This window comes from Dendropsophus ebraccatus, chromosome 9 (assembly GCF_027789765.1).
Source record: "Dendropsophus ebraccatus isolate aDenEbr1 chromosome 9, aDenEbr1.pat, whole genome shotgun sequence".
Classification (NCBI taxonomy): Eukaryota; Metazoa; Chordata; class Amphibia; order Anura; family Hylidae; genus Dendropsophus; species Dendropsophus ebraccatus.
In genome coordinates, this window is record NC_091462.1 from 100,363,130 (window position 1) to 100,434,631 (window position 71,502).

The window sequence follows — 71,502 nt, forward strand, 5'->3', positions numbered from 1 at the left end:
TATACTATACACACACTGGGGTCTCCTGCCCATCTATACTACACACACTGGGGTCTCCTCTATACTACACACACTGGGGTCTCCCTCTCATCTATACTATACACACACTGGGGTCTCCTGCTCCTCTATACTATACACACTGGGGTCTCCTGCTCCTCTATACTATACACACACTGGGGTCTCCTGCCCCTCTATACTATAGACACACTGGGGTCCCCTGCCCCTCTATACTATACACACACTGGGGTCTCCTGCTCCTCTATACTATACACACACTGGGGTCTCCTGCCCCTCTATACTATCCACACCCTAGGGTCCCCTGCCCCTCTATACTATACACACACTGGGGTCTCCTGCCCCTCTATACTATACACACAAGGGGGTCTCCTCTATACTATACACACACTGGGGTCTCCTGCCCCTCTATACTATACACACACTGGGGTCTCCTGCTCCTCTATACTATACACACCCTGGGGTCTCCTCTATACTATACACACACTGGGGTCTCCTGCCCCTCTATACTATACACACACTGGGGTCTCCTCTATACTATACACACTGGGGTCTCCTCTATACTATACACACACTGGGGTCTCCTGCTCCTCTATACTATACACACACACTGGGGTCTCCTGCTCCTCTATACTATACACACACACTGGGGTCTCCTGCTCCTCTATACTATACACACTGGGGTCTCCTGCTCCTCTATACTACACACACACTGGGGTCTCCTGCTCCTCTATACTATACACACTGGGGTCTCCTGCTCCTCTATATTATACACACACTGGGGTCTCCTGCCCCTCTATACTATACACACACTGGGGTCTCCTGCCCCTCTATACTATACGCACACTGGGGTCTCCTGCTCCTCTATACTATACACACTGGGGTCTGCTGCCCCTCTATACTATACACACTGGGGTCTCCTGCTCCTCTATACTATACACACACTGGGGTCTCCTGCCCCTCTATACTATACACACCCTGGGGTCTCCTGCTCCTCTATACTATACACACACTGGGGTCTCCTGCCCCTCTATACTATACACACTGGGGTCTCCTGCCCCTCTATACTATACACACTGGGGTCTCCTGCTCCTCTGTACTATACACACACTGGGGTCTCCTGCTCCTCTGTACTATACACACACTGGGGTCTCCTGCTCCTCTGTACTATACACACACTGGGGTCTCCTGCCCCTCTATACTATACACACTGGGGTCTCCTGCCGCTCTATACTATACACACTGGGGTCTCCTGCCCCTCTATACTATACACACTGGGGTCTCCTGCTCCTCTGTACTATACACACACTGGGGTCTCCTGCCCCTCTATACTATACACACACTGGGGTCTCCTGCTCCTCTATACTATACACACACTGGGGTCTCCTGCTCCTCTATACTATACACACACTGGGGTCTCCTGCCCCACCTTTATACCATTGTTATGATACATCAGTAACTAGCAGTCACTACAAGGTAGAGTCCTGAGTCCTTACAGGGTGACCTCCAGTATCCACATATAAGGGCTATGTGACCACAGGATACTCCTCCTGCCTCCCACCCATGAGCGCACAGTCACAGGATCTATCTACTCATGTGTGCAGGATAATACACCACCTACCCCTCAGGTACTAACGATAGCCCCGTTGCCCCTGCCCCCGCCCCCCTCCTCCTCACCATCCACCTAGCGGCTTGGAGGACAGTTCCGGACCGCTGCTGTACCAATTTACCATATTCCATATATGGATGTCGCCCCGTAACTAGCATGAGCGTGAGAACCATATAACTGCGCATGCGCGTTCTTTGGGGGCTTCAGCTCTCGCGAGAATGTCCTGGTATAAGAACGTCCTTCCGCCTGCTTCCGGCCTTCTAGTCCATTGAAATCACGTAAGTGATGGCGGCTGTTGTACAGAGGCAGGGAGGGAATCCGCGGATATCGGGAGCATCCGGCACCTGTGCCATCCTCTGAGGGGGTTAGATGAGAGGGCAGGAGTGGGGCCATGTAACCATGGTGATATTTATTGGGGGATGCGGAGGGGTCTCTGTCATTAGTAACGCGGCCTATGGGTTACTGTGGTGCGGTGTCTGACAGGGCAGTATGGCGGCCTGTGTGTCTACCATATGTCTGACTTCCCCAGCATCCTAGTTCACTGAGGCTCTGCAGTGCATGCTGGGAGTTGTAGTTATAACTCGGCCCGCACTGTTACAGCAGGGCACTGGCATCTTTTTTTTTTTTTCAATAAATCTTTATTGTTTTGTCAGCAGTTCCTATCTCTCGCCCTGTTCAGCCTCCCTGGTTGCTGTCAGTGAATGGTAACACCGTAATACTGTATACCCGAGCTTCTCACAGCTGAGGGTTTGTTACAGTTGTTTTCTGAGCTCTGTAAACACTTCCCTCCAGTCCTGATTGTTACAATGTATGGGGACTGGGTATAGCTGTAGTCCACTGGTAGGGAACCTTTGATTTTCAGCTGTTGCAAAACTACAACTCCCATCATGCCTGGACAGCCAAAGCTTTAGCTTTGGCTGTCCAGGCATGATGGGAGTTGTAGTTCTGCAACAGCTTGAGACTGCAGTCTGCCATTGATGCCATCTTCAGGGGTCCTCACCCCACAGGGGACAGTGTATTTTGTGACCTCTAAGTGTATCTGCTTTCCTTGCAGCAAATGGCGGACGACGCCGGTGGTAACAGAGGAGGTTTCCGCGGAGGCTTCGGCAGTGGGGGCCGGGGTCGTGGCCGTGGAAGAGGCAGGGGCCGTGGGAGAGGACGTGGGGCCCGTGGAGGCAAAGCTGATGACAAAGAAGTGAGTGTGATTGTTGCTTTATAGTGCTAATGCAGGGGGCGCCTGTCTGGCGGTCCTCTAGCTTTTGCAAAACTACAATAACCTCTAATTTATGGACAGCCTTTAGCTGTCCAGGTATGATGGTAATTGTAGTTCTGCAACAGCTGGAGGGCTGCATGTTTGACACGTGATATCTAGTGAGTGTAGGACACTATCACTTTGAGACTTTTGGGACCCAAACTGGTCCTTGGAGTAACATACACAGTGCCACAGTCCTTTATGGTAGTCGTAGTCTGGCATCAACTGGTGAGCCACATGTTAAAGGGGTTATCCAGGGCTACAAAAACATGGCCACTTTTTCCCCCTCTCGTCTCCAGATTGGGTGCGATTTGGAACTCTGTTCCATTGAAGTAAATGGAGCTTAATTGCAAACAACACCTGAACTGGGGACGAGAGAGGGGGAAAAGTGGCCATGTTTTTGTAGCGCTGGATAACCCCTTTAAGGGCCATAATTGTAGTTCATTCAGCATTCATGAGCTGTTGAGGGTTCCAGAAGTTGGACCCTCACTGTATATCTTGTTCATGTACCTTCACTCTGAGGTTAGTGTCCCTTTAAAACACACTGATCAGGACATGGATGCCTACATTGTCAGCTAATCGTATCCCCCTTATATTTATGATGGGGGTTATTGTTGCGGTTCACTCTTATTCCAGTGTTTTATTACAGTGGGTTCCGGTCACCAAACTCGGCCGTCTGGTCAAAGACATGAAGATCAAGTCCTTGGAGGAAATCTACCTGTTCTCCCTGCCAATCAAGGTCAGTAGTATTGCATCCTAGCATCTTGTCATTAACCCCTTCTTACTGGTAGTCTTCCCATAGTTAACCCTTCATGTTCTTGTAGGAGTCTGAGATCATTGACTTCTTCCTGGGGTCCTCCCTGAAGGATGAGGTCCTGAAGATCATGCCTGTGCAGAAGCAGACCCGTGCCGGACAGCGCACAAGGTTCAAGGTACTTTTCTATTCTGGCCCTTCTCTTTGCTATTTCAAGTTATTTTCAGAGGAAAAAAAAAACTTACATTTTATTTTTAGGCTTTTGTGGCTATTGGAGACTTCAACGGGCACGTCGGTCTTGGTGTGAAATGCTCCAAAGAAGTCGCCACCGCCATCCGTGGAGCCATCATCCTGGCTAAGCTGTCCATTGTTCCTGTGCGTAGAGGCTACTGGGGTAACAAGATCGGCAAACCCCACACAGTGCCCTGCAAGGTGAGAGATCCTGGATACTCAGGCTGAGAAAACATGGGACCTGTGGTCACACACTGTATAAACAACAATATGATAGTTATTTCGACGGCCGTTGTGTAAAACAGCTGCCATCGTTTGCATTGACTTCAATAATAAAAGGATGGCTGCTATTTTCATAAAATGTTGTGTGAACATAGCCTAAAAGTGTATTGATACATTAACACCCCTTTTAACAAGGGGGGGGGGGGGGGAGAGTTGAAAATCAGACGGCATGGGACCCTCACTGTGATTAATGGGGGTCCTGACAGAAATACCACATGTAGTAATCATGTGGTGCTATACATTAGTGGTCAGACAACCCTTTATCAAAATTGGGGAATTGCTAAATTAAAATTAGTGGAGAGATGACTGTAATGGTATGTTCCAGGTGACCGGACGTTGCGGCTCTGTACTGGTGCGTCTCATCCCTGCACCCAGAGGTACTGGCATTGTCTCTGCTCCTGTCCCTAAGAAGCTGCTGATGATGGCTGGTATCGATGACTGCTACACCTCAGCCAGGGGCTGCACTGCTACCTTGGGTAACTTTGGTAAGTGGACGTCATCTTCAGAGGAACTATTTGCCTTGTGCTTCTAAAAATGCTTAGAAAATCTGATAGGTCAGTGGTGTGCGTGGTCTGGTGGTGCCCTGGCTCATGGGGCTTTGGGGAGGCTCATTGCTGTTATTGACTGGGCAATGACTGCTGCCATCTTGTATTTATGAAGCTACTTTACTGGTTGGCTGAGGGAGAAATTCATGTCTTCAGTTTAGATGGTGAACCCTGTAACAGATGCCTAGTCTTTTAGGGCTACTATCAGTTCTCTTGCCCATAGATGCCCTAAGCAAGGCAACCCCCGATTTCTGTCTAGACATTGGGCATCGCCTTAAACTCTTCTGTTTCATTTTCCGCTCTGGCCAGTTTTATGCTTTAGGGCTGGGATGAGGAATCTTTGGCCCTCCAGCTGTGGAAAAACTACAATTCCCATCATGCCTGGGCAGCTGTAGCTTTGGCTGCCCTGGCATGATGGGAATTGTAGTTTTGCAACAGCTGGAAGGGTTAAAGGATCCCCATCCCTACTTTAGGGGTATGCCTTAGGAGTAAAGCATGGCTTAGTAGTCGCTACTGTTATGGTGAATGTTGGCTTTGTAAATGCTGTAAGGCGGGAGGCTGCTATGTGAATCCTACCTGACTCTTCTGTCCTCTGCAGCTAAAGCCACTTTCGATGCCATCTCCAAGACCTACAGCTACCTGACTCCTGATCTCTGGAAGGAAACTATCTTCACCAAGTCTCCATACCAGGTAAGTAATTCACTGTATAACAGATTACAGAACAGGGCTTGGGTGTATATGATATAGTAACCTGTTGCTCTCCCCCCTTCAGGAGTACACTGACCATCTGGCAAAGACTCACACCAGAGTGTCTGTGCAGAGGACCCAGGCTGCCGCTGTTCCTGCCACCTCCTAAAATGTGCAATGAGCTAATAAAGTTCATGTTTTTCACAGTAAAGCTTTGTGTTCTCATTCACTCACATGTAATATGGCTGGTGCTGTAGGTTTGTATGCATCCAAACATTTCCTATGACCTCTCCCCTCTGCTACCACTTACTATAGTGGATAAAGGCATGCATTCTCTACCAGTGCCAGGCTGCTATATGAAGTCAGTGGGGCATTTGAGGCAATGGATCCACATTACCTCAGGGTCTGTCTACATATAGATCAGTATATTGGAATATTGATCATGGCATGACGATGACTGTAGTGCAATTGTTTGTCTATACCAGTGCTTCTCAAACTCTTTCTACTAGAGCCTCACCCAACAGACCAAGGCAATGCCTGGGCCTCACCAGACAGACCAAGAGTTCCTGGGCCTCACCATCTGTGATGAAAGTCCATTTAAAAGCTGGAAATAATGCTAGGGCAGCCTTTCACCTGTCTCCCAAGCTCTCTATACTAATAAATTAGTACAAACTAAGTTATTAATGTTGCTAAAATGGAGGTTTTTGCAAACAGTAAGGACTGTGCAGATTAGTTACTTTGAAAAAACTGGCTCCTCAGCTGCACCTCACCAACAACTAGGGGGCGCCTCAGTTTGAGAAGCACTGGTCTATACTATCTCTTAATGGGCATAGTGTAACAGACTTCTAATGCAGATTCATAAAGGGGTTGGTTATTCAGTGTTAGAAAAACATGGCCACTTCCAGAGACAGCACCACTCTTGTCTGTTCAGGTGTGGTTTGCAGTTACGATTCATTCACTGCATTGGAACTGAGCTGCAAAACCGAAACCCAAACTGGAGATGAGCTGTGCTGTCTCTGGAATAGTTTTTCTAATGCTGGATAACCCCTTTAATATAAGCTGCTCACCTTTTTTCCAGTGTAGTGAACTGTTTGGGCACAAATAATTTTACTGATAGACAACTGTAAAAGACTAGCCTGTTAATGTTGATCTATTGCTGTTAACGTACAAGAAAGTTTGATCGTGTTTTGGTAGCTATAATCCCACAGTAGTACATGGAGGCTATAGCATCACAGGACAGGCAGGGAGTGAATAGCTGCCTTGTTTCCAGGTGATGCCCCCTGGCTCTGGGTCACAGACATAGCACCACAGCAACAATCACTGTTACGGCATCTTATTAGGCTGGGTTCACACTACTTTTTTTTTTTTTTTGTGAAAAAACTGCAATTGTATGTATGTTTTGATCATTTTTCCATCGACTTCCATTATAAAAAAAAATATGATATGATAGAGACTTCATTACAGGATTTCCCTGTCCACAGCATCCATAAAATACAGGATGTGGGAATAAGCCCTAAAGCGGACTATGCACTTGAAATAGCTATCGGCCAAACACTCATTGGGTGACAGTTGTGTTGAACAGTTTGTGTTCGGTTTTTGACTCCTGTTTGGAGAAGTGGGAGTCAAGCGTTTGGGCAACACTAGTCGACAGCCATCTCTGAGGTTTACATATGGGTATGTTCACCAGAGACAAATGGTTGAACCTTCCAGTCTCTATAGAGGACACAGACAGCTCTTGTATCTCCCAGAGTAACCGGGTAAAGATATATACTCCTGTCCAAAACACATGGAAACCTTTACTAATTGCAAATAATGAAATAAAATGCCAGATATGGATGTGAAGAGAGGAGAAATCTGTTTCTCTTTTATGACCTCTCTGGCTTCAATAATGGTGACTAAAAACCTGACTGTGGGAACAACCCCTTACACTGGGGAAAAAAAGTGGTCAGCTGCTTGTAGAGACTGCAGCACTGAAAAAAAAAAAAATCAGCCTATGTAAATAAGACATGATATACAGTTATGTAAACACAAGGGTAAATCATTGAGCCTTGCAGACAGCTCATTATACAAGCTAAACGGCTAGATCAGCACTCGTATCAACCAAATGCCTCCCTTTAGCTGATGCACTAACAGCAATCACTTACAGCTTTTATTTCGGATGTCTTCCCTTTCAGTACAGTATTTCGGATGTCTTCCCTTTCAGTACAGTATTTCGGATGTCTTCCCTTTCAGTACAGACAGGGGAAATGAAAACTGGACTATGAATGGCAAAGCAGAGTGTGGAGATCATCCAAGTCATCAGGGAGGGCAGATCACACAGGCAGTAAATGAGTTATAAGGCAGTTTGCAGGAGGGAGAACTCTATGGACTGTCTATACCTATAGAGGAACCTGACCTACAGCATGTATTACAGGGAGGAACACATCAAGAGGGTAAGAACCTGAAATAGACTACAAACTGAATAGAATAGTGAATGAACTACTACATCTTAGCCTTTAACCCCACAGAGTGTGAGCAACATATTGGTGTTTTATAACAGCCTATATGTAATTATAATATACAGACTTATCAGTAATGTAGGGATCGGCTTGTATTTAGTCATCCCTAGGCCGTGTTGTCCATGTTCCTCCAGCAATCCACAATACTACCGCAGTTTGGGGACATAACCTATCCATGCTTACAGCACTCCTGTAGAATGATATACAGTGGCATCTCTGGAGACAACAGACACAACAATACTGATCCTCAGATCTTTATTATATACTTTAGGTTTAATTGTTCCATTGAGAAACACGAGACATATAATACGAAATGTCCAGGAGATACTTATTCTAGTTTGGCCTTCCCCTGAGCTGCCGCCTTCCTCTCCTCCATCATCCGCTCTTTCTGCTTCATGAGGCAGTTCCTGGCTCCACCATAATATCCAAGGTCTTCATCTATGAATGAGATATTACAGCAGTGAGACTCAGGTATAGCGATTTACATGTGAGGACGACCTAGGCTGCCAGCAGAATACAGGCCTCAGCTATAGCAGCTTGTACTGTGCTGATCAAAGATAGGCTACCAATCAGGCCACCGCATCAGTACTGACTAGATCTCCATCTTTAGAGCTATGGGCAGGTCTAACTTTAGTTCTATTACTGTTCCTGGTGGTCTAGGGCAATGAAGGAGTTGTGGTAATGTTCCTGGTGTTCTGGGATTCATAATAAAGTACCTAGAGATCTAGGGCAGAGAAGGTGTTACTAACTACTCACTTCTACAGGCTCCTACATTCTTTGCTGTAAGGGCAACTGAATGGGCTCAGCCTATATGCAGCCGTCTATCAGCAAAATGTGATCTACTGCAACCATGAAGTGCCCGACTGCAGACCTGATGTCACTTATGGTGGTTTACACACAGATTTATCAGACAGATTTTTGAAGCCAAAGCCAGGAATGGATTTGAGAAGGGGAGAAATCTCACTCTTTCATTTATGACCTGTTCTCTGTTACAGTCTGTTCCTGGCTTTGGCTTCAAAAATCTGTCAGATGAATCTCTGTGTAAACGCACCATAAGTGATACCCCCCCCCCTTGTGTGGTCCAAATTCTCACCACACAGGTAAGGGTGCGTTTACACAGAGAGAGCTGACAGATTTTTGAAGCCAAAGCCAGGAATGGATTTGAAAAGAGGAGAAATAGAAGTCTTTTAAGGACATGTTCTCTGTTTATAGTCCGTTCCTGGCTTTGGCTTCAATGCTCTGTCAGATAAATCTCTCTGGGTAAAGGCAGCCTTAGAGGCCACCATCATACGTCACTGTCTGCCCAGACACAGATGACAGATTGTTCTATATTATGACAGACACTATACATACGCAGCCTAGGGAAGACTCACATCTGTTCTTATAGGCCTTGCAGATTTCAGTGTACTGTTTGAGCAGTGGGGCACAGTTCTGGTCAGCGCTACCTCCTTCTCTCACCCTGCAGGCTGTGACCCGCTCTCGGATGATTTTCACAATCTCCTGATCCACAAGGCTAGAAGACAGAGAGGAAGAAAGTCCAATGAGGGAGATCAGAGGCTCAAGTACATGACATTACCCATAATACTCTGTGGGAGGTTTTATAAAATTGTACATTCCCTGTAATCTGCACATCCTGCTGGGGACTATGGTAAATCTGCAACTGTGGGCATGATCCATAAGAACATGGCACACTTACAATATACTATTATAGTGCAGTTTTGTCCATGTAGTGTATGGGTCTCCAAACTGCGGCCCTCCAGCTGTTGCAAAACCACAATTCCCATCATGCCCGGACAGCCAAAGCTTCGGATTTGGCTGTCCAGGCATGATGGAACATGTAGTATTGCAACAGCTGGAGGACCGCAGTTTGGAGACCCATGATCTAGTGCAGGGATGGGGAACCTTTGGCCCTCCAGCTGTTGCCAAACTACAATTCCCATCATGCCTGAACAGGCATGATGGGAATTGTAGTTTTGTGACCGCTAGAGAGACAAATGTTCCCCCACCCCACCTGATCTAGTGCCATGGTCCCCAATCTGCAGGAGTGTTGAAACAGCTGGAGAGCCACAGATTGGGGGGGGGGGGGGGGGGGGGGATGCTGCTCTAGCGGCCGATCTCCAGCATGTGTCCCTCTCTGGACCACCTTGTTCTGTACTCACAAGTCCCTCTTAAACTGCTTGTTAGCCTCGTAGTGACACACGTAGTCTTCCTCCAGACAGTGCGCCAGGTCCGGGACACGTCTGAACTCTCGGTGATAGTACTGAATCCTTCTCTTTGCTCGCTGACTTTCCATCCAATCTGTAATAAAGATTATATACAATCATGAGTGTCTGTATACAACAATCCCCCCATAGCGACAGCGGACAACGTCAACCACTGCTAAACATATAGGGGGGCACGGAGACTTTTGTCCTCAAACTTGTCAGGGCTGCCAGCAGTCCTCTGACCAGGGTTGTAGAATTCATGGGGCCCCCCTCCCCTGCACAATATAAATATTATATATATGCCAATGTCTGCTTGTTTTGTCTATCCATTGTATTTAACTATAACGGCCTATTAGGAGCCTCATGGTTATATACATAGGTGCAGGAGCAGACTACCTTTTGCTTAACCCCTCATGTACTGCAGTGTGTAAGTGACCCAGTGTTCTCTTACATGCTGCAACACAAAAAAGTGTTAATAAGCTAGACAATTAGCTCTCTCATTTACTACTCCTGCAATGATAACCTCTGACCTTCTGCAGAGGTCAGGGGTTATCAGAGCAGTGAGGCTGAGAGCCAATTGTCTTTAGCTTATTAAAGGGAACTTGTCACCGGGGACGTGGGCACAGAGCCCGCCCGACCCCCCGGATACTTAGCCTTTCCGGCGAGTCCCGTTCCTGGAGGAGGGTCCGGGACGAAGATATCAGCACCCGAAGCCATGCGTGCACTGTATGCAAATTACCTGAGATGCGTCCGTTCTCTACGGGCATCAGACTCATCTCTGCAGTGTGCGTGCACGGCTTCGGCGCTGATATCTTCGTCCCGGAACCGGCTCGGAATAGCTGGAAAGGGTAAGTATCCGGGGGCTGCACCGGGGGGGGGGGGGGGGGGGGGGGGGGGGGGGCTGGGGGGGGTCAGACAGGCTCTGTGCCTATGTCTGCGGGGACCAGTTCCCTTTAAAGTGACCGTACCACCAGGCCCAGGCTGAAGCACTGGAGGCGGGCCGACCCACCCTTAGGGCCCTATTACACCAACAGATTATCTGACAGAGCCAAAGCCAGGAATGGACTATAAACAGAGAACAGGAAACAATAGAAAGACTGAGATTCCTCATCTTTTTAAATCCATTCCTGGCTTTGGCTTACAAAAATCTGTCAGATAATCTGTTGGTGTAATAGGGCCCTAAGGGTGGGTCGGCCCGCCCCTAGTGCTTCAGCCTGGCCGGGTGGTACAGTCACTTTAACCCTTTTTTGTGTTGCAGAACACTGGGTCACTTACACACTGCAGTACACCAGGGGTTAAGCAAAAGGACACAGGAAGCTCTTATCTTCCCTGTGCATCAGGGCCCCCTCCTGCTCGGGCCCCATAGCAACTGCTTTCCCTGCCTCTATGGTGGCCACTGCTTCTGACAGTTTTTATTTTACATACAAGCCCACAATTACATCCCGTCCAGACTGACACAGTGTAGCAGAGTAACAGATGTGTGGATAGCTTACTAGCCTGCATACAACTGTAACAAACCCTCAGCTGTGGGCAGTAATAGGTCTGGACTGGGTTTCCAGCCTCGGGATGTGAACAATCATCCTCATTCATTGACAGCAAGCAGAATCACACCTGTAGATCCCCAATACAATCACGGCAGGTTGTAGGACTACATATCCCAGCATGCCCATGTCCCCTGCTCACCATGGAAGGCAGTGACCGGCTTGTCTACGGCATAGCTGAACAGGCTGGTCAGCACGTGGACGGGGTCGGGCAGAGCGGACTGCCGGTTCGGTACCGGGGTCTGTGTCGGAGGCTCCGGGTACACATCCTTATCCACGGATTCCGGCATCTCTCAGGTCACCCCGACCCCTGTCACCAGCAATATGGCGGACGAAGGACCCCCAGCCCTGCCGTCCGGTGCGGTAATTCATACACATTACAAGCCAACGAGGACAATTTAGTTTTAGTACATATTTCACACCTAATAATATCATCCTCCTTGCCGGCACCTATCTACATTACTTCCATATAATAAATACATGTGGATTTAAGAAAACAGGCGCTTTGGACAGCTATTTCAGTCACGTTGTACTTTTTAACCAATCGCTGCTTGATTTGCGTTTCAAGCCTCGCTTTCGTTTTCGTTCACTTTTTCAACCTGTTTTGTCGGCAGGGGGCGCTCTAAGTCTGTTGATTGTAAATGACACGGGAAATTTGTTGTTGTTATTTACATTGGATTATGTAAGATAACTAGAAAATCTATACATTAATGTATATCAGCAGAGATTTATCGAAACCAGGGCAAAACGCCTTTATTGTATCTCTGTCCCAGGCAGACTGCATTCTGCAGTATAGTGGGTATAAAGGACTCCACTGGTCATGGAGCTTCTGAGTAGTCACCCAGTGGCTGCAGCACCAGTTGCTAGGCAACAATTTAAAGTGTTTTAACACTGCTTTGCAAACGCATTTTTATAATTAATATTCTTTATAAGTACTAGGAGGAATTACTGATCTTACCTTACTTGTGGGCAATTCATACTGCACAACACTTGAAGTCAATAGAATATTGAATATTGCATGTTTGTCACCATGACCTTCCAAGGAGCAAATTAGTACAACCGCAAAAAAACTGATTGTAAGTTTATAGACTACAATGACGTGAAGGTTCTTGCTGCTCACCAGTTGCATGCTGGGAATGTAGTTTCACAAACAGCTGCAGAGCCACATGCTGGAGCGGTGTTCCCCAACTGGTGTCTCTCCCGCTATGCCATGTGGCCCTATACTCATTCTGCCTTCATATAATAAACATGAGCACAATGACTTTCTAATATGCTTACATATATACAGTAGCCAATGGGACTGAGCCCAGCTGCAGTGTAAAGTAAGGGGAAGGAATGGAGCTATGGGGCTTTGACGAGTGAGGAGGTGGATTTCACACTATCTCCAACTCCAATAGACAATATGACTAAGGGCATGTTCACATGACGTTTTTGGCCGCACCTCGGGCTACACGGCAGAAATCAGTAATAAAAGGATGCTGCCGTGCAGCCCGATGTGCGGCCGACGGCCACATTGTCTTAAATGAGCAGGACGGAGTCATTATGTGACAACGTTCTGCTCATTTGCCGGACGTACACGGCTTTTGTGCAGGATTCAAAAGCGTGTTTTCCTTTAACCCCTTAGGGACACAGCCAGTTTTGGTGTTTATGACGGCCAAAATTTTCCAAATATGACACATTAAGCATCAATAACTTTTGAATGCTTTTGCCAATCTTTGTGATTCCAAGATTGTTTTTTTTTTTTTTTCGTGATATATTCTACTTTATGTTCGTGGTAAATTTGGGTTACATAGTTACATAGTTAATACGGTTGAAAAAAGACACATGTCCATCAAGTTCAACCACGGAGGGGATGGATACAGGGAAGGGGGGAGGGGTGATAGGTTCTATACATATGCATTTATATTATTTTGGTCTAAGAACTTGTCTAGCCCTGTTTTGAAGCCCTCTACTGTTTTTGCTGTGACCAGATCCTGATGTAGACTGTTCCACAGATTCACAGTTCTCATGGTAAAGAAGGCTTGTCGCCTCCGGAGATTGAACCTTTTTTTCTCCAGGCGGAGGCAGTGCCCTCTTGTCCTTTGAGGGGGTTTTACCTGGAACATCTTTTCCCCATATTTCTTGTAGGGGCCATTTATATATTTGAATAATTTAATCATATTTCCCCTTAAGCGTCTCTTCTCCAGACTAAACCAATGTAATTCTTTTAATCTCTCCTCATAACTAAGATGCTCCATTCCCCTTATTAGTTTAGTTGATAGGGTTGATAGCTTTAGAATTTTTTTGTTTGTGAAAAACCCCAAAATGTGAAAAATTAAAAAAATAGCATTTCTCTACATTTGAAAGTCCCTGCCAAAAAGGAAAATGGTAATACTACTGAAATTATTTAAATGAATTATTATTATTTCTTCATTCATATCTATAACGTGTCTACTTTATATTAACAGCATTTGGTGAACATGCTTCTTCTTTTTCATGAAAATTTCAAGCTCCTAATTCTTTAGGCCCCAGTTCAGTTTTGGAGAATATTTTAGAGGCCTGTATACTAGAAACCCCCATAATTTACCCCATTTTGAAATCGTCACCCTTTCAAGTATTAAAATTGACATTCATTAAGTTTTTTAACCCTTTGGGCATTTCACAGAAAGGACTTTCACATTATTCAGGAAGAGAAGAAAGCTCGTGTCCTCATTCATTCATAAAGGAGCCGGTGATAAGATGCCAGCGGACCTCTCACAATAACAAGCTCTGTGCAAATGGTGCCACCTTTCTAGGTTAGCGATCCCCTGGGATCTCACGTCTCTGACAACCGACCATCCCCCACAGGACGCTCCTGATTTATATCAAGGGTTCCCAGCATCCCCCATGCCTCTGAAATGAATATAGAAGCTTATGAAGCCTGAAGCTAAATTTGTTCCTCGAACTTCTTAAGTATCACTGTTGGATCAGCACTTGGCAAAGGCCTCTTTCCTCCAGCAGCCAGCTCCGGGACAAGTCCTATGGTCTGTATGTCTCCAGCAAAGCTTGGCTATTTAATATTAACCTCCTCGTAGATGTAGCAGGAATAAGTGGGATTAACTCCATCGGATGGGACGATGACTTTGTGCCCATTGGTTGTGGCCGTGTACCATTCTATGGCTCTATAGACAGATGTATTATCTCTAAGGTCAAGTTGCAATTTCTTGGTGGTGGGGGTGGGGGGTTGCTCCAGCGTTACAGTCACCTTTTCTTAATTTCTGAATTCTACCCTTCTTCATTATCTGTAAGTTGGGTGCGAGGAGTCACCTAGTCGTTGACAAACTGAGATGAGAAAATAAGTGGTTATGTACTAAGTGGTACTTAGGCAGTCAGGGGATTGGGTTGCATGACTGTTTTTGTTTTTTATTAATAGAAATTGGCTATATAGATTGGCTCTATAGTTGTCTTTTTGCTTTGTTTCTTACTGAAATGTATAAATATAAAAGTAATTTCATAATTAAAAAAAAAAAAAGAATATATATATTTTTATTTTTATTATTTTTTAGCTAGGGTCAATACTCTGTATCACAACTGTTCATGGCTTCTGTGTAGTAGAGTGCCCAAATATTTAGGAAAAAGTTTCAAAAGTAAATGAACTCCACCGTATTGTGTGTAAGTATTTGCCCCATATGTAGATGCTTAGATAAATTACATACTGAAATGAAAAAACAACCTTAAGATTCCTTAAATATTCCTTAAACAGTGACCTATTGTTTTAACCAGATTTTTATGTAATGTGGATTTTTTAATTTTTAACAACATTTGATGTTGTGGTTTAAAAAGCTTTCAGGTAAAAAAAAAAATCTAAAATATTTTTCATGGTGGCGACCAGTAGTCATCTTCAATATTGTAGGGCAAGATTACAGTAAAAGGTAACGCCTCTATTATAAAACTGGGGACAGGTAACACAGGGCCCACTAGTACCAACAGATGAACCTCCTAGAGTACCAGGAAAGAAGAGCACCAGGAGAACAGGCCATAGAGAAGGAGAGCTGGGGAAGAAGATGGAAAGGAGAGCACCAGGAAAACAGGCCATAGAGAAGGATAGGTTGGGAAGAAGATGGAAAGGAGAGCACCAGGAGAACAGTCCATAGAGAAGGAGAGGTGGGGAAGAAGATGGAAAGGAGAACACCAGGAAAACAGGCCATAGAGAAGGAGAGGTGGGGGAGGGGATGGAAGAGGAAGGTAAGAAGAGCATCAGGAAAATAGGCCATAGAGAAGGAGAGGTGGGGAAGAGGATGGAAGAAGTAGGAAAGAAGAGCATCAGGAGAATAGGCCATAGAGAAGGAGAGGTGGGGAAGAGGATGGAAAGGAGAGCGTCAGGAGAACAGGCCATAGAGAAGGAGAGGTGGAGAAGAGGATGGAAGAAGGAGGAAAGAAGAGCACCAGGAGAACAGGCCATAGACAAGGAGAGGTGGGGAAGAGGATGGAAGAAGGAGAAAAGAAGAGCACCAGGAGAACAGGCCATAGAGAAGGAGAGGTGGGGAAGAGGATGGAAAAAGTAGGAAAGAAGAGCATCAGGAGAATAGGCCATAGAGAAGGAGAGGTGGGGAAGAGGATGGAAAGGAGAGCCTCAGGAGAACAGGCCATAGAGAAGGAGAGGTGGAGAAGAGGATGGAAGAAGGAGGAAAGAAGAGCACCAGGAGAACAGGCCATAGACAAGGAGAGGTGGGGAAGAGGATGGAAGAAGGAGAAAAGAAGAGCACCAGGAGAACAGGCCATAGAGAAGGAGAGGTGGGGAAGAGGATGGAAAAAAGAGGAAAGAAGAGCACCAGGAGAATAGGCCATAGAGAAGGAGAGGTGGGAAAGAGGATGGAAGAAGAAGGAAAGAAGAGCATCTGGAGAACAGGCCATAGAGAAGGAGAGGTGGAGAAGAGGATGGAAGAAGAAGAAGGAAAGAAGAGCATCAGGAGAACAGGCCATAGAGAAGGAAAGGTGGGGAAGAAGATAGAAGAAGAAAGAAGAGCATCAGGAGAACATGGGAGGAAAGGGATCGGAAGGCATAATAAAGGAGCAGGTGATGAGAGGACAAGGACAACATGGGAGGAAAAAGGAGAGGAAGGGGAGAAGAGTGGTGAGGGGGGGAAAAGTACCATTAGTGTAATGGAATCATAGATGGATCTTTCAAAGGAAAGACGAGAGTGTGGAGGAGACAATGTTTAGAAGAGGGTAAGAAGAGGAATGATGACAATGAAGAGGGCAGAGAAGGGAAGTGGAGGCACAGTATCGCAGCAGAGGGTAAGAGAAGGGATGGGAAGGAAATAAAAGAAGAGGTAGATAAGGAGGGATAGGCAATGCAGAAGAATGAAAGAGAGAGGTTGATGGAGGGATAGATACGGATGGAGAAAAAAGACAAATGGGTAGAGGAAAGATAGTTGGGGAGGGTATAAGAGAAAAAACGAGAGGGAATGGAAGATGTATCAAGTAGATAAAATGGCAGAGAAGGAGAAGAGTAGAGCTCTCTGTTATCAATGGGTGTTTACATGCTTCTACACAGGGTATGTGCAGTCAGTAGGTATCGGATGATATATTTCCAGAATGATGACCTCACGGGGACAGAGAGATTAGGTTACTCCTGTACACATCCACATGGCAGCTATGAGTGTTTATAAAGAGCCTCCTTCTGTTTTTCAATCCACTTTGGTAATACATCTCTCCTATAGACTTCATGAAACTATTCTGAATCTTGTCCCCATGGCAGAGAAATATAGTCATATATAACTCAATGACATATTCACCAAATAAATTGCGATTCTCTGTATGAGAGGATCAGTAATAATTATTTAACTTTCCAACCCTAAATAATACTCTCTTCTAAATCTGCTTACCTATCCCCTTACAGTCTCACCGTAAATTCTCAGCCCCCCGTCATGGGCATCTTGGGTTCCTGCCCCATAAGCGCAGCAAACGTCACCGGGGTAAAGTGAAGACTTGGCCAAAAGATGACTCAAGCAAACCTGTTCACCTTACAGCCTTCCTCGGCTACAAGGCTGGGATGACCCACACTGTGCGGGAGGTCCACCGTGCGGGACTCAGTATGTGCAATAATATTGTGATGTAATATGTGATATACTTACCATGCTACTGGTGATCCGGCATCTGGCATCTTCAGTCCTCTGGGCACAGGCTAGTTCTTCAGGCTGGCGCCTCCTCCAAAATGATTGACAGCCGGGGGAGGCAGCGGCCTGAAGATACAGTCGATGGCTGGAGGAATGAAGAAGCTAGATGCTTGTGATGTGGAAACTGACAGCACAGATATATACATAGAGAGATCGATGCTTGTTTGCAGTGCCTTTACACAGCATCAGAAATCGAGGACTGGAGAACCAGGTGCCGGATCACAAGCAGTGCGGATAGTAAGTATAGACTGCGGCTTGTGATCAGGAAACTGACAGCATGGATATATACATATACGTGCTGTCAGTTTCCCTTTATCGTTATTGGCTGCACAAACCCTTGTTCGCACAGGGAGATGTGCGGCCAATATAGATAAATTTAAAAGCAGGTTTTAAACAGATGATCAGCCAATAATGGAGCATTTGCCTGCTCTTTGGCTGATCTCTGTCACTTTTACACGGCCGATTATAGCTAGAAATGCTCCTGCAGCTGTTAATCGGTCTGGGTAAAAGGCCCTTTATTCAAGAGTAGAGAAGAGCCTTATCCTAAAGTAAGAATGGATGGCCTTTATCCTAGGATAGAGAACAGGCTTATAATCAAGTAGGACTGACCTTATGTGTAGAGATCATAGATAATAATGCAAATGATCTCTGTTGTTTTATTAAATACATAATGTCATATATATATATATATTTTTGTTTATCAATTCAGAGATTTCTAAGCGTGAGGAAGTGGAGGCAGTAACCATCATAGAGACCCCACCCATGATTGTGGTAGGGATAGTGGGATATGTGGAGACTCCTCGCGGCTTGAGAAGTCTGAAGACCATATTTGCTGAGCACATCAGCGACGAGTGTAGAAGACGCTTCTATAAGAACTGGTGAGTGCTCCAGGGATGGAACTGTCTGTACACTGATCTGGGCTCTTATAAAATCACTGATGTTCTTTAGGTATAAGAGCAAGAAAAAGGCTTTTACGAAGTATTGCAAGAAATGGCAGGATGAACAAGGCAAGAAACAGCTTGAAAAAGACTTTGCTACCATGAAGAAGTACTGCAAGGTTATCCGGGTTATAGTACATACTCAGGTAAGGAAAAGTCTTGGATAAGGAAGACCATATTGGACCCACTAAGCACCACCAACTGGTGGAGATGAAGGTGCTACCGCCTACTGTTCCACCTTCTGGATCAAAAACAAGAGGAACATCTGAGTCTCGCGACAGTGTTTTAACTCTTTAAGGTTATTGATCTTCTTGCCTGCAGATGAAACTTCTACCTTTGCGCCAAAAGAAGGCTCATGTCATGGAGATCCAGGTCAATGGCGGGACCATCTCTGAGAAGGTAGACTGGGCTCGTGAGAAACTAGAAAAGCAAATCCCAGTAAGCACCGTCTTTGGCCAGGATGAGATGATAGATGTGATCGGTGTCACCAAGGGAAAGGGAATGAAAGGTGATTGAATAGAGCTTATCAATTGACTACCCCCAAAAATATACCTTCTTGTTAGGTCCAGTTAACCAAGCACAGCAAAGCTATTGGTCAACTATTGTTACCAAAATACAGAGGGACTTAGGGCGCTATTCCACCGGACGGTTATCGTTCGCATAATCGTTAACGATTAACGATCTCAAACGACCGCTATTGCGGAAGCCCTGAAAACGTTCACTCATTTCCATGGAACGATAATCGTTACTTATGATCGTATTTGCGATCGTTTTTTCTTTGCTATTTCTTCGCTATTGCGTTCCTATCTACTGCGAACAACCGAACAACGTCTTATTCAATGCGAACGATTTGCGAACGTTTTGCGAACGAGCAACGATAAAAATATGTCCAGGTCTTATAAGGCGATCAATGATTTCTCGTTCGGTCATTAATCGTTAACTGCTATTCAACCGAACGATTATCGTTTAGATTCGAATGATTTAACGATAATCTGATCGATAATCGTCCGGTGGAATAGGGCCCTTAGATATGAAGAACAATTTTATTGATGTTACATAGATGATAAAGATAACATCTTGTATTAGGTGTAACCTCACGCTGGCGCACCAAGAAGTTGCCTCGTAAAACACACAAGGGTCTACGTAAGGTAGCCTGCATTGGAGCCTGGCATCCTGCTCGCGTTTCCTACACCATAGCCCGAGCTGGGCAGAAGGGCTACCACCATCGTACTGAGATCAACAAGAAGGTACGTCAAAAATGTTTGGATGTATAAAGAGATTATTCAGCTTTCTTCCTTTATTTTATGGTAAATTGGTTGGTTGGGAATTACTAGTCTAAAGATGCCCATACGCACAGATTTTGGCAGCACTGGCTGACTAACTATATATAGGTATAAGGGTGTCCTAAATATTGCACTGTGAAAAATGCTGGGGAAGGAGGTTTTAGGCCTGGGAGTCTGGAGGAATATGGATAAGTATTTGGCTGACAGCTGTCTAAAGTGTATGGCCAGCTTAACAGTGTCCATACGTCTTAGACTTGAGTCGACGAACCTGACTAAAATATATGGTGTGTTCTCGACCCTCCACCATCAGATGATTAGACATGCTGGACTTTAACCACCTAACCTTATGTCCTAGGAGAGATAAGCCGCCTGGCTGCAGCTTACTCCTCCAAATAGAGCACTCATGAACATTTGGCCATGTCGAACATTCATGTGTATGGGGAAGTTGGGAGAGATAGCTGTTGGCCAAATGAACATTCAGCCAACAATTATTGAAGGTGTATGAGAATCTTACTTTTAAGAAATACCTTGTTGCCTTATGAATATCACACCAAGTTCCTTTTCCCAGTCTACTGATGTGTTTGTGGTTTTCTAAAAGATTTATCGTATTGGCAAAGGTATCCATCTTCAGGATGGAAAGGTTGTGAAGAACAATGCATCAACACAGTATGATATCACGGATAAGTCCATTACACCACTGGTAAGTAAATTAGTAGATGCACCACCCCATTATCAAGTAAAAAGCAAAGTCCTAAGTCCTAGAGTCAAGGAGACTATATAGCCACAGTTTTAGATCCACCAAACCAAATTAAAGATACTAATGCAATTTGTACTTGGTCCCACTAAATGTCAGGTATAATTCATAGCACTTCTCTGTTGAGTGGGCTTTATGGCTCAAGACGCTAGTCCCTAGACTCCCTACAGGTTATCACCAACAATTTCCGTCTCCATTTTTATTTCCATTCTCCAACTCTAAAACGTCAAAAGAGACTAGCAATGCAAGAGTAGGGGATGGCATCACTTAAAGTGAGCATTCTACAAAACAACCATTTTGGCTCTATCCCATGAAACCTCCCCTTTGCTCCCACAGTAATGCACTTTAATATTTTTTGTTCACTTGTTCACCAGGGAGGTTTCCCACATTACGGTCCAGTAAACAATGACTTTATCATGGTTAAAGGATGCGTTGTAGGAAGCAAGAAGCGGGTCCTCACCCTCAGGAAGGTAAGCGAATGAGCCGGAGGTGCATCCAGTAGAAGAAACTTACACAGACTACTAGCTGTCATGGAAAGCAGAATCACTTTTAGGCTTAAATTTTTGGGAAAACTGTCACTGCAGTTTTTGTTCCAAAACCAAAATGGATTCAAATGGGATGGAAAATATAAAGGGAGGACTTGTATGTCTCTTTCCTGTTGGATCCACTTCTGGTGTTGGCACAAAAGCTGCACTGTCAGTTTTCTAAAAAAAAAAACAGATCTTTTATAATATACTCAGTACCAGACTGGGATGGGTAGAGGCCTCAGTAAATGTAGTAATAAACATGTACCCTGACATTATGAAGCTCCTTGGAGGATGATCTGTCCTGACATCTGTGTTGGCCACCTCTAGATGTTTTTTTTCTTCTAGAACCAATATTGTTTAAAATCAGAATATGATTAGGTCTATCCATGACTTATCAATAGCTCAAAAGATCAGGCCCACACATGATCCATGGTAGACTTCATTCACCATTGGTCAAGAAGAACATCCATTAACCTGCTAAGGAGGACGATGAAGACCAAAGAAGGATCATTGCATCTTAGGTGCTAAATAAGGTGTCCTTCTTCCCACCATGTCTATGTCATAACTCATAATCCGTCTCTTATAGTCTTTGTTGGTCCACACAAGTCGTCGTGCCTTGGAGCCCATCGACCTGAAATTCATTGATACCACATCCAAGTTTGGCCATGGATGCTTCCAGACAGACCAGGAAAAGAGAGCCTTTATGGTATGTTTATAAGGGGTTTTACACCTAAAACTTTTATGGCCTTTCAACTGCAAGAGTCTAATGGGTGGGAGTTGAACAACTAATCCCAAAAATGGGATTCCTGGTCTTTGCTACTTTGGAGAAGTACCTGTCTCCATCATAGTCAATAGGGGTCATGGAAAAGGTTGGGCATACTCATTTGATCTTTGGTGGGGCACCCTTCAGAATAATAGATATGTATTGCAGATTGTATTGAGCAAATTTAGCATTATGATGTCACTATCTGACAAATGACATTTATGTTGCCCCCTACAGGGACCCCAGAAGAAGCATCTAATAAAAGACAAGCAGGAGCCAGCAGAGGAGCTGTAGGCTTTGTACCATTATATTTTATTTTTCAAGGAATGGCAATAAAAATGGCGTAATGATGTAATCGCCTTCATATTGTTCTGTTCATCGCCCTCCAATCTTTTGTATCTGTCCTAATGGACAGCACCAGGCGTTATGGCCTCATAATTATAAGTGTGTGGGCATCATCACCAGAAAGGAAGCCATTTTGATTCATTCATTCTCTTCCTATAGGCTGCAACCAGTCACAAGAGACTATTAATTGCAGCCCTGCCATGTATGTAGTATAAGTATGTTTGTATGATGGTGCGTTTACACAGAGAGATTTATCTTTGAAGCCAAAGCCAGGAACAGACTATGAACAGGGAACAGGTCATAAAGGAAAAACTGAGATTTATCTTCTTTTCAAATCCATTCCTGGTTTTGGCTTAAAAGATCTGTCAGATAAAACCCTCTGTGTAAATGCACCTTAAGACACCAGGGATAAGGATCCCAAGCTAGCCATGATAGATAGCGCCATAGACAGAAACATCTGTGTCTACCTTGCATTTAGAGCATAATTCATAGATTAAAGGGATTATTATCCAGTCTGGACAACCCCAAAGCATTGACCCTATTAGATCCTATAATATCATAGAACTGTGTTAGTCATAGACGGATCTCCCTCTACACAACCTCATAGTCCTATTAATTTGAATGGCGAGTAATAAGGGATCGATAGCTCTAGTGTTTCCAGCTGATCATGGCTGAGTGGAGATACTGGGAAAATTGCTCTTGTTATGTAAGGATCTCCTCTAACTCACCTGTCTACACCCTCCAAGATGAAACGGATGGGGTCTGTTTATTGAGTACATACAATCTGATCCCAAAGAGGAAACACCAAGATGAGATCCATGATGGAATAACACATGACATGAGGGAATTCATTTCATTGGACAAAATGATATTTTATTGCTTGAGCTCCCTATCAGTCGCGGTTCCAGAATCAAGCTAATCTTGAAGTATTTCCGATATGCACAAGAAGGTAGCCATTCTGTGCGATGGACCAACATTTGTAAGAAAAAAACAACCTTGACCCTCAGTATGACGTTCTTTTTACGGTCGCAGTTGCTCTTTAGCAACATTGTCCATCATTCCTCTGGAAGTTTCTGACACATTCTAGAAAAAGACCCCTAAATCATCAACGTGACACTGCTGCAGGGGGTATGCTCTCTATAAAAAGCTGATCTATAGGGATAGACAACATCTCATATGCTGATAAAGAGGAGACCCAAATTAAGATGGAGCCATTCATAAAAACCATTAAATGCTCTGTGATTTTGTTGAGGGCCATGTCACATGACTAACCGGTCTTTTGGAGATCGGCTTATCAATTGGGGTCCTGCACAAAAGAAAGAGGTTGTCTTCAGTTGAGTATGAGCTAAAAATGGCCGCCACTGCCATCTTGATCACACAATGTCCAATCCAGCACCATGGTGTTACCTATAGAGCAGGCTGAGAGTCGCTTCTCTATCATATCTGCAGGTCACCCATTGGAAGGATCTTTGTCGATACGGTTTCTTCCAGGTGCGGTCTCATTCCCTGCTGCCCCCGGCCTACAGAAGGTCATGCATTTCAGTTCTGTCCAGATATTACTATTTGCCTGTAGGTCCATGCAGGGTCTTTATCCTATATATTCACAATGGGACTGGTATGGATTGGTCATTGTGAGGCTGCCTGGAGAGATCCAGCCCTGACTGCATGAGTGGGAATAATAAGTCATCCATGTTTGGCATCACTAGTATTTTCTGTGGGGGAAAAAAAAAACGTTAAAAAAAGGGTCAGATAAATGTGGACATGGTGGATTGTGGGTAGTCATTCTGCATAGAACAAGTACCTGGAACTCATCCTGTAGCTTCTTCTCGATCCACTCCGTCACGTGTATAAATGTCACTTCCCTCTCTCCTAGTTTGGGTCGGACCTTCATCTCCACTTGTGGTGGTGCCCGGAAGCTGTACCTTAAATATGGTGCAGAATATGATCATTGTCACCCTAAAAATCTTTTAAAAGAATTTTACGCATAATAAAAAAAAATCCCCAGTAAATAAAAGTCCCTTGTCGTGTTTAGTTCAATGACTAAAAGCCAGCTGATAACCAATATGGCTACCAATACAGCTGGAAAAGGGATCCATAGAGAAAATCTGCCTGTTGTACACTGTAGCCAGGAATTCAGCCCTACTTTGTATCTAGTTAGCTCCGATACAGCCCTACTCTACAGCCCTAACTTTACAGCTAAGCAAATCTGGAATTTAAGGTTCTTAGGAAATTGGGTGACAAGCTTTTCTGGAGGTGTCATATAGGTTGTCACTCAGCTTTTTCCAAGAATGAACAGATGTGAGAAAATATATAGATTTGACAGAATAGGACAGGTCAGGGCTTATAGTTACTGGGGATTTTTAGTTTTCTTTTCCAGTTCTGATTGTTACACTGAGCAGTTACCAGATGCGGTCAGTAGGTGGTGGGGGGATGTTCACGGCCAGCGTACCCTCCAGCTCCTGCAGCTCCACCGTCAGCAGCAGGGGGGTGTTGGACACCTCTTCTATCTTCCTCTTGATGTACTCGTTCTCTGTGGCTTTCTGGAAATATCGGGACTTGGCGATTTTATCTACAAAGCGCAGGATCCGCCGACTGGTGCTGTTTCCTCCTGTAAAACTGCACAGAAGAATATTCAGGGATTAAAAAACTGCTTTTCTTGGGTCTTTCTTACTTTTCTTCTGTTTCCGGTGCCAACTGTCTTGTCTTGCCCTATTTCCTGTCTAATAAACAGATTTCCTGTTGTACATTCTAGCCGGGAATTCAGCCAACTCTATCTCTATAATATATGGGATGTACTTATGTACAACGTTTAAATAACCAAAATCCCCACTTGGGAATGCTCTATTTATATATTTATATTTTTAGGTGACGTTTGCATAAACCCAACCCATTTTGCATCTGGTCAAGCCTAAATTTGGCAAGTCGGTATGTGCCCCCATATTAAATGTGGTTTATAATTTGCGGAACCTAAGGTGCAAAGGTAATAGTTGTGCCCAGACCCTGATGCCTAAGGGAGCCTGACAGCACATAAAACAACAAGAGAGTTTTCAAGGTAGGGGCCCTGTTTAGGATTTTGTATTGAAGCCTAGGAGCTCCAGGTTAGGCCTCAGACCGCACCTTTCAGCATTATTGGGGTTGGCTCTGTCTGCCAGGTTTCCTGGTGTCTCTGTAATCGTGATCTCTTCATCTTCTGATGAGCCGGCACTAGATGACTCCTCATCGCTGTCTGTGAAGATCCTGGATCTTGGCATTTTTGTCCTGAAATATGAGAAAAATAAGTGCGATATTTTGTTTAAAATCACTGCCATCTAGTGGCTGGAAGAGGTATCACAGCAGTTACATTATTACAGGCAATATAAAAAAATAAATTAAAAGAAAAAGAATTCTTGCCTCAGGATAACATGCTGTTTCTTACATCAAAGATCCTTGAATAGCGGCCATCAGAGGCATGAAATTACCTCTGATGGGATATTGATAATCTATAATAAGGCCCATTGTTCATGATGCTTGGACTGTACTGAGGCAAAGCTGTGTCTGTACATTGTACATCTAAATGTGGCTTCTGATTCTGATTGTATACAGGCGCAGGAAGCTCTGTTAAAGCCAAGCAGTGTTTGTCAACTTGTATTGTTGTCAGGGTATGCTGGGAGTTGTAGCTGAAGGGCCACAGGTGGGGAACACTTGGCCTGTCCTTGTTGCCTAAGCAACCAGTGGGTGCTCAGGTGATTTTTTTTTTCTTCTTTCAAATCCACTGGTGTCAGAAACTTATATAGATTTGTAATTTTCTTCTACTTAAAAATCTCCAGTCTTCCAGTACTTATCAGCTGCTGTATGCCTGCAGGAAGTGGTGTATTCCTTCCAGTCTGGCACAGTGCTCTCTGCTGCCACCTCTGTCCATGTCAAGAACTGTCCAGAGCAGGAGAGGTTTTGGGATTGGTTGCTGCTCTGGACAGTTCCTGACATGGACAGAGTTGGCAGCAGCAGGGGCGGATTAACTTTACCAAAGGGCCCGGGTTGTTGACCAAGTTTGGGCCCACCCAACCCACTGTAACTATGGCAGCACTAGCATGGTGTTTATAAATAATGTCACAATGCCCTGATTTTCGGTAAAAAAAAACTGTGATTTTTTTGCACATCATGGCAGAACTGTAGCCATGAGACAATACACCACTGAAAGTATAAGTCTTTTTGGGTTGCTGTGGGCCCCCCCAAGAGCTCAGGGGCCTGAGCTACCACCCGAAAAGGACCTATTATAATCCACTACTTGGCAGCAGAGAACACCGTGTCAGAGTGAAAAGAATACATCACTTCCTGTAGGACATACAGCAGCTGATAAGTACTGGAAGATTTGAGATTTTTTTAACAGAAGTAATTTAGAAATCTGTATACTTTTATGACACCAGTTAATTTGAAAGAAAATAATTTCGCTGGAGTGCCCCTTTAAGCTAAGGACGAGGAACCTTCAGCCCTCCAGTTGCTGAAAAACTACAATTCCCATCATGCCTGGACATGGAAATTGTAGTTTTTCAACAGCTGGAGGGCTGAGGTTCCCCATTGCTGGCCTAAGCTGCTCTGTGATTGGTTGCTATGGGCAACAAAGGCCATTTAATGTGTGACTAAGGGAAGTGGCGGCCATCACAGCTCCTATACTAATTGTCACTTCCTTTCCCGACACATTTTAGGCACACAGGGCTTATTAGTAGAAGCCAGGTCCAGCACATCAATCAAGTGAGGGAAAGAGGGGAGGGGGGCAGGGAGGAAAGCAATGCTGCAGCACTTCAGGAGCTTGGCTCCGCCTCCTGGACACTTCTGTAGTCCATCATTCTGCTATGCACTATGGCACAAGTACATGATATATACAGGTCATGTGTGTAAGGGTGTCTGCATGGCTCTCTCTCTATCTTGGATGTCACTCAGGGGTATTAGGGTCCCTATCACCAATCACCACTCACCAATCAGATACTTATCATCTATTCTTTGAATTTTATAATAGTGTGAAATAAAAAACATTCAGCTTTGCTACATTTGTCCATACATTGTGGACTTTGCTCTGTCTGTTCTACTAGAAGTGTTTTTGCTGTGTCTCCTGCACATGTTGCTATATTGGGCGGCCTCATGTGACAGGTGCGGCCCCCTCCCCACTGTGTTCGGAGGTCACAGGATAAATCCTTTCCCAGCACTTCTCTTAATTACCCGTTTCCAGCTGAATCAGGCGACTCCTCAGCTCAGCTCATTGTTCTCGACTTGACAGCGATGTTTCCAGCCCCTTCACCATCTTTCTATTCTCTTGACAGAGTATAGAAAACTAGGAGCGTGGGTGACATTACCCGCCCCGCCATAATCAACCAAGGCCCAGAAATCACTATCAGAGTCTTAAAGTGACCCCAGACCTAATAAATGTCTGAAATGACAATTGTTACTACTGGAGGCTTTGTAGTGAATGCCAAAGAAAAAAAAAACGTAGTCACTTTCTTCCAGAAATAGCGCTACTCTTGTCCTCAGTTTGGATGTGGTTCTGCAGCTCATTTCTACTGAAGTGAATTAGGTTGCATTTCCATGTTCCATATATATGGTCCGTAGGCAGCTTGTACGCAACAAACTAAATTGTCGAAACTCACTACATGATAATTCATTTATATAGAAAGCTCTGTGCTACTGTACTGACACAGCCAGTGTCAGTATTGTAGCATTAAGCTTTAACTGTTTCAGAGCTCACTGCATACAGGCTGCCTACAGACTATATCTACAGGTTGCATACAGGGTGCCTATGGACCATATATACGGAATGTGGGAATGCAACCTTAGTGGGGCTGCATATCATTGGAATTGTAGTTAAACTATTAGGGTGGGTTCACAATGAGGAATTCTCGTGGATAAACTCTGCGGAATTCCATCGGCTGTACGTGCGCACAGGCCTTTCAGCCGGCTCCATAGACACCATTCTATGGGCCGGCTGATTCCGCATTCCGCCGAAAGAACTGACATGTCAATTGTTTCGGCGGAATGCAGAATCAGCCGGCCCATAGATTGGTGTCTATGGAGCCGGCGGAAAGGCGCGCAGCCGTGTGCACAAACAGCCGACGGAATTCTGCGGAATTTATCCACGAGAATTCTTCACTGTGAACCCACCCTTACACTGGATTATGGCACTGTGCACCAGAGAGACTGTGTATTATTAATACTGTATACCAATGGGAATGTAGTATAGTACTGTGTTCCCCCGAAAAGCAGAGGGGGGTTTTACATTCGGGGGATGCCTTATTTTCGCGGGGATGCCTTTTTTTTAGGCTATCCTGTAAATCCGCCTCTATGCCTTATTTTCGGAGGATGTCTTATTTTCGGGGAAACAGGGTATTAGTAGGACTATATACCAGTGGGACTGTAAAGAAGAGCACCAGTGGCACCAGTCTAGTATCCGTGGGACTGTAGACCTGGGCCCTGGTAGGATTGCATGCCAATGGACTGTACAGCTGTGCACCAGTGAGACTGTATTATTGGTACTGTATAGTATTAGTGGGATTTTAATACTGTGTACCAGTGTGACTGTAGACCTGAGCACCCGTGGGACTGTATACAAATAAGACCGTGTAATATCAGAGGGACTGTATACTTACAGGCCCGTGTAATATGAGTGGCACTTTAGACCTGGGCACCAGTAGTACTGTATGCCAGTGGGACCCAATAGTATCAGTGGGGCTGTACATCAGAGGGGCTCTATAGTATCATTAGGACTGTAGAGCTGTGCACCAGTGGGACTGTACATTAGTGGGATACTATAGTATCATTGGGACTGTAAAGCTGTGCACCAGTGGGATTGTACATCGGTGGTGACCCACCAGTCTCTACGGCACCTTAGTAAGCCACTCTCTCAGGTTCACAAGAGTGCGAGATGTAGTATTGTGTTTTCCCCACTAGGAGTCACTACTGTTCTATTTAACCTGTTACACAGGGTTAATTGTTTTGTACCACATGTTTATATGCTGACCAATCAGAAGTGCTTGTTCTCTCTTGTCCTATCTCTTTTCTTCTCTCTCTCACACACACTCAACCCTACCACTCACAGGAGGGTTTAGTTTTATCTCCTGTAGGAGGAGTTAGCTTGGTGGAGGAAGTGAATTCAGTCCTTACCTAGGATTCAATGTGAGAGGAAGCTAAAAACCCAGTCCCTGCAGAAGTTTAGCCAGGGCCTGGCTTTGGTCAGGACCCCTGACAGGGACCAAAGACAGCAGCTACAGATTTCTCTATGCAAGTAACTAAAGCAAGTATGCAGTGCTAGTCTCCACTTACAGGAGAGAAGCCTACTAGGAAACCCCTTGCCCAGGGCAGTATTTACCATTAGGCACCCATAGTCCCGTGCCTAGGGCAGCACCTTGCAGGGGGGCAGCACCAGGGAGCAGGGGGAAAGAAAAAACATTTTTTTTTTGTTTTTATTTTTTTAGTCTCTCACCTCCTGTTCAGACTTGCCAATAAATCTGGTGTCTTTTTCAGGGGGGTGGGGAGTATGGTGGTATTGGTCAGGCCTGGTATGGCCAATCGGTGCGTGAAGATGGGGCGTCTTCAGGTTTAGTGCCTAGGGCAGCAGCAAGTGTTAATATGGCTCTGCCCTTGCCCATGCCAGGAACCTCTCAGTCTCTTGAAGCAAGAGGAACTTACGCCAGTAGGACAAAGCTACCGTACAAGGTCTACGTATCCTACTGTGCAGCGCAAGACGACTGGTAAACCTCTGAAGTCTGCTACACCGAGATAACTGACGACTGGGGCTCGTATTACCCACCTAGGATGGGTACCTTGCAACTAGGGGGCATAAGGCTGTTCAGAGCCAGTATAGGCATCTGTGAGTATGAGTATCTCTTCTACTTATACATCAGTTCCAGCAGAGCACATTCACTACTTTGTGCAGGGCTCCTCTTGCAACTCCTGTCTTTTTCTCTCTCTACAAGGCACCTGTTACTTCTACAAGCACTGGTTCTACCTCATTGTCAGCACTTAAGTTCTGTGTCAAGATTTGCACTACTGTTATCACGTGTACTGTTCAACTTGAGTCACACCACAGTAAAGTATTATATTTTTTACTAAATGTATGAGACTCTGGTCTATTCTGGCAGCACCTGCACCTACACACTACCGTATACTTGGGTTACCTTCCGTTTTCTGTGAGTGGCGGTACCAACAACCCGGTCTGCTACCACTCCAGGCTACCGTGACAAGTGCCCAAGTGACCCCAAATACCCCCGGAGGTTAACAACCATTGGGGCGGCCAGTCAGCCAAAGCAGGCCCATCACACATCGGTGGGGCCCTATACTATCATTGGGACTGTAGAGCTGTACATCAGTGGGACTCTATAGTATCACTGGGACTATAGAGCTGTACATCAGTGGGACTCTATAGTATCACTGGGACTATAGAGCTGTACATCAGTGGGACTCTATAGTATCACTGGGACTATACATCAGTGGGACTGTGTGCAATTCTTCACCATTTATGCTTTGTATAATGGGTTATGGATTATTGAGACTGGGGACCTATATTTGTATGTATAATGTGGCTTAGCCTGTTGAGTGATGTGGGGATAGTAGTGTTAATAGATAAGCCTAGTAGGTAAATCCTACAGATGCTGCAGTGTACAGTACCCCCTTGTGTGGTCTCTAGATTAACTGCTTAACTCCTTAGTATCTGGACTTCTCGCTTTCAACCCACAATATACAACTCCATGAATGTCATAACTATAGATGGACTACTCACTGGACACTGGGACTATGTGATCAGCATGACAGGGGTTAACAGCAGCGGATCGGCACATCTGCCATCATCTTAGGAGCTTGTTAAAATGAGACGGAGCAAAAGGTTTAATTAATCCGACGAACGCCATCTAATTATTCCAGAGAATTAAACCTCCCACAATCCAGTGTGCAATGTGTCTGCGGAGCGAGAACTGCACTGACAGCTCTTCTTACGGGTGTGAGGAGATTATGTAATGCTACAGGGGGGGGGGGGCATCACATGATAGAAAGAGTGCAGAAATATATATTTATATATATAATATAGTAGTTATATTCTTGTACATAGAAGCAGTATTATAGTAGTTATATTCTTGTATATAGGGGGCAGTATTATAGTAGTTATATTCTTGTATATAGGAGCAGTATTATAGTAGTTATATTCCTACTGTAATACTGCTCCTATATACAAGAATATAACTACTATAATACTGCCCCCTATATACAATAATATAACTACATAATACTGCTCCTATATACAAGAATATAACTACTATAATACTGCTCCTATATACAATAATATAACTACTATGATAATGGAAGGGTTGAGGATGGATCGACCGGCACTAGCCGCAAGGTACACCGTGAATGAGGATGTCAGGGACTGGGGTCTGGAGCACAATGACCGTACCTGAACCACAAAGTGGCGGTGCAGAGACTAAAATGCAGGAGGGTATGCAATATACAGTCAAGAAACAGAGTCTTGCACTCACCAGACTTGAAAGATGCTGGTGGTTTATTGCAGGTACATTAGAGCCTATGTAGCGGGGAGAGGGAGGGTGGAGGAGCAGGTGTGTTCACAGGAGCAACAATGTTTCACGCCTACTACGGCGCTTCGTCGGGCTAGGAACAGCGTGTACGTGAAGGGGAGGTGCATATATACATGTGATGGGAACAATAAAGTTACAAAGACATCAATAAAGTTTTTACAAAACTTACAAAGACAGGTTATAGAAGAGCAAAACATCATAAGAGCGTGTTAAGATCGTTTCTCTCGTTAAGGTCGCTCGGCCCTGTAGCATCTAAACGCATAATCCATAAGGTTTGACGTTTAAGAAACCCTGTACTTATGCCAATCTTTTCCTGGCGCAATTAGAGTTGGATTTAATTTTTGCACCATGCAATCCCTTTATCACTAATATCGTTTCCTTTCACCGTTATGTGGATGATTTGTGGATGAGGATTTTCAAGGTTTTGTTTCATTTCTAAATGAGAACAACACTTGTAATATGTTTTTTACCCATTGTTTTGGTGGTAGCTCTCTTGAGTTTCTGGATGTGATGGTGGAGGTTTCACCTCATGGTCTCACTACCTCTGTACCCCGCAAAAAGACCGCGGCTAATTCACTACTTCATTTCAGTAGTTCTCATCTGCCACAAGTCAAGAGATCCATACCTTTCAGTCAGATGGTGCGTCTTAGACGCATAAATAGTACTGAAGCTGGTTTTCAACAACAAGCTGCCAGTCTGAAAGCACGCTTATCAAAAGAGGCTATCCTACTCCCTTGCTGGAAGAAGCCCATGAGAGAGCTAATGCCCTCTTCAGAGCTTCCCTATTGTCCGTTAAGGCTAATAAGCAGTCCAAAAAATCTTTCGACCCTGACAGTAAAAGATTCACCTTTGCGCTACAGAATAGTAACCTTAATGATACAGTGACTAATACCATAAAAAACCATTGGTTCATGCTGCAGCAGGATAAGGATTTGAAAGAGGTGGCCGATCGCAAACCGCTCATTACCTTCAAGAAAAATGCCACTATAGCTGGCTCTCTAGCTAAGAGTCAAGCCACCTGTTGTAGGAGTTGGCTCGACCGCAGCTTGCCGGAGGGCAACAAGCGGTGTGGCACTTGCCAATACTGCCCCCAAATGTTGAATCAAGCTTACATCAACCTTGGAGGCAGAGATTGCTTCATCCGTGATTTCATCACATGCAGAACGACTCACGTGATCTACGCCATCCTCTGCCCGTGCGGCAGGTACTATGTCGGAAAAACGCAACGTCCTCTATGGACTAGGTTTAAAGAGCATCAGTACTCTGTCCACACGGGCAAGGGGGTCCCCAGACTTATAGATCACATACGTACAGCGCATGCAGGCGATACTAAGTCGCTACGATTCATTGGGCTGGAGAGGGTCAGTCCCCCAGGTAATGGTGAGGATAGACTAAAGTTTGCATCTTAAACGTGAAACCTTATGGATTATGCGTTTAGATGCTACAGGGCCGAGCGACCTTAACGAGAGAAACGATCTTAACACGCTCTTATGATGTTTTGCTCTTCTATAACCTGTCTTTGTAAGTTTTGTAAAAACTTTATTGATGTCTTTGTAACTTTATTGTTCCCATCACATGTATATATGCACCTCCCCTTCACGTACACGCTGTTCCTAGCCCGACGAAGCGCCGTAGTAGGCGTGAAACATTGTTGCTCCTGTGAACACACCTGCTCCTCCACCCTCCCTCTCCCCGCTACATAGGCTCTGATGTACCTGCAATAAACCACCAGCATCTTTCAAGTCCGGTGAGTGCAAGACTCTGTTTCTTGACTATATATTGCATACCCTCCTGCATTTTAGTCTCTGCACCGCCACTTTGTGGTTCAGGTACGGTCATTGTGCTCCAGACCCCAGTCCCTGACATCCTCATTCACGGTGTACCTTGCGGCTAGTGCCGGTCGATCCATCCTCAACCCTTCCATTATCATAGTAGTTATATTCTTGTATATAGGAGCAGTATTATAGTAGTTATAATACGGGTGAGAGAGATTCAGCCGGCACCAGCCGATGGCAACACAACTGTGGGACCGAGGGCTGGGAAGTACACAGCAAAGTTCAGTGCAGGTAAACCACAAATGATCCGGGTGCAGGAAACAGGCGAGACAATGTAATATGCAATGGAGAGAAAGGAATCCGCACTCACCGGTCAGCAGAGAAAGGGGTTTATTGATCCATACACTGGAGGCTGGAGCTGGGAGGGGGAAGGTGTTACGCAGGTGTGCTCTTAGCAGCTACAATTGTTTCTCGCCTGCTAGGCGCTTCGTCTGGCTGATACTAGTGCCCCTAGGCTAAATAAAAAACACATCAGAATTTTGTGTATGAATTGATCAAGCCATACTGCCCCATGTACCTCGTGCCGGTATCTGATACACATGGGTCCCTACACTAAGTCCACACCGTGCCAGTCAGTGGCCACCAACCCCGCAGGCGCGCACAGCCAGGGAACGGGGGCCATGGGACGGCCCTGCGACCCCCATGCCACAGGACCAGACCCAAAAACACCACACCAGAACCCGGCCAGCACCGCCGGCGGAGAAGGTCGCCCCCAAACAGCCCAAGTCTGGATGAGGTATTGCGCTCACCATAGCTGCAGCAAACAGAATGGGAAAAAACAGGAGGGATTAAAACCATGTGCACTCAGGTGTCTCCTGCTAATTGCGGTCATGTGGGTCTCACCAGGAGGAGTGCAAAAACACGGAGAAAAGAGAGAAGCAAAATCCATACTTGTGTCGTTTGGGGGCAGCCTTCCCCGCCGGTGGTGCTGGCTGGGTTGTGGTGGGGCTTTTTGGGTCTGGTCCTGTGACATTGGGGTTGCAGGGCCGTTCCATGGCCTCCCTTCCCTGCACGTGCACGCTTTGCGGGGTTGGTGGTCGCTGACCGACACGGTGTGGAGTTAGCGTAGGGACCCGTGTGGACCAGAGGACCTGCGCGGTGGTACACGGGGCAATATGGCTTGATCAATTCATATACAGACACTCTGGTGTTGATTTTTAATATAGGCCTAGCGGCATTAGTATCAGCCATAGATGGGATGTGCAGCGGTTCCATTCTCTCCAGTTCGTGTCTTGCAATTCTCCCTCTCTGAACAGCTAGCACTCCTTTATAAGACCCACATGACCAAAATTAGCAGGAGATGCCTGTGCTCACATGTCTGGACCCTATGTCTTCCCCATTCTGTGAGAGCAGCAATGGTAAGTGTAATACCATATCCATACTTGTGTCGTTTGGGGGCAGCCTTCCCCGCCGGTGGTGCTGGCTGGGTTGTGGTGGGGCTTTTTGGGTCTGGTCCTGTGACATTGGGGTTGCAGGGCCGTTCCATGGCCTCCCTTCCCTGCACGTGCACGCTTTGCGGGGTTGGTGGTCGCTGACCGACACGGTGTGGAGTTAGCGTAGGGACCCGTGTGGACCAGAGGACCTGCGCGGTGGTACACGGGGCAATATGGCTTGATCAATTCATATACAGACACTCTGGTGTTGATTTTTAATATAGGCCTAGCGGCATTAGTATCAGCCATAGATGGGATGTGCAGCGGTTCCATTCTCTCCAGTTCGTATTATAGTAGTTATATTCTTGTATATAGGAGCAGTATTATAGTAGTTATATTCCTGTATATAGGAAGCAGTATTATAGTAGTTATATTCTTGTATATAGGATCAGTATTATAGTAGTTATATCCTTGTGTATAGGGAGCTGTATTATAGTAGTCATATTCTTGTATATAGGAGCAGTATTATAGTAGTTATATCCTTGTGTATAGGAGCAGTATTATAGTAGTCATATTCTTGTATATAGGAGCAGTATTATAGTAGTTATATCCTTGTGTATAGGAGCAGTATTATAGTAGTCATATTCTTGTATATAGGAGCAGTATTATAGTAGTTATATTCTTGTATATAGGAGCAGTATTATAGTAGTTATATTCTTGTATATAGGGGCAGTATTATAGTAGTTATATTCTTGTATATAGGAGCAGTATTATGGTAGTTATATTCTTGTATATAGGAGCGGTATTATAGAAGTTATATTCTTGTATATAGGAGCAGTATTATAGTAGTTATACGGTTCAGGGAAGAAAGAGTGCTGCACCTCACACCTATGGCTGATACTAGTGCCCCTAGGCTAAATAAAAAACACATCAGAATTTTGTGTATGAATTGATCAAGCCATACTGCCCCATGTACCTCGTGCCGGTATCTGATACACATGGGTCCCTACACTAAGTCCACACCGTGCCAGTCAGTGGCCACCAACCCCGCAGGCACACACAGTCAGGGAACAGGGGCCATGGGACGGCCCTGCGACCCCCATGCCACAGGACCAGACCCAAAAACACCACACCATAACCCGGCCAGCACCGCCGGCGGAGAAGGTCGCCCCCAAACAGCACAAGTCTGGATGAGGTATTGCGCTCACCATAGCTGCTGCAGACAGAATGGGAAAAAACAGGAGGGATTAAAACCATGTGCACTCAGGTGTCTCCTGCTAATTGCGGTCATGTGGGTCTCACCAGGAGGAGTGCAAAACACGGAGAAAAGAGAGAAACAAAATGCGGTTCAGGGAAGAAAAAGAGTGCTGCACCTCACACCTATGGCTGATGTGTTTTTTATTTAGCCTAGGGGCACTAGTATACAGACACTCTGGTGTTGATTTTTAATATAGGCCTAGCGGCATTAGTATCAGCCATAGATGGGATGTGCAGCGGTTCCATTCTCTCCAGTTCGTGTTTTACAGTTCTCCCTCTCTGAACAGCTAGCACTCCTTTATAAGACCCACATGACCAAAATTAGCAGGGTATGCCTGTGCTCACATGTCTGGACCCTATGTCTTCCCCATTCTGTGAGAGCAGCAATGGTAAGTGTAATACCATATCCATACTTGTGTCATTTGGGGGCAGCCTTCCCCGCCGGTGGTGCTGGCTGGGTTTTGGTGGGGCTTTTTGGGTCTGGTCCTGTGACATTGGGGTTGCAAGGCCGTTCCATGGCCTCCCTTCCCTGCACATGCACGCTTTGCGGGGTTGGCGGTCGCTGACCGACACGGTGGGGAGTTAGCGTAGGGACCTGTGTGGACCAGAGGACCTGCGCGGTGGTACACGGGGCAATATGGCTTGATCAATTCATATACAGACACTCTGGTGTTGATTTTTAATATAGGCCTAGCGCCATTAGTATCAGCCATAGATGGGATGTGCAGCCGTTCCACTCTCTCCAGTTCGTATTATAGTAGTTATATTCTTGTATATAGGGGGCAGTATTATAGAAGTTATATTCTTGTATATAGGAGCAGTAGTATGGTAGTTATATTCTTGTATATAGGAGCAGTATTATGGTAGTTATATTCTTGTATATAGGAGCAGTATTATGGTAGTTATATTCTTGTATATAGTAACAGTATTATGGTAAGGGAATGTTTGAGAGCTTACCCAGGTATTCTGTTATCAAATGATCCGCCATCATCCACTGTCACGTCCTTTCCCAGTCTTGATAGATTCATCTTTGTCTCTAGTGTCACTTGTAAGGATCCAGTGTATGTCACCTCCATATCCACCCATAACCCTGAGAATAAATATATTATAAATACCTTTTATTATTTATAGGTGTATAGATTTACAGCTCTAGAATAGAATACAAATCTCTGCTACTTATGAAGTACAGTAAATCTTAGATGTCCCTGCTGGTCACTATCAGAACTGCAATTGTATAGTACATTGAATGCATTATATGTCACTGTTACCTGCTGTAAAGATATTTTATGGAGGATTGTTGCTTTGTCAGACATGCCAGGATATAAAATTAGTGGGGGGCAGAGTAACAGAAACTACTGAGCACTCTTAAAGACATTTTGGTGCTTTACAGAGCGTTCTGGCTATACTGATAGGATGGAGCAGCTGAAATCACTTAAACCGCGTGGAGCTCTGTATATTAATTATTGGACTTAATAATATGCTTTTAAGGTGGAATTATTTAAGGTGGAATTGTAATTATGAAATAAATCGTTGATCCCTATCTCCTGCCGGAGACAACAGCTACACTATGGTTTAAAGATGATTAGGGGATAGCGAAACGTCACAGAAGATGTGGATAATCCTGGGCTAAGTCCTCAGTCTGTAATTTCTAAGGATCTCCTTAAAATGCCTTGTTTTTTTCATAATGGTGTTTAATTGCTGTGGTTAATATCGAGCACATGGCCCCGTTTCTTGCCAGTGGCAACAGCTGCTCCTGACTAATCCCTGAAATGGCACTAGGAGAACTGCCCTGGCATGTGAACTGTAATGTCACTCAATGGATTGGGCGGCCGAGATCATTATAGTCCAGGATAGAGAACATGAGGGGTGGAGGTGGGGTGACAGCTACTTGGCAGTAATCGGGTAAGATTAAAATAACATGTTTACCCTAATTTTGATACTGAGACTGGAGCGAAATTCCATTCCTGGAATGCCCAAATTATAGAGCTTAGTATCTAACCCTCCAATATACCAGGAACTATATGAACCGCCATACAGTGCAACCATCTATTCCTGTTTTATGGAGATATTCTCCTCTTGTTGGCTTCAATACCTCCATGATACATAATCTGATAGTATATGTGATATGAAATTAGAGCAGAGGGGCACCATAGACTTCTATGGATAACATGGTAGCTCCATACAACATGAATGTACAACTCTGGGTTCATAGTCAAAGTCCAAAACTAGAATACATTCTATACACAGTATATAATAAATTATATAATCCAGCATCAGACTGCTTGAAATGTCTACAGAATTGGCGAGCCAGGCAAAACTAGATTACTGGTTGATGGGTATTGAGCCCATGGGAGATCCTGTTTGGTAATACCTGATCTATACATTGAAATTACATCCACAAAAAAGTCGCTTGAAATGGCAGAAATTTTTGAGTGAAAATTCAGATCATTGTGTCTCATTGATGCTAGATTAAAGGGTTAGTTCAGCAAAAAAAAAAAAAAAAATCTTTCAATTCAACTAGTGCCAGAAAGTGGCAGAGATTTGTAATTTTTTTCTATTAAAAAATCTCTGATCTTCCAGTACTTATCAGCTAATGTATGTCCTGCAGGAAGTGATGTATTCTCTCCAGTCGGACAGAGTGCTCTCTGCTGCCACCTCTGTCCATGTCAGGAACTGTCCAGAGCAGTAGCAAATCCCCTTAGAAAACCTCTCCTGTTCTCCAGACTGGTAAAAATCCACCACTCGTTGCAGGACATAAAGCAGTTTCTAAGTACTGGAAGATTTGAGATTTTTTAATAGAAGTAAATTAAAAATCTCTGGCACCAGTTGATTTGAAAGAAAAAAAAAAACCTGAGCCACCCCTTTAAAGCCATTTTAGCGTGTTTGTAGAGTGCACATTTTGGCTATTTCCAGGACTGACTTCGGAGAACGGATTTTAATGATGCATAAAATGTGCATCCTCTCCCATTGTTCTATGTTACGGCTCTGTGATGAGGAGTGTAATGAGAACGTAATGCTCTCGCTCTGGAGCTGCGTACATATAAATAGATGCTGTGATCTGCTTCTGTGCCTTGGATGTCAGGGATTATTAATGGGTATCTTCATGAGACCGGGCACATACCTACTAAGCAGTAGTAGTACCATAGGCATGTGCAAATGTTTATAGTGGGAGGGGTCCAAAGTGATTGGCTAAATAGGTTTCCGTTGTTGGTCATACCACTATATCTGCCTATCATGCCATCTCACTTTGGGGGCTGGTGTCAACCTCAAATAAACTCCTCTCCATGGGCACTACTTTAAGGGGTCTTTCTCTATGGTATTTGGAACTCACCTCTTTCATTCACGCTTGGGGTGGAGATGGAGAGAACCTGGGGGAGTGATGTCCCCATATCCAAACCTGTTAGTGTCAGTTCATCCATAAAATTTGGCAGCTGGGTAAAAAATTAAACAGAGAATATTATAGTGTATATAAATACTGCCACTATAAATATAAATACGCTACTTGATAGCCTATAGAGTCGGACGGACTGAGGATGCCCGAGTTGCCCTCATCTCTTTTCCTCACCAATTTCATCTAACTCTTTCCCTTCCACGTGTTCTCAAACTTTTTCTCACTTGACCAAGTGCTCACCTTACAATATTTTGGTGATATGGTCTTATGGCTCCTGGTTCCTTCTTTCACCTCTGCTTTACTTCTATTAGGATTTTTGTCTAAATTTAAAGTTACCCCCCCCCCTCCTTTTTACTAGACCCTATGCTGCTGCCTTCTGAAATTGGCACAATTGGCAATCTCCATCTCTTTACTTTATTTCTACATTTCAATCACATATCTACTCACATTCATTTAACATAGTAACATAGTTATTAAGTTGAAAAAAGACAAGAGTTCATCAGGTTCAACCTAAGGAAATCCTACTGTGTTGATCCAGAGGAAGGTAAAAAACCCTTATAAGACAGATGCCAATTGCCCCATCACAGGGAGAAAAATTCCTTCCCGACTTCAAATGGCAATCGGAATACGTTTCTTACCTTGATTTTGGTCAACTTTTTCTGGATTTTATTGGCCACTACATCTTCCCAATACTTTTCCCGTAAGAAGTCCCAAAATATACGTCCAATGAAGGCATTGATCCAGCATACGTGAGGGTTACTGGAGAGAGGCTGTTCTATAGGTTGCTAGGTGAAGGTAAAGACACTGAATTAGGCTTATGCCACTTACACAAAGGTGAGAATAACAACAGCTTACATGTGGAGGCGAATAAGAAGAAAACATACTATCAACATCGTGATTACAATGGGAATACAATATCACCTTTTTGGGTGGGGTAGGACTGCTGGCGGCGCTCTGTCGGGGGCTCTGGGCTGGGGTGGTTGGCTCTGTTGAGATGAATCTGGACATGTAGGTGGTATAGTCCAAGAGGATCTTCTGCCTCACATTCCCCGCCAAGTCTCTTGGTTTAGACATAAGGGAAGCGTCCTCAGTACTCTCCACACTACTGTTACTTGTCCCCCCCCAACTGCATGGACTAGAAAGGGTGTTTGGTAGTGACCCTAAAAAAGGAGTAGGTAAAGAAGAATGCAAAGTCAGCGTGTCCATGAAAACCCAAGACATTTGAAGGCATTTACTGGCTAACCTCCACCCACCTGCCTTGCTGTCACCTTTGTTGGCATCTGGTTTTCCAGCCAAGGACCCTCGAGAAGCTTTCACCAGGTGTTGATACCATTCTTCCTTCTCCCTCCCCGTCCTTCCAAACAGATACAATGTCCCTGCCTTACACTCCGCACTTGACTTCTCACAGTCTTCTGGATCTCTTTGCGGATATTCTCCACTCTCGGTTTCTTCATCTGCGAGTTCTACGTTATTGGCGTCCGTATCCTCAGCATCGCACAACTGGATGCAGATTGGATATTTTTTATTCCAAAGTCTCTTGTTCGCCAATCCGTTGGGATAGAGATATACCTAAAACAATATCACTGTCATCATCATCATACCATAAGTAATAGATGACCACAGAGGCGCAGTTAGGATTCATGGGGCCACATAGCAAAAAACTGTATGGGGCACCATGAATTCCCCATGATTTACAATGGCTTCTTGCTCAGTTAGTCAGAACTCTAAGAGTTAAAGGGCCAGGGACCTGCGGGCCCCCTTAATGCACGGGCCTACAGCTGTGGCGTGGTCTGCTTTTATGGTAGCTACGCCACTGGATGACCACTACAGATGATGGATTAGCATATAGGGTCTAAGCTGAGCCAATAAAGAGTAGGCTGCAGTCACAGATAGGCGCTATGTCCTTTTCCTATTACTTTTTGGTGTATAGACTACCCCTTACCTGCGCATGTGCCAAGTTGTTGGTTTCCTGGCTGACATACACAGTCTCTGGTATCTCCTCCCCATAGATAGACCTCCGGGGCAGATTGGTTTTCGGATAGCAGCGTTTCAGTGTCGTACCTTCAACCATCACAAACACAGAGTGGGTGAGAGCCGGGTGATAGGTCTCTGGGTCATAAGAAAACATCTCATTCATCCAGCCCTGAAAGATAGATGTAATACAGTGTGTATCTCAAGGATTATATTATAACGTAGACATCCTGTCTAGGGTAACATGGTTAGGGGCCCTATTACGCAGGGTGATTATCTGTCAAATAAGTCAGATATGTAATATGTACACCGATCAGCTGAGCATTGGCTGTTTTTTGTCTTTCAACAAGTTTATGAATCATCTTCCGCCAACCATGCATGGCTCTGTGTATTGGGGGGGTGCATGATGGGCGGCTAAGGAAAGTATATAAAAAATAATCAGCGCAGGGATGTTGATGCTGCGGTCCTTTTTTTCTTAAACCTCTGCACAGTTCCTGTGCACGACGGTGGTCTATTCCCAGTTCCCAGGAACTATGCAGAGGTTTAATAAAAGGACCACAGCATCAGCATCCCCTATCAGCATGTCTATTGATGTAATAAAAAAAACTTAAAGCAGGTACATTTGCTTTAACACAATACAATGTCAATACAATGCAATGCAATATTTTTTTTTATTATACTTTGCATTTCATTTTCTTGCTGTTTTCAAGATCTCTGCTAGTGTGGTGTCCCAACACGGGTGTTTCTAGTTTGGGCACCTGTCGCAAAAGCCCTGTACTGGAGAGTAAAGTGGTGATGAAGGTGTATGTAAGAGGGGATAGACCAGTCCAGTGTAGTCTAGTGGTGGTAGTGGAAACACGTATGGAGAATTCAGAGACTTTCTTTCTAAAAGCTACACTTACAGTCAAGATGCAGTGCTAAACACTTAAGGAGGACAAGTGAGAGAACACCTCAACCCACGACGTGTACCTCTCTATACAGTGCAGGGCGGTATCCTAAAGCAGAGGAACTGACCTGAATAGAGCAAAGCAGCCGTATCCAAGGCCTACGTACTCTATCTCGCAGCCCAGGTGACACCGGGACACACTCGGACACTTAGCTCAACTCAGGTAACCAAGACTGGGGCTTGTGTCACCCTTGTAGGACAGGTAACCTGACACTGCAGGGCAGAAGGTGGTTTAGAGACAAAGGTCGACACACGGGCACAAGTATTCTTCTCTTTTCAAGTATCACCAACCATTGGGGGTCAAAATATAGCCAGCCACAAAACACAGCATCAGGGATGGGGAACTTTCAGCCCTCTCCCTTTTGCAAAACTACAGTTCCCATTATGCGTGGACAGCCAAAGCTAAAGCTTTGGCTGTCCACGCATGATGGGAATTGTAGTTTTGTAACAGCTGGAGGGCCGAAGGTTCCCCATCCCTGCTTTAATTGATATACATGGCTTACTGAGCCTAATATACATGGCAGTGTTATGAATCTGTGTTGTACAAATGTGTAGTATGGTATAAATCTAAATCCACAAGCCCCTCCTGTGCCGCCATATGCCGCTGGTTTTACACTGAATCAGGACAGACTTTTATCCTCTTATCATAAAGAACAATCTTTCTATTCGCTGAAAACAAGCACAGAAAGTCAATCTCAAAATCAAAACTTTCCATGTGTCTCCCTGTGTTTTAGTTCCCGGCTGCCTTGTTGCTCCCATTGCAGCTTTACATACAGATTTGTTAAAAATCCGAAGTCTTTGAACTGCTGTGACGTGACAACAGTGAATGCGTTCTGACATGTGCTGCCCGCTGAGGATGCCACCCATCAAGTGTTCTCCGCAGTGCCCATAATGACAGCCCCCGCTCCTGCAGCTGCTCCAGACGCTGCTTATATACCCTCTATATCCAATGCTAAATTACATATCCGAGAAAGCGCGTGAAGTGATGGAAAGTGTGCAGCTATGCCTAGAGTGACTCCGTGCCAGGAGTCAACCGTCTATGAGAACAGAACAATAGGACCATGCGGGCAATAAAACATCTATCATGGGCTGCAAAACACAGACTCTGCCCCATAACATTGCAAATCATAGCACCCCCATAACAGTGCCAGCTGCATAGAACCCATAACAGTAATATACATGCTGCCCTATAACACTACAAATCATAGCACCCCCGTAACAGTGCCAGCTGCATAGAACCCATAACAGTAATATACATGCTGCCCTATAACACTACAAATCATAGTATCCCCGTAACAGTGCCAGCTGTGTAGAATCCATAACAGTAATATACATGCTGCCCTATAACACTACAAATCATAGTATCTACGTAACAGTGCCAGCTGTAGAGAACCTATAACAGTAATATCCATACTGCCCTATAACACTACAAATCATAGAATCCATGTAACAGTGCCAGCTGCAGGGAACCCATAACAGTAATACACATGCTGCCCCATAACGTTGCAAATAATAGTATCTACATAACAGTGCCATAAAAGCAATACCCATGCTGCCCTATAACACTACAAATCATAGCACCCCCATAACAGTGCCAGCTGCATAGAACCCATAACAGTAATATCCATACTGCCCAATAACACTACAAATCATAGTATCCTCGTAACAGTGCCAGCTGCAGAGAACCCATAACAGTAATATCCATACTGCCCTATAACACTACAAATCATAGTATCCATGTAACAATGCCAGCTGCAGGGAACCCATAACAGTAATATCCATACTGCCCAATAACACTACAAATCATAGTATCCATGTAACAATGCCAGCTGCAGGGAACCCATAACAGTAATACACATGCTGCCCCATAACATTGCAAATCATAGTATCCACGTAACAGTGCCATAAAAGCAATACCCATGCTGCCCTATAACACTACAAATGATAGCACCCCCATAACAGTGCCAGCTGCATAGAACCCATAACAGTAATATCCATACTGCCCTATAACACCACAAATCATAGTATCCATGTAACAGTGCCAGCTGTAGAGAACCTATAACAGTAATATCCATACTGCCCTATAACACTACAAATCATAGTATCCCCATAACAGTGCCAGCTGCAGGGAATCCATAACAGTAATACACATGCTTCCCTATAACACTACAAATCATTGTATCCACATAACAGTGCCATAAAAACAATACCCATGCTGCCCTATAACACTACAAATCATAGTATCCCCGTAACAGTGCCATAACACAATACCTATGTTGCCCTATAACACTACAAATCATAGTATCCCCGTAACAGTGCCACCTGCAATAAACCCATAACACAATACCCATGCTCTCCTATAACACTACAAATCAAAGCATCCCCATAACAGTGCCATAACACAATACCTATGTTGCCCTATAACACTACAAATCATAGTATCCCCGTAACAGTGCCACCTGCAATAAACCCATAACACAATACCCATGCTCTCCTATAACACTACAAATCAAAGCATCCCCGTAACAGTACCAGCTGCAGGGAACCCATAACAGTAATACCAATGCTGCCCTATAATATTGAAAATCATAGTATCCTCATAACAGTGCCAGCTGCAGGAAACCCATAACAGTAATACCCATGCTCCCATGCTGCCCCATAACATTGTATTAACAATGTACCCAGATATGGCCAGACATCTATGTAACAAAGCTAGTAACTGTGGCACCTAATATAGTTCTGGTCACAGTGTCACCGTAAGTGGGAACCATGTTGCTCTATAATGTTGTGGACTGGCCGCACTATAACAGGATCAGCCTTATCGCCCCCATACTGCTGCAACCTCAGTGTCCTCATAACAATAAACACATTGCCCTATAACAGATATGGCAGTGTACCCAATATCATAATGGCAGCGTACCTTATATCAGACAGAGCCTTAGTGTCTGCAAAGTCTGCCATACTTATCAACCCCCCCCCCCCCCAACAACAAAACGTAAAAACGCAAGTGTAAATAGCATTATATGGGTGTCTCACCTGCAGCAGGATGGGATCCTGGAGGTTATCCATAGTTAGGGGAAGCGCTGCACATTCCTGCAGGTAACGCTGATGCCTCCTGGAACAGGACTGCTTGGGCACCAACAATAAAATCAGAAAAAATCCCATAATAAATCCACTAGCAATGCCCATAAAAAGGCCCGAGATATAGGCAGGAAGGGGCCAGATGAAGAAGTTATATGCTAGAATTGCAACACAGACCAGGGCACTGCATGGCACGTCGTTGTTCTGGAATTGGCGATCGTCATTGGCTGGAGGCGAAACTTGGTCTTCTACATCCTCATCGGTTAGTTCTACGACCTGGATCACATCCCCATAAGAGCAGATCTTATATTTGCAATGGTTCTTTGGTGACTCTCTGTGGGTGGCTTTAGAGGGTTCGGCAAAGTCCATGACTTCCCCTTCCTCTAACCTTCCATAGTTGGTAAACGTGTTCTTTGACTCAACAATAGTTTGATCTCTTAATTGACTCGATGGAGACTCCTGGTTGAAAAACAGCGGGGACATAGTTCTATATTTGGGGTTCGGACTTGTTGACTCCTCACCTATAATCTTACTGAGCATGCTCAAGGGTTCTTGCATAGCTTCTGACAGTCTCCTTTTGGTGTCCTCTAACTTGGCTTCCACATCTTGGACGTTGAAGAACATTCCTTTGCTTTCGGAAGGCGATGTGCTTGGGGAGGATGGTGCGGTTCGAGAGTCTCCATTTTTGCTCTTGGGTTGAGTTATCTGTCTCCAGAGATGAACATTGAGTTTAGAGTCTGACTTGGATTGCGTGACTTCTGGCTCCATTCTGGAGATCTCAGTGGAAATGGATTTGACCAAGTTGACCAAGGGATGAGGTTTAGGAAGAGTGGGGTCTTTGACATCGATTTCAGTGGAGACAGACTTCACCAAGTTTATGAGCGGCTTGGATGTTGGTGAGCTTGGCATGAGGGGGCTGCTATGTTTTTGGCTCTCATTGGACAATAGGACATCTCCAGCACACTCGTAAGCAGCCAGGGCCAACTCGTCAATAACAGTCCCATCCTGTTCTCTCGGCTGCCCGTACACTGGAGAAGTAGTTCTACCTGCTAAGGTGGACGCCACTGCTCCTTCCTCATCCTGGTCCAAAGTGAAGATGAGTTCACCTTCATCTAAGTCCTCCCAGTTGTCTTCACTGTGCACTTTTGTTAACTGGATTGTTATTCCTTGTGGGGTTTGTTGAGTCACCGGTCCATGCTTAGGACCTGGCAAAGAATGGTTGAGTGTTGGGGAACCAGCCGGCAGAGGATTAGATTTGGCTGAGTTAGACATTCTTCACAGCATGGCTATTCTATCTGGAACAGAGCGAAACATAGGTCAAATAAGAGGAAAAACAAAAAGATCTGCAATGTACCCATACCCAAAGGGACTGGGATTCCTAGTGCCCACCAGAGAAAAAACCTCTAAGGATCCTCCCTCCATCATACATGGACCTTAGGGTCCAGTATTGGCCTCCAGAATCAACTCCAAATGGTGTTGTCACTGACCGGACCTTTAGGATCCATTATTGTGTCGGAGCCTGAGTCACCTAGTCCAACAGTGAGGGACACCATTACAATTCTGTTGCTCCCTTTATGTCAGCCTTCCTGGCATCACTAAAATACTGTGAGAAAACGGAGGTTCCTGCCACCTTTTTTAATATATAGAGTTCTATAGAAACAGAACAAACATGAAAAATGTAACATAATACATGATAATAGAAGTGCTTAGCAGCTCCGTGTGGGTGAGGCGGTAGTGTGACTGCCAGGGTTACATATACATACGCATATATATATATATATATATATATATATATATATATATATATATTGACATGAAGTGGGATAATGTCTTGCTCTTTCTGCTGACATCTATCCGCACAGTGCAGAATCCAGCTGGTTTCTCTTAACTCCCGGCCACATTTTTCATTCCTTTCCTCTGATCTCAGCCAGCAGGTGGCAGTAAGTGTCATGCTCAGAATTTCGATCAGTATCAGGACTTGAGTTTTGGACTCCCTGGCAAGTTCACATGCTTAGTAGCTATCAGGACTGACTATTACTGACTTCTACAGGTGCTTGTAATATGACTATTCAGAATTAAAGCGAATGTACCACATGTTTTTTACATGAACAGACCAGTGCCGGCTGAGGTGGTGCAGTCCTTTTTTTGAACCACTGCCCGGGTCTCATACATCGTCTATTCCTGAACAACGACCAGGCGTGAAGCCCTGGAGACAGGCCCGCTGGCCCCCAGTGTGACGATCTCCCCTCTGTGACGCCGCTCCATTGATTGTAATGTAGCAGTGTCAAAGAGGCAAGGGGGTTTCGTCACTCTGGGGGCTGGCGGGCCTGTCTCCAGGGCTTCATGCCTGGCCGGTGCTCAGAAATAGACCGGCGAATAGATCGTGCGCGGGACCCGGGTGGTGGTTCAAAAAAAGGACTGCAGCTCCCGCTCCGGCAACGGAATATAACTATACTATATAATACTGTATATATAATACTATAATATATAGGAATACCTCCTATATACAATAATATAACTACTATAATACTGCCCCTATATACAGGAATATAACTACTATAATACTGCTCCTATATACAGGAATATAACTACTATAATACTGCTCCCTATATACAAGAATATAACTACTATAATACTGCCCCTTTATACAAGAATATAACTACTATAATACTGCCCCTATATACAAGAATATAACTACTATAATACTGCTCCTATATACAAGAATATAACTACTATAATACTGCTCCCTATATACAAGAATATAACTACTATAATACTGCCCCTATATACAGGAATATAACTACTATAATACTGCCCCTATATACAAGAATATAACTACTATAATACTGCTCCTATATACAAGAATATAACTACTATAATACTGCCCCTATATACAAGAATATAACTACTATAATACTGCTCCTATATACAGGAATATAACTACTATAATACTGTCTCATAGACACACAGTGCCATATATGGTGGAGGAATGTATGTACAGTATATACCACCTATAATTGCCGTCACTGTTACCTTTAATGTTAGTCTTCCTTACTCTGTCTATAGTGTCACACGGATTTGCAGAAATACGAATGACCTAATTTACAGTGACAGGATCCGGGGGAGCAGGAAAAAGCTTCTCCCAGCCAGGGGGGTTCAGACAGATTAATAAGCCAGGATCATGGAAAGACAAACATCTGGCAGATTTAGCTCTCCCATCTAAGAGGGAATATGTTATCTATGAGACATCTATCTATGATCTATCTATCTATCTCCTATCTATCTATTATCTATCTATCTATCTATCTATCTATCTATCTATCTATCTATCTATCTATCTCCTATCTATCTATCTATCTATCTATCTATCCCCTATCTATCTCCTATCTATCTATCTATCTATCTATCTATCTATCTATCTATCTATCTATCTCCTATATATCTCCTATCTATCTATCTATCTATCTATCTATCTATCTATCTATCTATCTATCTATCTATCTATCTATCATCTATCTATTATCTATCTATCTATCATCTATCTATTATCTATCTATCTATCTATCTATCTATCTATCTATCTATCTATCTATCATCTATCTTCTATCTATCTATCTATCTATCTATCTATCATCTATCTTCTATCTATCTATCTATCTATCTATCTATCTATCTATCTATCTATCTATCACAGACCCTCAGCAATGTGCTTCTGTCCAGTAGCCTCTATAGTAGTGACGGGGGGTTATGATACAATAACAGAGGCCAGGCTGCCATAGATAGCACCTGTATTCTGCCGATTGTCAGAGATGCCTCCAATCCCTGGTGCCCAATAGCCCCCTCTGTCACACATAGTAGTTGGGGGCCTGTTACAGATCTTACACAGGGCCCGGATCTTCCAGCTGTATAGAGATAATGTGATCTACTGCTCCCTGTTATCAGCCACTTCAGGCCAGGAGGAGGCCGGCAGTAGTATTTTGCCCTGGGATGGATGACAGAAAGTCTATACCATCCCCTATATCATCACAGATGACCCTTCAGGTTAGTGGCCTCTTAACCTCAGGACACGGCGTCATTGTCCGCTGACCACACCGATCAATATCCCAATCTTGTACTAGAAAAGGAGTCTTGTTGGCCCTCCGCCCATCACTAGACCCCCTAAGGATCTGAGCTCCCAGCTAGGACTGCAGCGGGTGCACCTGTCACAGACACCACATCTGCAGTGAAGCACAATGGAGACATAGTAAAGCCTGGTTATAGCAGAGCCGAATACGCGCTTTCTCTGTAGCGAACGCATCTGACAAGCTCAACTTTACGTAAAAAAAAAGAAAAAAAAGGACACTACATCTATAACCGGTACTGATATGGATCCAATAAGCGGCGTCCCCCTTAATGGTGCCCCTCTCTATCTCATGGCTACCAGCCGGAATAGGCATCAGGAGCAGCTGTGCCAATGACTGGTTGAATGGGCAGTGGGTGCAACAGCTGCAGTGATGTATGTGTGTGTGGCTATGGGCACCTGACTGCGACGGATTTCGCCATAGGTGTTAACGGTAGCCAGTAAACCATTTAGTTATTGCAGTACGTCATGGGGGCTTACCTGCTGGCAATGTCCCCGTAACTTGATCCGGGCTTCACCCCAAGAGACAGCGGGCTTCTCCTTGGCTCAGGTGAGCGGTGCGATCAGGAGGGCTCAGCATCTCTGCGTCGTTTCTTCTCCAGCAGACGGACGGTCTGAGCCAAGTGCTCAGCCAATACAGGGATGAGAAGAGGAGCAGCCAGCCACACACAGACAGGGGGTGCTGCCGGAGGACTGACTCAAAAAGACACCCTCCAACTCCTTCAGGGATGCAATGTGCTGCCGGAGAAGAGCGGAGCTCAATGCCATTGGATGCTGAGGGGATAAAAGCCACACTAATTGCTCTGCAGATGGATTGTGCATCCCCTGCTGCTGCTGCTGTGTCTATTGGCTGTGGGCTTACAGTCTATCCGCTATGTCTTACTACATCCCAGCCGCCTATCCTGACACAGTTTAGCCCAAGTTTCCTTCCACCGCTTCTTCTCAGCTCAGCACATTGTGTGAGACGCCTGCAGCTCCACACCGAGCATCCCCCGGAGAGCCCCAGCCTCCTGCTAGTGATCAATGCTGCATTGCACACAACTGCACGCCAATAGGCTGGACGCTGGATGGACTGGGTCTTACAGCAATGCACACACACACACACACATCATCATACAGATATACAGCGTTAAAGGGGTTAAACACGATTAGAAAAACATAGCTGCTTAATTCCATAACAGCGCCACATCTGTCCTCAGGTTATGTGTGGTATTACAACTCAGCTCCATTAATTTCAATGGATGCAATACCACACACAAACCGAGGACAAGAGTGGCGCTGTTTCTAGAAGAAAGTTTTATTATGACTATTTTTCTCATCCTGGATAATCCCTTTAAAGGGACCTAGTTTATGAGCGATTCTGGATCATTTCTGACACAAAAGGGATGCAGACACAAGATACAGCTTTGTGGTTCTTTTTACCAGTCACCACTAGGGGGAGCTGCGTGCACTGGTTGTGTTCTGAACCCATGTGCAGTGAGCTTCCTCTTGTGGTGGCACTATGCAGCAAAGATTTTACCTTTTAAAGGGGTTGTCCAGCGAAAATATTTTTCTTTCAAATCAACTGATATCAGAAAGTTATATAGATTTGTAATTTACTTCTATTAAAAAATCTCAAGTCTTCCCATACTTATAAGCTGCTGTATGTCCTGCAGAAAATGTTATTTTATTTCCAGTCTGACACAGTGCTCTCTGCTGACATCTCTGGCCGAGACAGGAACTCTGTCTCGGTTTTCTATGAATCCCCATAGAAAACCTCTCCTGCTTAGGACAGTTCCTGTCGCGGCCAGAGATGTCAGCAGAGAGCACTGTGTCAGCCTGGAAATAAAACAACATTTCCTGCATAACACACAGCAGCTGATAAATATGGGAAGACTTGAGATTTTTTAATCGAAGTAAATGACAAATCTATATACCTTTCTGACACCAGTTGATTTGAAAGAAAAAGATTTTTGCTGGACAACCCCTTTAACTCTTAAGACCAGGCCAGTTTTGACCTTAAAGTGACACTGACCCCCCCCCTTTGTGCATTATGACTTCTGTACACAGGTGTAAAGGGTAAATTTAGCAGTTTTCACACCTTATTTTATATCATACGTCATAGTGCTTGTTTAAGTAAAAAGTGATCTTTTATGAACTGCAGATTATGTTAAGTGGGCAGGGCCTTGCGGGATTAGCGCCATTTAGCCCCGCCCACAACGATACCATTGGCCCCGCCCCCTTGGCGGCCATTGGTGGCCCGACCTAGAGGGGTTGGGGCCTATACCTTTAGGCCAGCCTGTTCCAATAGCTGGTAAGGGGGCGGGGCCAACGGTGGTGCTAATGCCGCGAGGCCCCGCCCACTTAACATAATCTGCTGTTGATAAAAGATGGCTTTTTACTTGAACAAGCACCAAGACGTATGATATAAAATAAGGTGGGAAAACCGCTAAATTTACCCTTTACACCTGTGTAGAGATGTCAGAATGCACAAAGGGGGGGACAGTGTCACTTTAAAGGGGTTATGACCTGTCAGTTCACACAATGAAGTGAGTGGCTCCGGCCGCTTGCTTTAATATGTGCTATGAGAGTTCCGATGCGGGCGCACGCTGCTGCGCCCACATCAGAACACTGCGGCCGGAAAGATCATCCGGAAACGGAATGGCCAGTCTCTTACGCCGTGTGAACATAGCCTAACGTTACAATTCAGCAACAATTTTTAGAATCTCCCATTTTCCCAATTTCCTAATTTTTTTCTGAAGTGGATTTGAGAGACCATGATAAATAACTCACTTCATTATAAAGACTACACCCCTCAAAGTTTTCAAATTGACATTTAGGACGTTCGTTAACCCTTTAGGTGTTTCACAAAAATTCACGCACAATGAGGGCAGAATTAAAAAAAAAATAATATGTTTTTTTTTTTTTTTTTGCAGTTATTCTAATTTCAAACCATATTTTTTTAGGAAAACACATCAGGTGTAGATAAAGTAATACAACTCAATTTTATAGAATAATTTTCCGTGCGGTATAACTGAAATAAAGTGAAAAGTCGGTGCGGTTACATCAGTGTATAGTTTATGCAATTTTTTTTTATGGTTTATTACATTTTCACCCTAAAAAAAATTTTCCTCCCAGAAAAACATGTGTTTGTGTGTTGCCATATTTGTTTTTTATTTTTCCCACACACAGAGCTGTGTGACAGCTTGTTTTTTGTGGGATGAGCTGACATTTTCCGCTGTACTATTGTTCGGTACCTATGGCATTTTGGTCACTTTCATTTTTAGGAAACAAGGATTAGCAAAATAAATTAATAAAAAATGTAATAAGTTTTAATTTATTTGTTCTCCATACAGTAAAAATTACACATTATTTTTCTTCTGCACGTCAGCACGACTATAGCCATACCTAATTTACATACTTTTTATAGCTTATTACATTTATATCATAAAACCATATTTTGTTTAAAAAAAAAATAATTGTGTTTCTACATCCCAATATTCTTCGGTATTTTTTTTGTGTGTTTGTTTTTTGCGGGAGGAGTTGATGTGTAACTATTGTCGGGTACAGTCAACATTTTTTATTACTTCTTATTTTGTTTTTATAACAAAAAGCAGTCATTTTGGTGAGTTTCTTTTTATTTATTTAGTGTTCACAATGTGGGTTAAATAATGCGGGCGTCATAGACACAACAATTGTAAATATGTCAAGTTGCAGGTTAAAGTTTTTTACAGCAATAGAAAGTTTTGAGAAGCATGTGAAGTGGCTAGTTTGAGAGCAGAATGCAGGGACAGCAGTAAAGACTGACACAAAAGCATAGCGGTAGGATAGAGGATGATGGAAATTTACATATACAGAACAATGGCCAATGTTATTCCATGAGGAGTCTGCAGAAACCCGGGTGACGAAGAAAGCAGACGTATGTAACAGCCATAGGATTGTGTAAGAGGAAAGGTCTGTGGATATATTCTATGACATAGCGGCCTCCAGCTCCAGGGACATCAGCAGCGACCTGTCCCTGGCCTCCATCTGCGTCACTGACAGTCCAGGACCACAGACAGCAATGAGCCCCCAAGCTTTACAGAATATATATATGGAAATATAAACTATAATATCCAGATTGGGATTAGACAGTTTATGGGTTTATGAATATTTCAGATGTCACTGGTGCCTTATATTACAGAGCTTATTCTATCTCTAATACTATGCAGGGTGAGCGCTTGTCTCATTGACAGTCACTGCTGGTTAGCCAGGCATCGAGCTGAGTTACAGGATTTACAAGTCTGTAAGTCACACATAGGCTGGTATTTATGGAATCACCTGGGGTATATGGGGAAGAAGTGCGAATGGGAGTTCTCTATGGCTGATAATATATTATGCCAGAGAACTGAGTATAATATAACTCCTAATATCACATCTGGATTATCCTGGAATGGAAAGAGTATAAAAATGTTACATGTAAATGTATGGTAAACTTATACATATGCTTTATCTATCTATCTATCTATCTATCTATCTATCTATCTATCTATCTATCTATCTATCTATTATCTATCTATCTATCTTCTATCTATCTATCTATCTATCTATTATCTATCTATCTATCTATCTATCTATCTATCTATCTATCTATCTCCTATCTATCTGTCTATCTCCTATCTATCTATCTATCTATCTATCTATCTATCTATCTATCTATCTATCTTCTATCTATCTATTTTCTATCTATCTATCTATCTATCTATCTATCTATCTATCTATCTATCTATCTATTTTCTGTCTATTATTTATCTATCTTCTATCTATCTATTAATGATGTGGTGTGAGCCCCCGGTGATGATGTTATTATGTCGGAGGATCGGCCAGTCATTTGCTAGGTGGTGGTGATGTGTTACTCCACTTTGGTGGTGGTTGGCTGAGATACAGTCGGACCTTAGGGTTTTATGTCGTGACGCCGGTGCCTGGGGGGCACACAGGTGGGATGGCACGTCTGCTTTTATTTTACAAGGCCAGTTGTACCTTTTTCCCCTGTGGTCGGTGTCCTGCTGGGTTTGCTACGGGGTCCCTTGGGTTAGTGTAATCACGGATGGCCAGAGTGGTGAAGTGACCCTCCCGGACTATCGGGTCTGTCACCCAAAGGGGAGCAGAGGCTGCAGTGTCCCAAGGTTGCAGTGTGTGCTGTGTCGGTGTAAGGCGAAAGATCACAGAGTCTCTTTACCATAAATAAGTTTGTTCTTTACTGGAAAGTGCGTGCTTGCAGTAGGTTACAAGATTATGACGTTTCTCTTGATAAAGCATGGGGTAATACACTTGATAACACTTGGTAGACAGATACTTAGTAATACAGCAACCGAATCTGTGACAGGAATGCAGTGTGAGATATAGTCGTGCTGACTGGGTAGCTTGTGGAGTACTACAGAGAAGTAGAGTAGCAGAGAGGAGGATGTCATGAGAGTCTCAACCCAATTAGTACTGTGCTCTGTCGGGATTTTGGAGGATGAGGTAGAATAGTGCTTAGAAGAAGAAGAAGAAAACCTGTGTCGATGTATTGACCTTTGATTAATCTTCACACCACCTTATGCCCACCAGATTTGGCTGAACCGTCCTAGAGGGTGACACAGGCCCCATACCTTGTAACATGGGATGAGCGGAATGCTGAGGGTTCCCTGCTGACAACCACGCTGCGAGACAGAGTTCCTAGGCTTACTGCAACTTTGCTCTATCTGGATCAGTCCCTAGCTTCTGTGGCTTTTGTGGCTCTGTGACTCTCCTATTCCACGGCGTGGGTTGAGGTTGTCTCTGATTTCTCCTCTCCTGGAATGGTTTAACACTGCATAGTGTTGTGTAGCATCACTGAGAAGAAAACTATTAGCTGTATACTGTCTTGCTTCCTACACATGTGGGGTTCTAGCTAAGACTGAACTATTCTTTCTGTCTCCCACGTGACTTCCCTCCTCCAGGGCATCTAAAGTGCTCTGTGAGTGGGTGAAGAGTGCAAACAGAAGAAGTAAAGAGAGAGGTGATAGGAGAGAAGAAGATCAGATTCCTGTTGGTCCGCAGATCCATGGGACATACAAAGAAACAATAACCCTTTACACCCTTCAGCTGTGCAGCTTCTGAACAGACATATCTAATACAGCAACATCTAGTGGCGAAATTTTATCACTACTTTCATCACCACACAAGTACAATAAGTACAGGCTTTTACGAAGGGTGTATATAATAGTAACACCCGTGGTATGATACCGCATCTATCTATCTATCTATCTATCTATCTATCTATCTATCTATCTATCTATCTCTCTATCTATCTATCTTCTATCTATCTATCTATCTATCTATCTATCTATCTATCTATCTATCTATCTATCTATCTATCTATCTATGTGCAGTAAACTCTCTGCCTTGTATCTCCAGGAACCCTTCCCTCCGTGTGGATATCCACCATTAGAAGCCATCATAAACATTACTAATAAATAGATGACATAATAATTTCTCTTTCGGGTTCTCTAGGATTTACCTCCGGCCTGTTCCCCACCTCTGCCCTACTGACTCGCAGCAGCTAAGATTTGGTGATTTGGTTTCATGAGGTTCAACTTTCCGGAGGTTGAAGAAGTTTCTGCTAGGCTCAGCAGCGGCCGGGTCTGAACACAAGCTCTATTTATTCATCAATTCTTAATGCCCTGTAAGAACATGCCTGGAGATTGGCAAGATTTACAGCTCTGTGCTTTTATTAGCCCTGTAAGAGATCCAAGGCCAGCGTATGCAGAAATGCAGCTAGAGTGTAAGCTCTTGGGCCTAAACATAGGCTGGTGATGTGATGGGGGATCAAAGCCACACCAGTGCCCATAGGCACCCAGATCTTCTTATACCTAAATGGCGATTTGGCTTTCTATGGAGTTATACAGGATTCGAGGAAAGCTGTCAATTCTTAACAATATGGTTCAGAATTTTCCGAAAACTGATAAATTCATCAGTAATCTGCGGCAGTAATTCTCAGCGATTTCTAGATCCAAAGTGTCAGATGCATTAAATATAAACGGCGGACTCTCTAAGCCTGCTTTACCCACTGCGAGGGGATTGAGCGGCTAAATTCATTAAGGTATACATCCATTACTGCATTAACTCCTCTTAGCTGCTGATCACAGGGTTTTAAAGACCAGGTCTAAGTTGTCACTGAGATTACTGATGGCATGCCATGCGAAGCTCAGAACTCAGCACAATCTCAGATTTTACAGGAAACGTCTTAAAGGTACAGTCACCACTTTAAATTTTCAGCTAGGATTGTGAGATGTAAACCGACTGCACACAGCTATATCATGTCTTTCCCTGCTCAGCAGTTTCCATCTTGCTATATACACTTGTTGTGTATGCTGGACCGGTCATTTGCCGGATGGTAACGCGTGACGCCACTTCTGTGGTGGTCGGTCGGAGTATAGTTTAGCCAGTTGGCATACTGTAGTGACGCCAGTGCCGGTTGGGCACACACGTATGGTGGCACACCTGCTTTTAGTTTAGGGAGGCTAGCTATGCCGTTTCCCCTGTGGTCGGTGACCTGCCGGGCTGTGAGGGGGTCCCTTGGGTATTTATGACGGTGGTCCAGACTGGAGCTGTGACCCATTCAGACTATCGGTACCGCCACCCACAGAAAGGGGAGATTACCCAAGGATGTGGTCTCTGTGTTGGTGCTTGAGTAATAACCACTGAGTTCTGTTAACAAAAATATGTCTTCCTTACTATAGAATTACTTTGTACCATAGTTGATGGTAGACAGTAAACCTGACAAGACAGGAACCGGACAGGAGCAGAGAATTCAGAACAGCGGAAAGAAGTTTGTATGGCAGGTTCCAGAGTGGTACAAAGGAGGGTGTCGTAAGAGTCCCAACCCAGGGTAGAAGTGTTCTCTGCCGGAACGTTAGGAGAAGAAGAAGTAGAATACTGTAGACTTGAAAATAGACATTTACTTGTGCCTGTGTTTTGACTTCTTGTCTTTAAACCACCTTTTGCCCACCAGTGTCGGGCGACCCGTCCTACAGGGTGACACAAGCTCCAGACCTTGTTACCTGGGTTGAGCAGTGTGGCCAAGGTTGATTCACCCATGGTTAGGAAAGAGCGTGTGAGTGAGTGTGTGTGTTGTTACAGGTTACTAAGGGCCCTTTTAGATGTGGCAATTTCTTGCCACGGGGGTGGGCACAAATGAGTATCAATCAACGACATTGGTGCTGGTTTGCAGTGCCTTTACACGGCACAACAACTTGAGGGGCCCAGGCTGCATGGACAATCCTTGTATTGTTCTGTTATGTCAGTTTAAATGGGTGCTCCAGCCTGGGGGCACTTTTTGGGGGGGACCGGGGAACCGGGCACCGGAGCACCGTGATGCGGGACCCGCCGCTGGAACCGGGGAGGTAAGTTGACGTCTTTTATTTCAGCCACCTCCTCCCCAGTTCCAGCGGCGGGTCCCGCATCACGGCGCTCCGGTGCCCGGTTCCCGGCCGCTTTCTGGTGTCTGACGCCGCCCGAGACGCTACGTCTCAGGGCCGCTCAGCCACTCAGTGAAGGAGGCGGGATCCGTTTGAAGTCCGCTCAGATCCCATCTCCTTTCCTGAGTGGCTGAGCGGCCCTGAGACGTAGCGTCTCGGGCGGCGTCAGACACCAGGAAGCGGCCGGGAACCGGGCACCGGAGCGCCGTGATGCGGGACCCGCCGCTGGAAACGTCTTGGACGGAAAAGTGGACGTCTTTTATTTCAGCCACCTCCTCCCCGGTCCCCCCAAAAAAGTGCCCCCAGGCTGGAGCACCCCTTTAAAGATCACAAGCAGCAATGTATACTTGAACATCCTCCTCCAGTCTGGCTGTATCTTCAGGCACCACCTTCTCTAGAATGGCTGAAGGAGACATGCTGGATCACAAGCAGTGCAGATGGTAAGTATACACTGCTTCTTGAGATCTTTAAACTGACAGCACAGATATATACATATCCTATATGTACAGTATATCCTATATACATATATATATATATACATTTTTTTTATTGTTACCGGGCTCACGCCCCGTTTACACTGTAGGATGTGTGCCTGACAACAATAAATTTGAAAGCCTTCGCTAAAGACCGCATTAGCCGGCTGATCGGTGTCACTTTTACACGGGGTGATTATCGGGTGCAGGAGAGTTTTTAGCAACGTGTAATCATAATCCAATGTAGCCACACTTTAAAAAGGGATTGCATCTCTCAAACACAGGTGCATCATTTAAAAAAAAAAATTTTTACGCAAGGAGCTGGATTTGTTTTCTTTTTATTGAGTGCTCCATGCTTTGTGATGGGGTGGACACAGGGACACTCACTTCATACAGGCTTTTTAGGCACACAATTTTATTTATTATTTTGGCTGGCATAAGCCCCCAGATGATTTTAAAAACCAGTACGGCACAGTTACTGGACATCATTAGACACCTCAATGTAGTGGTGCACGGCTCCATTGGAGGAGATGTTGGTCTTGGGAAGACGTTAGAGAAGAGGATGAAGAAGAACAACTGATTTACTGGTGAGTGCCCTTCCCTTTTTTTTTCCTCAAAAGATATCTACTCTACTTAGTTTCTGGATATGAGCAGCACCGTTGTTGCACGATTTCCACATACTGTACAGACTTCCGTCAGCAGAGAAGCCATAGAGATCTGGATCCATCTGATCCGGCCATGTTTCTCGACTGATCGCTTTGTTCTGACTTGCTAAAAAAAATGTTATTCTTGGAAATATTGAACTAGGCTTGTGTATTATTAGCAGTCTCCTAATACAAGGTTATTATGGAAATAAGTCCCTTTATGAGCAGTAGTGATTGTAATATCAGCAAATCCTTGTGGCTTTCCTGCAGAATACTGGCTGATTTCCCATAGGATTATGTGCAGCAGTTACCTGACAATCTGCTTTTTCCTATTCCTGGTCTATGAGATGCGTTATATTCATCTTGGCCTTGCATTAGCTGGACTTTGCACTCCATGCACTGCTTTCCACCAGGGATTGACTGATACATAGCAGAGCCGCAGTGTAAAGGATGGGGGAGGTCAGTAACCTGTGTCCTGGTGAGATAGAAGCTTCTATTTCAACACATACAGCACCTTGACATATACACTATGCCCTTACCAACCAAAACAGCTCCACAACTGCACATATCACACATGCATATCCATCAGCATTGATACAACATGGCACATGCGGCTTGAGTAATTCCAGCTGTTGTCAAGTTCTAGTTCTATAATCTCAACCCACTTACTTATTCGCAGTTTACAGGATGAAGCCTTACAGCTCCCTCTGAGCTATTGACTGTGGCTGATTTACACAGCATGTTTATAGCATACAGAGCCCCCCCCCCATAAAACCTGACTATGCTCCTGAGTCCTTGTGCGCAGCCTGTGTCACCCGGTCACTCGGAGTCTCCTCCTGTGGTCAGGGGCGTAGTTAGTGGCTTGTGGGTCCTGGTGCAAAATTTCAGCTTGCCCATTTTATCCAGTAACTCAGAGGTGAGGTCTTCTCTGATCGGAGGTATTCATTGTCGTTTTCTTCTCCATTGGCCACATTTCACAGTTCTACTGCCCTCTAATCACTGTTTCCCATCCGTGGCTCTCAAGCTGTTGAAAAACTTCAGCTCCCATCATGAACTGTTAGCAGGACAGGATGGGGGTTGTAGTTCTCCAGCCTGGAGAGCCACAGGTTGGGGAACACAGTCCATATTACTTTGCCACCCCTGGTAATAATCATTTCTCCTGGTCCCTGCTGTGCTCTGCTGCTTTGACCTCTTCTGGTCAGGTCTGGATGATGTATAATGTAGATGGAGCTAATGGCTCTGCCGGCATCACACAGGGCTCCCCCTTCCTGCCAGCATTCGTACTGCTATGGGGCATCTGTAGTGGGCTATAGGAGCACATGTGATTGAGATGGTATCTATGGCTGGTACCTAATGGGGCTGGCGGTATAGGGTACAGCCACATTACACAGTAATGCTCCGAACTGTCCATAGTTGATAATCCACAGGTAAATCCAAAGCTGTAGATCCACACAAATCACGCTTATTTTTGTGCAGATCTGTCGTAGATTTTATAGTAAAATAGGCTACTGGTAGAAAAAACAAATCTGTGTATCTGACATCCACAGTGTTTCTGAAGCAACGTCCGTAACGGCTATTGCAGAGTGTCACTTCCCCATTGAAATTAATAGAGAAGATCATGAATAACTCTGCTGAGTATCCACGGCCACAGATTTGAATACTGCAGAGACACCATCACATGTCTCAACATCAGTGAACTAGCCAGACCTTCCCTCCGGGAAGGAACAACCAAGCCAGAGGCGTTCTCCAGTCAAGGAAACCACCTCAGCAAGGTATCCATCCACAGACAGCTGTTTCAGGGTTTTTGCCCCTCATCAGTGTGGAGTAGGTTTCTGGCTAGTGGGAGCAATGACTAGTAAGTGCATGCAAAAGGACGATGGTTGACCTCAGGGAGATCAACCAAAACACCGCAGAGACACCATCACGTGTCTCAACGTCAGTGTATTCTAGAACATTGCCCCCTGGGAAATCAAATATGCAAAAGAACTTTGCAGAGACACCATCACGTGTCTCGACGTCAGTGAACTAGCCAGACCTTCCCTCTGGGAAGGAACAACCAAGCCAAAGGCGTTCTCCAGTCAAGGAAACCACCTCAGCAAGGTAGCCATCCACAGACAGCTGTTTCGGGGTTTTTGACGTCGAGACATGTGATGGTGTCTCTGCAGTGTTCTTTTGCATATTTGATTTCCCAGGGGGCAATGTTATAGAATACACTGACGTTGAGACACGTGATGGTGTCTCTGCGGTGTTTTGGTTGATCTCCCTGAGGTCAACCAGCGTCCTTTTGCATGCACTTACTAGTCATTGCTCCCACTAGCCAGAAACCTACTCCCCACTGATGAGGGGCAAAAACCCTGAAACAGCTGTCTGTGGATGGATACCTTGCTGAGGTGGTTTCCTTGACTGGAGAACGCCTCTGGCTTGGTTGTTCCTTCCCGGAGGGAAGGTCTGGCTAGTTCACTGACGTCGAGACATGTGATGGTGTCTCTGCAGTGTTCTTTTGCATAACAGATTTGAATAGGCACTGTCACCTGGACAAAAGTTGTGATTGGTTGGGGGTGTAAGTCCATCTCAAGTCTTACTTACATCCTGTGTCATATCAGAAGTTCTTGCTTTTATACAATAGTATATAGTTATATATGTTTTAGCTTGAAGGGAATCTGTTAGCTGCATGTCAGGTTCCCAACTGCTGACACTATAAGATGCTGTTAAATCACATAGACACATGGTTACCTTTCACATATCTGTCTGTGCTTCCATAGCATAAAAAAATGGGGGAGATTTATCAAACATGGTGTAAAGTGAAACTGGCTCAGTTGCCTCTAGCAACCAATCAGATTCCACCTTTCATTTTCCAAAGAGTCTGTGAGGCATGAAAGGTGGAATCTGATTGGTTGCTAGGGGCAACTGAGCCATTTTCACTTTACACCATGTTTGATAAATTTCCCCCAATGTTTTTATCCTCCAATGCTAAAAGTCAAAGAGGCGTTCCCAAGATCCCAATCTACTGAGAGCTGTAACGCCTCCTCACTCCCCCTCCCATCCCTAATCCCGCTTTTAATTCAAGGATGCAATCACACATCCAGGATCTGCTGCAGATTGATGCAATTAGTTACACTGATGTCTGCAAATCTGCAGCAGATCCTGTAGGTGTGACTGCATCCTTAGATCGCATTCATACATCAGTAACCTTGTCTGTAATTGCGGAACCACGGACAGGATTACAAATGTTTCAGTAGCTGTCCGCATTGTCTTATACCCACTATCAAATAGGTGACACGGATGCACAATGGTGCGGGGCATGTCCCAAAAACGGATCGGTCACACCTACAGATGTGTGTATGGGGCCATAGAAGTCAATGAGTCTACATGTGTGCAATGATGTGTGACAGCAGCCATAATGTCACATGATTGATCTGTATATAATAATTTTTAGGATTCCACTTGCACCACATGATGGAATAATATGCAGGTTTGGGTCTATTATACAGTAAAAATTAGACACTTTCTAGAGCAACATAGAAAGTATATTATTAATGCAAATCTAATTTCTAGGTAAAAAAAAAACAAAACAGTGACACGTAAGGGGCAAAGAGGGACTTGGCTCAAAAGAAGGGACTGTCCCTCCAAAAGAGGGACACTTGGGAGGTACAGTATGGTCCCTACGACATGTCAAAAGTTTTTCCAAATGAAAGGTACACGTTAACGATGAATGATCTTATTCTAGCAGTTTGCATCACAGAATCAACTACATTGAGAAAAGCAATGCTGAGCCAACCAGGTTAGCTGCACCACTCAGCCATATGACACACTACTTCTCCTAGCTTAACGCTATCACCCACGAATTAAGGGGTTAACCAGGATCAGATAAACATAGCTGCTTTCTTCCAGAAACAGCGCCACTTTTGTCCTCAGGTGGTGTGTGGTATTACAGCTCTACTGAGTGAATGGAGTCAAGGTGTAATACCACACATAAGCTGAGCACAGGGCTGGTGTTGTTTATGGAAGAGAGCAACTAGTTTTTTCTAATCCTGGATATCCCCTTTAACAACAAAACTTATTGCTGCTGACTTCAGCAACCTGATGTGTTACATAACAGGGAAGTGGCCGATGCAACCTCTTGCATAAAGAGACACCAAGCCTTGTATAAGTAAAAAACAGCACAGAGGAATTATTTCCCCTCCAATGAAGACAATAACTTGAATGACTTTATACTGCACAACTTTAACTAGTCACAGGACACTAAACCCACACAGAACAATGTTCCAGAAGATTTATTTGCCTCAACCAATATGGCCGCCAAGCGCCGACGCACGAACACGGGGCGTGACCACGCCTACTGATGACGCAATGACCCGCCCCTCGGAGCGCTTTATACAACACGCTGATAGTAGGTCTATTCTAGTAGTGAGAGGTGGCGGCCGGCGAGGGTCAATCTTATACGGTTCCGAGAGACAACGCGATGTCGTTCTGCTCGTTCTTTGGTGGGGAGAAGTATAAAGATCACTTCGAGAATGGTAATGGAGACCTACTAGATCTCTTTAGATCAGCTGCCAGTCAGTCATTGGCTGGAGAAAGTTACTGGGGTTGCTTATGTAATGGTCTTATATAATGTTATGGGGTAAAGTGCATGGTGCTGACTATTACAGGGTTCTGTTGTTGTAGTAGTCACCGTTATGGTGCAATTATTTCATATTTCATTGAGTCTAGTTTAAAACTACAAGTTCCAGCATGCCATAGCATTCTTCAGCTCACATTGCATGCTGGGAGTTGTAGTTACTCCATAGAGACGTGGTATATATGACAGCTGTCCCCCACCTCTGCGGCAGCATGCGACTTTGTGATACAGCTGTTATGCTAGGGCTATGTTCCCCAGCTTGTTGCAAAACTACAACTCCCAGCATGCCCAGACAGCCTTGGGCTGTCTGGGCATGCTGGGAGTTGTAGTTTTGCAGTAGCTGGAGAGCCAGAGGTTAGGGAACACTTGGCTATAGCTGCACACTGTGACCCTGGACGAGTTGTTCTGTTGACATCTGACCTCTGACCTGGCAGTTGAACCCCACCAATCAGATACCCCGTATCCTGTGGATAGTGATTGGGATAACCCTTATAGCTACAAGTTAGGGCTGCCATTACCTTATCTTATCAGTGTCACTTTTATAGAGACAGATATTGGAGCGCACACTCCGACTATCTATCACTCCCACTATCGTCCTTGCAGCCGTCACCTGATCATCGCATTTTTCACCCTCGTAACTTTGTCGTTTAGTGAGCAGGACCCGCAGTGTAAAGCATGGTGGTCGGGCAGAGTAGCTGTCTAAAGAACATGATGAGAGTGGAGGTGGAGATCAGACTACATGGGACAACAATAGTGATGAACAAACTTGCCGAAACTCCAGGCAGCAGGATTCAAATGGCCATCGCCTGGGTTCGTGCGAACCTGAACTCACGGCAAGTTCGCTCCTCTCTAGACCGCAGCAGACAATGCATTTGTCCTGTAGAGAAACTTATGGAAAGAAAAACGAAATAAAAATAATTATAACATCATATCTAGAGCACGTAGCATTTGAAAATAAATAAATAACTAATCTTCCAGTACTTATCAGCTGCTGTATGTCCTGCAGGAAGTGGTGTATTTTTTCCAGTCTGACACAGTGCTCTCTGCTGCCATCTCTGTCCATGTCAGGAACTGTCCACAACGGGGTAGGTTTTCTATGGGATTTGCTGATGCTCTGGACAGTTCCTGACATGGACAGAGGTGGCAGCAGAGAGCTCTGTGTCAGACTGGAAAGAATACACCAGTTCCTGCAGGATATACAGCAGATGATAAGTCCTGGAAGACTGAAGATTTTTTAATAGTGAATTGCAAATCTCAGGCACTTTCTCATACCAGTTGATTTGAAAGATTTTTTTTTTGCTGGAATACCCCTTTAACAGTTTCTGAGATCACAGCATCATAATGAATGATGATTCCGGGAGTTCTGAGGTCGAGTCCATAGTATACCGTCCGTACATGAACCATATCCATGGAATGTGTGAATGTGGCTTAAGTTGGTGTCTTATGTAGTCAGAATTCCACTTCCTCTCTCATCATGTTCTTTAGACCGCTACTCTGTTTGACCACCATGCTTTACACTGCGGGTCCTCTTCTCTAAACAACAAAATCACCAGTGTAAAAAATACAATGATCAGGTGACAGCTGCATCTTCTCTGACATCTGCTTCAGCAAAGTTTCAGTAAAATTGACACGGATAAGATACAGTAATGGCGATCATCGTGGGGCGTCATTGTGTATTTAAAGGAACACTCTGGATATGGGTGCAGGGGCTGAGAGGGTGGAATATAATACTAACAATCTATAAAAACCAAAGTCGTTCCAGCTCACCTATTCCCAATATGTTCTATGTGAGGATCAGTCTTCCCAGTGCAGGGAACCTCGAAGGGTAACACACTCCAGCACTGTGCTAAAACTTTATTTAAGCAATTTAACCAGAAAAACACATATTCTGGGGTTTCCAAGTGTGTTTCTAGTTTTAAAGGGGAAGTTCACCAAAAACTTTTTCTTTCAAATCAAGTGCCAGTGATTTGTAATTTACTTCTATTAAAAAATAATCTCAACTCTTCCAGTACTTATCAGCTGCTGTATGTCCTACATAAAGTGGTGTATTCTTTCCAGTCTGGAGAGCAGGAGATGTTTTTTATGGGGATTTGCTACTGCTCTGGACAGTTCCTGACATGGACAGAGGTGGCAGCAGAGAGCGCTGTGTCAGACTAGAAAGAATACACCACTTCCTGCAGCAGCTGATAAGTATTGGATGGATTTTTTAAATAGAAATAAATTACAAATCTCTGGAACTTGATGGTATCGGTTGATTTGAAAGATTTTTTTTTTTTTTGTGTGAACTACTCGTGACCGAAGTACTAGTCATTCTCTGTGTCATGCTCCGCCCCCTTGGGCCCGGCACTGGCCATAGATAGCAGAGTTGTGTAGGCAGTGTTCCTTTAATGCTGAGGACCATGAACTTGCTGAAGACGAGTTCAGCAAGGACTCGGAGGTTCTTCTAGGAACTGACTGCTGGCGGTCACTCAGCTGCAGGGGGCATTGAGGGCGCAGGATATAAGGAGGGGAAGTGAGAGACCTCTCGATGTGGTGTAATGGTTTCCTTGTTCCTCATATTTGGGAATTACTAGTTATGCAATTTCCTGATGACTTCTCTATTGCTTTACATTGGGAAATGACCCAGTATTACAGTAGGGTGTTGTCTGATACACTGTAACAAATTGATATATAGAGAGGATTGAAGTGTACCAGACCCTCAGCTGAAGTAGAGAAGCATTAGGACAAGTTCACACAGGCAGGATCTGCGCTTATTTCCGCTTCCATTTGTGCACGATTGTGCATGAAAAACCATCTCCCATCGACATAAATGGGAGGTTCAACATCACAATGGAAAATCTGCATTGAGGATCAATGACAGCTTTACCAAAACTCCAACAAATTTCAGATGGGGATCCAGCAGGGATTCTGCGGCTGTATTTTCAGGGCAGGTCTTAGCTGTGTGAACAAGCCCTCATCCCTTGGGTCACTTTAAAAAAACCTTTAACACGCAAACATCAAACGTTTTGATTTGCCGGGGTCCAGGTGTTCAATCCCTCACTGAATGGGGTCCGGGTGTTCAATCTCTCAATATCCATAGACTTATGGTGCTTTTACACGGAACAATTATTGTTCGAATTTTCGCCATAACGATCGCATTTGAGTGATAATCGGCTCGTGTAAACACAGCAAACGATCAAATATCGAGCGAGAAATCGTTCATTTTGATCTTTCAACAAGTTCTCAAATTGTCGTTGGTCGTTCGCAAAAAATTTGCAGATCGCTTCGTGTAAACAGTCTTTCAACCACGTGTGAGATGGGCCCCCTCTGTGCTGATAACCCCTCTGTGCAGTGACAGCCGCTCAGCCAATCACTGGCCATGGTGCTGTCCCATCAGTGATCAGTAATTGGCTGAGAAACCTATCACTGCAGAGCGGAGAAAAGACATGGAGACACCGGGGGAGCCTTGAAAGGTAGGAAATAATTTTCTGTATACAGAAAGGGCTGCACAATCATTGAGCCATGTAATATGGTTGGTAAGCGAGCGCTGATCTAGCAGATTGGTGATCGCTTCCAGCAGATATCTAATACAGCGCTTAGATTGGAGCCCGTCCCCTGTGGTGAAATGGAAAAAGCAGCAAGCTGGGGAGTGAAGCGCTTAGCTGCACGCTTCTCCTGGCTATATCTGATGATCCTAACAAATCAAAAGTTCTGATGTCAATTTTTTTAATTTTTTTTTTCAAGTGACAGGGAACATTAAGTTATATTGGAAAGCTGTCAAAGTTTTCATCATCCAATAACACAAAGTATTATCTTTTGCTGATGGCTGATGGTTGCATTATGTTGTATTTTTAGGCATCTACATCTGCGCCCAGTGCGGGTATGAGCTGTTCTCCAGCCGCACCAAGTTTGAGCACTCCTCCCCCTGGCCTGCCTTCACTGAGACCATCCACCAGGACAGCGTCTCTAAGTATGTGGAGCGGCCTAATGCCCTTAAGGTAAGAGATGGCAAAGAAGATGGCTTGGCACCTAGAGATGACCGCAACTGAAGCATCCTCGAGCCCGATCCTTTGGCATTTGATTACCGGTGGCTCAAGAAGTTGGATGCAGCCCTAGGGAGTCCAGAAATACAAGGATACAGCCATAAGCCATAGGCAGTATTCATGTTTTCCAGGACTCCCTAGGGCTGCATCCAACTTCTTCAGCCACTGGTAATCAAATGCCAAAGGATCGGGCTCGAGGACGCTCCAGTTGTGCTCATCATTACTCGGCACCAGATACATAACACCTGGGATTTGCAGTTCCACCAAAAGCCGGAGACCAGCAGGATCCAGACTTCTACCATATGTTCTCTATACATACGCCAGGATGATGTCGCAGTCATGGAAGATCGTGCATGCATCGTGGCGATTAGTTGTGAGAAGCCTCTGTGTGATGTCACCCGCAGTTTCTGTTCCCCGCAGGTCTCTTGTGGAAAGTGCGGCAATGGACTCGGCCATGAGTTTCTAAACGACGGTCCCAAGAGAGGCCAGTCCCGCTTCTGAATATTCAGCAGCTCGATTAAGTTTGTCCCCAAAGGTAACGGCTCCCCCAAATATATAGTATGTGTGCTGTGAGAATACTACATACTGATGGAGACACTGGTAGCCACATCCTTACGTCACTTTAAACAATTTGTGGCATGTTCTAGAGACATATCAAAAATTTTGATCAGTTGGGGTCTGATTGTTTAAACCCCCACCGATAAGGCTGGGTTCACACTGCGTTTTTGCAATCCGTTTTTTGCAAAAAACAGATGAAGAAAACGGATGCATTTGTGTGCATTCGTTTTGATCCGTTTTTCCATTGACTTCCGTTGTAAAAAAAACGGAACAAAACAGATCCGTTTTTTTTTTTATGGACACAAAAACGTAGCTGACACTATGTTTGTGTCCGTTAAAAAAAAAAAACGGATCCGTTTTGATCCGTTTTTTTTTACAATGGAAGTCAATGGAAAAATGGATCAAAACGAATGCAGACGAAAAAAACGGATTGCAAAAACGCAGTGTGAACCTAGCCTAACTAGAATGTTTCACAAGTCACTACAACCTGACCAAAAGGGTTTTAAAGTGACAGTGCCCATTTAAAGGGAACCTGGCACCTGGGGCAGAACCCACCCTACCCCTGGATAAAGGAGCATATACTTACCCTCGCCTGCTGTTCCCGCTTCACATGCCGGTTCTGCTGAGGAGAAATCGCCGCCCGCAGCAGTGATTTTTTTTATGCACATCAGACTCGTCTCTGGTCATTCGCATATTAAGAGCGGCAGATGAGAACACAGATGAGCGGGCGGCGATTTCTTCACGGCGGCACCGACATCCAGAGCCGAACTGGCAGGAGAGGGTAAGTATATGATCCTTTATCCAGGGGTAGGGTGGTCTGTGCCCCAGGTGCCAGGGTGCCAGGTTCCCTTTAATCACATTAGACGTGTCAAATAAACATGTAAATTGAGACATCAGACCATTTCATTTGTATGGGTGCCCCCCGACCTTTTGTGACAGATGATGTGGGGAGAGATAAGTATTGAACATGTTGGACTGTAGCATTCAATCCTTATGTTCTCAGAGAGATAAGCTGCCAACAGAGGTGTCTGACAGTGGCTTACTCCTTCTCTCTCTATTCAAAGCCCATGATTGCTTAGCAAAGGGCCCTATTCCACTGGACGATTATCGTTCAGATTATCGTTAAATCGTTCGAATCTAAACGATAATCGTCCGGTGGAATAGGGCCCAAAGACAAAGGGTTGTGTGTATAGATGGGGCACCTGACAGTTATTGTGTGTTTAAGAACAGCAAAACTCACAAGCCTCCCTATCCCCACCACTGGCACTTCAGTGTTGTCATAGGGACACTGTCTGGATCCAGCTTACCATGTCCAGACTGGTTTGTATAGTGGTCGCTATGTATGGGCATTAATAACTCAAAGCCTCTATGATGTGATTGAGCTGCTAGATCTCAGGACAGGAAGTGTTATCACAAGGACACAGGATTACCGCAGCTGCTGGCATAAGATTTAAGAGGTTGACCCACTAGCAACACAGGATAGGTAATAACTATAGTTTCTTGTGGTCGGACTGCCAGGACCCACAGTGATCTGGAGAATAGGGACCCTGGAGTCTCCTGTCAGAATGGAGCGGTGGCCTGTGTGTCCACCAGTCCCATATACAGTGAATGGAGCAGCATTAATCACACAGACCACCGCTCCATTCTGACAGGAGACTTGGGGGGGCTCCCGTTTTCTGAATCACATATAACAACCAATTAGATTCCTGCTTTCAGTTTCAAGATGAAAGCAGGGATCTGGCTGGTTGCTATGGGCAACCCATACACTTCCTTTATCCATACAGTTTCCATGTATATATCAGTCGGACTGTCCCTTTAATTGGATTTCTCTGACAGGAAGGCTTGTGGTATTTTACATTCACTATATATAGACATCGTTTCCTGGTATGGATCCCAAATAAACGTGTTAATCGCCTTTTTCACCTTGTCCAGACAAAGTCGATGGGGGAACGAATCGAGTGTAAATAATCCTCACAGCCAGAGCGACGCACCCAGCCTTCCCTGACGCTACATCACCGGATGACTCGGATGAGGTAAAGCCGCCGCCGGACGTCTCATCTGAAGAAAGCTACGTGATGGCGTCTGATGTGGTTTCAAGCGTTTTTCTGGAGCCGTCCACATCGCACCCGCAGTGTGCCAGCTGCATGCACAATTCCTCATCCACCACCACCCTCTGCCTGGGTCACAGCAACCAGGGTCCCCTCCGGTTATTGCATATGGGCACAAAGGCCAGCAAAGGGTTAAACATATCTGGTTATGGTTATTGCTTGGACCTCTTGATGACGGTAACCATGAGCTTGGTCACGGTCTTCTATGTGATTTTCATTTATTCGGTAGTAGCCCGCTTATCAGTCATACTCACTTGTTAGATTGGTGATCGGCCTCCATATTTCAAGGGCTCATAGAACACAATGCAAACAGCGCCACACTTATACAGTGGCTGCATGGGGTATTGCAGCTTAGTTGAAGTGAATATTTCCAATCAAGTAAATTTTCCACACTAATAAATCTGCAGCTGCAGAACCACAACAAAATCATGTGGAAAACTTCTGTTCTGTGTGATATCCATCACAGTCTTTTACTATATATATTATGAGTGAATGGTGTTTTGACGTCTCGTTCGTCTTTTAGGGCCCGTGAATAGAATGTATAATTTATTGACAGTTATCAGAAAGAAGGGGGCGCTACATTTTCTTGGAACTCAACAAAAAATGTTTTAATGCTGCAACATATGAATTTCTTATGTTATAATATATTACACCAATGAATTAAAGAACTTTTATTTTTCATGAGAAAACCAGAATCTGTCGTCATTTCTCATCTTTTCCGAAATGTTTTCTT

The 71,502-nt window shown here is 44.6% G+C and overlaps 5 protein-coding genes across 5 annotated transcripts; 3 read left to right on the forward strand and 2 right to left on the reverse strand.

Annotated features, from left to right (window-relative positions):
• The first annotated feature begins 2,656 nt into the window (after positions 1 to 2,656).
• RPS2 (ribosomal protein S2) lies at positions 2,657 to 5,586 on the forward strand. The gene is made up of 7 exons (XM_069982080.1): positions 2,657 to 2,819; positions 3,526 to 3,615; positions 3,701 to 3,808; positions 3,889 to 4,062; positions 4,469 to 4,628; positions 5,287 to 5,378; positions 5,461 to 5,586. The coding sequence occupies exons 1-7, from the start codon at positions 2,682 to 2,684 to the stop codon at positions 5,542 to 5,544; spliced, it is 846 nt and encodes a 281-aa protein (XP_069838181.1). The 5' UTR covers positions 2,657 to 2,681; the 3' UTR covers positions 5,545 to 5,586.
• Positions 5,587 to 8,111: 2,525 nt separating this feature from the next.
• On the reverse strand, positions 8,112 to 11,959 carry NDUFB10 (NADH:ubiquinone oxidoreductase subunit B10). The gene is made up of 4 exons (XM_069982081.1): positions 11,761 to 11,959; positions 10,033 to 10,171; positions 9,247 to 9,386; positions 8,112 to 8,311 (listed from the first exon to the last, which is right to left on the reverse strand). The coding sequence occupies exons 1-4, from the start codon at positions 11,906 to 11,908 to the stop codon at positions 8,202 to 8,204; spliced, it is 537 nt and encodes a 178-aa protein (XP_069838182.1). The 5' UTR covers positions 11,909 to 11,959; the 3' UTR covers positions 8,112 to 8,201.
• A 2,552-nt stretch (positions 11,960 to 14,511) lies between these two features.
• Positions 14,512 to 22,375, forward strand: RPL3L (ribosomal protein L3 like). The gene is made up of 10 exons (XM_069982082.1): positions 14,512 to 14,620; positions 17,479 to 17,671; positions 18,465 to 18,633; positions 18,704 to 18,839; positions 19,015 to 19,201; positions 19,780 to 19,940; positions 20,575 to 20,676; positions 21,105 to 21,200; positions 21,844 to 21,963; positions 22,258 to 22,375. The coding sequence occupies exons 1-10, from the start codon at positions 14,618 to 14,620 to the stop codon at positions 22,312 to 22,314; spliced, it is 1,224 nt and encodes a 407-aa protein (XP_069838183.1). The 5' UTR covers positions 14,512 to 14,617; the 3' UTR covers positions 22,315 to 22,375.
• Positions 22,376 to 23,248: 873 nt separating this feature from the next.
• LOC138800424 (testis-expressed protein 2-like) lies at positions 23,249 to 47,052 on the reverse strand. Its single transcript, XM_069982084.1, has 11 exons — positions 45,723 to 47,052; positions 41,712 to 41,912; positions 41,023 to 41,338; positions 40,691 to 40,929; positions 40,408 to 40,554; positions 39,710 to 39,809; positions 37,336 to 37,468; positions 25,483 to 25,623; positions 24,769 to 24,981; positions 24,167 to 24,287; positions 23,249 to 24,077 (listed from the first exon to the last, which is right to left on the reverse strand). The coding sequence occupies exons 1-11, from the start codon at positions 47,037 to 47,039 to the stop codon at positions 23,967 to 23,969; spliced, it is 3,039 nt and encodes a 1,012-aa protein (XP_069838185.1). The 5' UTR covers positions 47,040 to 47,052; the 3' UTR covers positions 23,249 to 23,966.
• A 16,789-nt stretch (positions 47,053 to 63,841) lies between these two features.
• MSRB1 (methionine sulfoxide reductase B1) lies at positions 63,842 to 71,452 on the forward strand. The gene is made up of 4 exons (XM_069982085.1): positions 63,842 to 63,980; positions 67,916 to 68,058; positions 68,524 to 68,638; positions 70,594 to 71,452. Exons 1-4 carry the CDS (start codon positions 63,926 to 63,928, stop codon positions 70,623 to 70,625), a joined length of 345 nt encoding a protein of 114 aa, XP_069838186.1. The 5' UTR covers positions 63,842 to 63,925; the 3' UTR covers positions 70,626 to 71,452.
• The last annotated feature ends 50 nt before the right edge of the window (positions 71,453 to 71,502 follow it).

Bases quoted from the DNA above. Each gene is read 5' to 3' on its own strand.
- RPS2 (XM_069982080.1), top strand. From the start codon at position 2,682: ATGGCGGACGACGCCGGTGGTAACAGAGGAGGTTTCCGCGGAGGCTTC. The intron at 2,820-3,525 runs GTGAGTGTGATT...GTTTTATTACAG, and splicing joins GCAAAGCTGATGACAAAGAA to TGGGTTCCGGTCACCAAACT. The intron at 4,063-4,468 runs GTGAGAGATCCT...GGTATGTTCCAG, and splicing joins CCCACACAGTGCCCTGCAAG to GTGACCGGACGTTGCGGCTC.
- NDUFB10 (XM_069982081.1), bottom strand. From the start codon at position 11,908: ATGCCGGAATCCGTGGATAAGGATGTGTACCCGGAGCCTCCGACACAG. The intron at 9,387-10,032 runs GTGAGTACAGAA...TCTGTCTTCTAG, and splicing joins AAGCAGTTTAAGAGGGACTT to CCTTGTGGATCAGGAGATTG. The intron at 8,312-9,246 runs GTGAGTCTTCCC...TCTCATTCATAG, and splicing joins CAAGGCCTATAAGAACAGAT to ATGAAGACCTTGGATATTAT.
- RPL3L (XM_069982082.1), top strand. The intron at 19,941-20,574 runs GTACGTCAAAAA...GTTTTCTAAAAG, and splicing joins GTACTGAGATCAACAAGAAG to ATTTATCGTATTGGCAAAGG. The intron at 21,201-21,843 runs GTAAGCGAATGA...CGTCTCTTATAG, and splicing joins GGGTCCTCACCCTCAGGAAG to TCTTTGTTGGTCCACACAAG.
- LOC138800424 (XM_069982084.1), bottom strand. From the start codon at position 47,039: ATGTCTAACTCAGCCAAATCTAATCCTCTGCCGGCTGGTTCCCCAACA. The intron at 39,810-40,407 runs GTAAGAAACGTA...TTTTTTACCCAG, and splicing joins AAAAGTTGACCAAAATCAAG to CTGCCAAATTTTATGGATGA. The intron at 24,288-24,768 runs GTAACTGCTCAG...ACCATATTTAAG, and splicing joins CCACCTACTGACCGCATCTG to GTACAGCTTCCGGGCACCAC.